The 66,330-nt window shown below is 64.0% G+C and overlaps 5 protein-coding genes and 1 long non-coding RNA gene across 8 annotated transcripts in view; 2 read left to right on the forward strand and 4 right to left on the reverse strand.

Annotated features, from left to right (window-relative positions):
* Positions 1-70, reverse strand: part of PTBP1 (polypyrimidine tract binding protein 1) — a 12,095-nt gene extending 12,025 nt beyond the window's left edge. The window contains exon 1 of one of the 2 annotated variants that reach the window (XM_082737953.1): positions 1-70. This exon is cut by the window's left edge and continues 97 nt beyond it. The gene's annotated coding sequence lies outside the window, so the exon portion shown is untranslated. The other variant, XM_082737954.1, reaches the window with a different exon arrangement.
* A 2,526-nt stretch (positions 71-2,596) lies between these two features.
* LOC309868384 lies at positions 2,597-18,852 on the forward strand. Its single transcript, XR_014313672.1, has 3 exons — positions 2,597-3,094; positions 17,888-18,054; positions 18,321-18,852. It is a non-coding gene; the product is annotated as an uncharacterized lncRNA (long non-coding RNA).
* LOC309868335 (uncharacterized protein) lies at positions 7,677-11,324 on the reverse strand. Its single transcript, XM_082738140.1, has 2 exons — positions 9,531-11,324; positions 7,677-9,319 (listed from the first exon to the last, which is right to left on the reverse strand). The coding sequence occupies exon 2, from the start codon at positions 8,854-8,856 to the stop codon at positions 7,867-7,869; it is 990 nt and encodes a 329-aa protein (XP_082594266.1). The 5' UTR covers positions 8,857-9,319; positions 9,531-11,324; the 3' UTR covers positions 7,677-7,866.
* A 3,797-nt stretch (positions 18,853-22,649) lies between the features above and the next one.
* MISP (mitotic spindle positioning) lies at positions 22,650-26,518 on the reverse strand. The gene is made up of 4 exons (XM_082737865.1): positions 24,868-26,518; positions 24,259-24,386; positions 23,457-23,495; positions 22,650-22,975 (listed from the first exon to the last, which is right to left on the reverse strand). The coding sequence occupies exons 1-4, from the start codon at positions 26,510-26,512 to the stop codon at positions 22,886-22,888; spliced, it is 1,902 nt and encodes a 633-aa protein (XP_082593991.1). The 5' UTR covers positions 26,513-26,518; the 3' UTR covers positions 22,650-22,885.
* A 5,059-nt stretch (positions 26,519-31,577) lies between these two features.
* PALM (paralemmin) lies at positions 31,578-55,499 on the reverse strand. 2 transcript variants are annotated; one of them, XM_082738108.1, is made up of 9 exons: positions 55,172-55,499; positions 44,497-44,548; positions 43,998-44,078; positions 43,727-43,851; positions 42,062-42,185; positions 41,016-41,037; positions 39,515-39,574; positions 37,009-37,140; positions 31,578-33,552 (listed from the first exon to the last, which is right to left on the reverse strand). In XM_082738108.1, exons 1-9 carry the CDS (start codon positions 55,174-55,176, stop codon positions 33,023-33,025), a joined length of 1,131 nt encoding a protein of 376 aa, XP_082594234.1. In that variant the 5' UTR covers positions 55,177-55,499; the 3' UTR covers positions 31,578-33,022. The 2 variants fall into 2 exon arrangements, with proteins under 2 accessions (XP_082594234.1, XP_082594235.1); XM_082738109.1 differs by lacking the exon at positions 37,009-37,140.
* Positions 55,500-62,329: 6,830 nt separating this feature from the next.
* PRSS57 (serine protease 57) overlaps positions 62,330-66,330 on the forward strand; it is a 4,473-nt gene continuing 472 nt past the window's right edge. The window contains exons 1-4 of the mRNA XM_082738129.1: positions 62,330-62,628; positions 62,882-63,035; positions 63,322-63,466; positions 65,088-65,351. Of these exons, the coding sequence (XP_082594255.1) occupies positions 62,550-62,628; positions 62,882-63,035; positions 63,322-63,466; positions 65,088-65,351 (642 nt within the window). The 5' untranslated portion in view covers positions 62,330-62,549. The remainder of the gene's footprint in view (positions 62,629-62,881; positions 63,036-63,321; positions 63,467-65,087; positions 65,352-66,330) is intronic.

Raw genomic sequence — 66,330 nt, forward strand, 5'->3', positions numbered from 1 at the left:
TGGCGGAGACGCCCGAACACGTCCCCCGCGCGCTTTGCCCATTGGCTCCCGCCACGGGGAGGGGGCGGGGCGGGCACCGCGGGTCCCTGCCAGCGCCTCCCAATGGCTCGGAGGCTGTCGGGGGGGGTGGAGCCAAGAGGAATGGCAGGCGGCCATTGGGGAAGGCGGCCGTCCGTCAGGGCTCGAAGCGGAAACGACCCGTGGAGACGGGGGAGGGGAGAGAAGGCGGGATCATATCACGGAGGCTGAGCCAGTGAGCGAGCTGCTCTCCTGCGTGGGGCTTGCGAGAGAAGCCATCTTGAGAGTGGGTACGTGGCGAGTCAGGCGGCGGGCAGCGCGCTTTCCACCAGGCTGCCGCCATCTTGCAAATGGGCAGGGGCCGTCCACGGGGAGGGTAGGGGTCGCCATCTTGGAGTTGGGCAGGGAACCTGTGAGGCTCCATCTTGCTTTAGGGCACGTGGCTGAAAAGGCTGGTTCGCACCGAGCCCTTCCTCCTAGGTTGGCACGCGGGGAAGCGGAGGCCGCTTAGCCCGTCTCAGAGTAGCCAGGGCTCCGTCTGCGCGGCTGGTCTCCGATATCGAGAGCGTGATGTGGTGCTGGACGGCCCCCGACGGCCCTCCCGCCCTGCCCACGTTGGGGGGCTGCGCCCCGGGCGCGCAGAGCCCCGTCCCGCCGTCCTGGGCTCTGCAGGACGGGCTGCGTCTCCACTCGGCGGCCCGGGAACGTCCTGAACGTGTTCCCGAGAGCGCTGACGGCAGGGAGGGTCGCGCAGGGCCCTAGGACGGTCCGCGCGGGGCGCTGCGCGCGGACCCGGGAGACCGCCCCGAGTGGACGTCGGGCGCGGAGGCCACCGCCCCGATGCCCTTCGCTGTGCGTCCGTGCGGAGGAGGGGGTTCCAGTCGGGGCCTGACCGGAGAGCGGGGAGGAGGGACCTTTGCTGCCCTGGGTGGGCGCCCTGCGTCGGGCCGGCTTCGCAGGAGCACCAGACCCCGCGCCACCGAGCCTCGACACACCTGCGCGGAGGCCTCCCGGCCTGTGGCCCCTGGACAGGCCATCCAGCCCCAGAACCGCTAATCAGGACTGTCTCCGTGGCTTTAGGAGGGTCTCTGACACGCTCCCGCGGATTTGCTCCCTCCAGGTCTCCCCCTTGAGCCGCGCGGTGGGCGCCACCAGGAGCCGGCTGCTGGTCTTCCTTCCCTGGGCACTGGACAGCAGCGGGGAGTGAGGGGCCATGGCAGTGTCACAGCCCGGGGGTGGGGCGGGGGGAGCGCAGCTGGCACTGGAGAGTGTAGACTGTCCGAATGGTGTTGAAAACCACTTCCCTTCACAGCCCCGGCCAGGGGTCCTGGTGCAGTGCAGGTGGTGGGCAGGCTCACACCCCCACACTGGCCGCCTGCCTGGTTCTGACCTCATTTACACAGGCCTCCTGTGTGAGGCTGACCCTTTTGGGGAGACTCTTCCCTAAAATGCTCCTCTTCCGGGCCCTTGCCCACGGCCTTTCTCTGAAGTGCCCCACGAGGTGTCGGAGGCCGTCACCTCTCATTTCCACAATGCGCTGGCACCCACTCAAATCCAGGCCAGGGTTAGGTAGCGAATCTGGCAGGGGCCAGGAGGCCACATGGGGACGGCCTGCGGCTGACATGAGGTCCTCTGTGTCTCAGGGCGCCCCGAATCTTGTTGGTGGCTGGACCCCAAGGTGAAGGGGCCAGGGCCCCTGGTGAGAGTCCATACTGATCTCCAGGCTCAGGAGATCCGCAGGCTGCAGGCCTGTGACACAGACGTACCCTCCTGACTGGACCCCCCAGCGTGTGTGGATCAGGTGGACGCCCCTGACTTCAGTAGGAGCCGCCCGCCTCCCCTCTCTCCCGCCCCAGCCCGCCAGCTGCTTCCCTCATGAATGATTCAGGGGTGACTGTGGACCCGCGACAGCCCCGTGTTCGTTCGAGGGTTTGGAAAAGGGTCCTCTCCATGGCAGAAGCAAGGGACAGAGGGGCCAGACGGGGCTGGAGACGGCCAGCATCCCGGGCCCTGGCAGGGAGACCTGCTGGGACCCCATTCCTCTCTTCAGATCAGAAGGGGGGGTGTGCCTTGGTGCCTCAGTTTACTCCTTTGTCAAAACAAAGAGGCAGGACCAAGCCAGGCCTCCCTGTAGGCTTTCCCCTGTGTTTCAAACGGAAATGGTTACTGTTTTCAGAATATTTATTCATGTGTCTGTTTATTCGTGCCTGGATTATAAAAGCAATCGTTGGGGGGAGGCAGTGCAGGGGTCCAGGGAGTGGGCTCGGGGACGTCACCACATCTGCCTCCCAGCTTCTCGGAGCCATTCTCCATCCAGACTGTGTTTGAGCAGGGGCTGGGGGGAACCAAGCAGGCTGCCCCCAGCCCCTGCAAGCTGGAGCCCCAGCCCTGCCCCAGCTGGGTGGCCGGGATCCTGGCCTGGGCCACAGAGAGCAGGGAGACAAAACCAAAATGGCTTACTCCGGCCTGATGACACACCAGAGCCTGCCTCCTGCCCTGTGACGGGGCCAGACTCCCCAGTCCCAAGGCTTCGAGCCCATTCTCCTCTTCCGTTAGGTGGGGGTGGGAGCCTCTGCCCAGCCCCCAGCCCCTGGGGGAACCCTGGCCCTGCCCGTGAATGGTCCTGTCACCTCTCAAGGGCCTTCTCATCCCTGACCCCATTTCAGATGCAGCCACTCCCCTCCGCAAACCCAAGAACCCTTCCTCTCTCCAGGGCCTGCCCCCGAGCTGTCTCTTCGCCCCAGACAGCCTGACTCGTACCTCCCTGTGTGCTTTCCTGTTGTAACTGTTTAATCCTCAGCTAGGAAATACTTTCATTTCCTTTTCCCAAATACAGAGAGGTTGGGTGAGCTGCCTGAGCCTCCAGCCCCCGCGAGGCCCCACCCGGCTGGACCCAGGCCACTCCACCTCGGCTGGGGGGCTGCAGGGGTGGGGCGGACAGTCTGGCCAGTGCTCTGGGGGCTCAGCCTAGAGTCACCATAAGACCCAGCAACTCCGCTTCCAGGCATGCACCCAACCCTCGCCCTCCGCTGCAGGACTCGGCCAAAAAGCGGAGGAACCCAGCGTCCACCAGCAGGTAAGTGGTGGACCCCCAAGGTGCCCCCCACACACGGGAGCGTCCCTCGGCCACGAGCAGGAGCGAGGCCCCCATGCGCTGCCCCAGGGACGGACCCTGAGCCCATGTCGCTCAGGGAGGCAACCAGACACAGAAGGCCGCACCGCACGGGGTGTGAGTCCCCGCGTGTGACGCCGCCAGACCAGGCCCCTCCACGGAGGGAAGGTGCCCGTGCCGGCGGGGGCTGGGGAGGGGCCGGGGGTGACGGCTGACGGCCAGAATTTCTTTCCTGCGTATTCTCAGGCTGACTGCGGCGAGAGTAGCACAGCTCTGTGTACCCTAAAGGCCACTGGACTGTGGGCTTGGAAAGGGAAAGGGCAGGAATCGCGGCTAATAAAGGTGCTTTTGAGAACTTCCTGTGACGCCGGAACGCCCTCCGCTGGGGGGGCGGGGGGGGGCAGAGCTGTAGCTCCGGCAGGGGGCAAGGGGCCGGCCGAGTCTTACTGAGTCGCCCGTGTGCTTCCCCCAAGCCCAGGCCGTCCATCTCCCGTGTGTTTGCCCGAGAGAAACGTGCAGGAACGGGTCACAGAAGCCGGTATGGGAGATGGTACTGGCCAGGGGAGGGGGCATCTGGGGGCGAGGCTCGGTGGTGGGGACAACAGGTCGCATGTAAGTTAAAGCTTAGTAAAAATTCGGCCCAGGAAATACTGCTGATGGCCCTTCTTCCACGAGGTCCCCACGGCACGGGATGGCCGAGCCTGGAGAAGGGCGCCCCGCGGGAAATGGGGGGAGCCTCCGGCCACGGCATCGCCCCCGCCTGTCCTCGCACGCAGGTCTATCGAAAGACCCCTGACGGGGCGCGCGGTAGTGACTCATTAATGTCGAGGTCACAGGTGACAAGCGCCACAAACACAGCACGTCCAACATACGCATTTCCCCCAGAGGGCACGTGGCGGCCTTCTCGAGCCGGGGACACGTGGGGCCGACCTAAAGCACTTGCCAAAAGCACAAACGTGCAAAACACGTGCGCAAACTAGACCGCAGATAGGGGTCCTCTTGGGGCTCCGTCGTGAAGCATCTGCCTGTGGGTCGGGTTGTGATCCGGGGGTCCTGGGATCCAGCCCCGCATCGGGCTCCCTGCTCAGCGGGAGGCTGCTTCTCCCTCTGCCCGCCCTGCTCATGCTCTCCCTCTCTCTCAAATAAATAAAATCTAAAGAAGAAAGAAAGGGCCCTTCCTTCCAGCCTGAGCTGACCCCGCAAGGCCTGGTTCTCCCCAGCAAGACCATACCCACCAGTTACCCCCGGTGGACTCGGGAATGACTGCAAACTCACCGGAGCATCAAGCCACAATAGACTTGACAAACCTGCAAGAGGTTGTATAAACACCTTTGCAAATACAAAGCCCCGGGGTCAGTGAATTTGCAGATCCAGTCCCTGCAGAATGAGAACCTACCGTCATTTGAGTCTGCGGCACCCAGTAAAGCGGTCTGTGGCCCCACGTGGCTGTTTAAACTACAGTAATCACAACCCAAGTGCGATCAGCCTTGTGGGTCCCCCACCACACCTGCCCTAAACTCCGGGGTCTACACCGGCACAGGCAGGCGTTCCAGCCACAGCCAGACACGGCGGCTTCGTGCCTTTCCTCACGCTTCGCTGCTTTGCGGGACCAGAGGTCCGTCTCCCCCATCCGACGCCCCTTCCAGTGTCTCAGGCCCCCACGCGTGGGCAGGTGGTGGGGCCGAGGCGCAGGCTTGACGTCGTCCCAAAGAGCCGAGTGGAGGGAACAGCATCGAAGGCAGAGGGAACAGTAACCTTGGGCAGTGGAGGGCCTTGGGGGGCTGGGCTGGGCGGCCCAGAAGCAGAGAGGGAAGCGCACGGATGCTAACCAGCAAGGTGGGAGCGTCCGGTAAGACACTGGGGAGCCCCACGTCTCAGCCACTGGGCCTCGGCCGGAGAGGCTGCTCAGTGGGAAGCTGCTTCACAGACAACCGCCACAGACACCGGAGTGGCCCTGGACGGGACGGGCAGCCGGAGGGGCGAGGCAGCAGCCGCGGGAGGGCGCGTGCGGGCAGGGCGGGCCCGGGGAGACGCGCCACAGGCTGGGAACTGACCGGCTGCGCCTGTTTTCGGAGAAAGTCCAGAGACAGGCCAGGGCCGGCCAACCTGCACTCCGGAAGCGGACTCTTGGGGACGGCAGAGTCGCGGGCAGGCGGTTCCCGGCTCTGGGAGGCCCGTTCCGGCCTGTGCTTGCGGGCGGGTATCCGGAAGACTTACAGCTACCGGCACTACGCGTTCTTCCCGGCAATGGCCTCGGCGAGACGCAGTTCCCACACCACGACCCCCGTGTGTGTTGTACCGTCCACGGTCCCTACGCACTCGCACGGTCCCGTGACACCACCAGCCAATCCAGAACCTTCCATCTCCCCAAAGGAAGCCCCGTCCCCATCAGCCGTCAGCTCCCAGCCCCGCCCCCCGTCCCTGGTCCCTGGGAGCCCCCTTCCCATCCCGTGGACGTGTCACGCACGGCGACTCACCCCCCACATGCCCTTCTGTGTCTGGCTCCCTCCCTGTGCATCGTGACTTGGGTCCGTCCGGGGGCAGCTCCTGCTTGTGGCCCAGGGATGCTCCCACGGGTGGTGCTTGTCCGTTTGTCCCTTGGCGGCATCCGGGCTGTCCCACGCCACGAGCCAGGCACGTGTGCGGGCGTCCGTGTGGACGCCTGTGTCCTCGCACTTCTGGGTGGATTTGGTTTGCGTTTCCTGTGGCAGCTGCAGCAGGGACCCGCAGGCCCAGCCGCTCTGGGGAGACTAGGGGTTCCGGAGGCCAGTGGTGGAGATGGGGGGTACCGGACGCCTGCTGAGGCCGCTCTCCGTGGCGCGCAGACCCTGTCTTCTGCCGGTGTCCTCGCGGCCGTCCCTGTGTGACATCTTGTCCTCTTTCTGTAAGGACGCTGGTCACGCGGGCTCAGGCCACCCTCGTGACCTCAGCCTGACTGAGTCCCCTCTGTAAAGACCCTGCGTCCCACATGGCCCTCACCGGGGTTGGGACTCCGGCACACCTGTGTTCTGAGGTGACACGACCAGCCCAGGACAAACACCCAGGAGTGGACTGACTTCATCGCACGACAGCTCCATGTCCAAACATCTGAGGGACCTGCGGACCGTGCCCCCCCGTGGCTGCCCCGATCTGCCACCCACCAGCCGTGTCGAGGGCTCGTGTCCCTCCAGCTACGCTGGACGTCACTGCTGTGGTCCCCCTGGTGTCCCGGGACCCCGTCCCCTCCTTCCGCTGAGATCCTCGCTCTGTCCCCGGACCCCGTCCCGACCCCACGGGATTTCCGTTGTCCCTCGGGCCGGGACCCTGAGTCCACTGTTCCTCGTGTGGTGCCCTGGGAGGTCGCAGGAGGGCTGGCCGGGGGTCCTGCAGGACGTCCCCAGGCTGCGTTCGTCCCATCAGGGGTCCCTGCTGCTCACACGGCTCCTGCCTGCGGACGCTGGCCCTGTCTCCTGGCCTGCTGTGCTGGTCGGTCCACACCATCCTCGTGAGAAGGGGTCGCTCTGCGCCGCCCACGCAGGGGGGCCAGGGTCTCTCCATCGAGGTGCTGATGGCAGAGACGCAGGCCCAGAGGCCTGTGGTCATGCCCGGATGTCTGTTGGGCAGTGAGCCGCGGGGAGGTGGACACGCACAGGACCACAGGTAGCAACATGGGCAGCTGTGCCCGCCCCACAGGAAGTGGCCGCTGCAAGAGAGCGAGGCAGGAAGGGGACAGCTGCTCTGAACCCGGGGTGCAAGCTGGTCCCTGGGGAGTCAGGGGCGAGAGCACGGGAGGAGCACAAAGGTCTGTGGTGGGTTACATCATGGCCCCCAGCTCATGTGTCCACATCCTGACCTCCAGCTCCCTGAACGCGACCTTGCTGGGGAATAGGGTCTTTGGAGATGGAATTAGGTTACGATGAGGTGGCCTGGGAATCGGGCGGGCGGCGGCCATGAGGCACCGCCCAGTGCCCTCGTGAGAGGGAAATTCGGACACAGACACGGGGAGAAGCTGTATGGTGACAGAGGCGGGGACTGGGGGAGGTGGCCCTGACCCTGGGGGCACCAAGGTTGCCGGTGATGCCAGGCCACCCTTCCACACAGAGCTGGCCACCCACAGCTTGGTCCTGGCTGCCAGCCTCTGCACTGGAGGACATTTGCGACGTCCTGCGGAAACCCCGACTGCCCGCTCGCGGCCCTGGGTGATGGTGACGGGCCCCAGGAAGCCTGGCTCTCCCGCAAACCTGGGTGGGGGGCTGGGCGGGCGGGACAGAGGCTGTGACGGGCGAGCAGAGCCGCTGGCCTCCTCAGCTCTGCAAAATTCATGACGAGGAAGATGTCTCGATTATGGGGCCGGAACGTGAGCCGAGTAAGCGATCCCGTGGCCACCTGCTCAGCTGCCCCCGCCTGTCCTCGGGGTCACAGGCACAGAGGGGCCGGCCACCCCCACCGCCCCAGCCCCGGCCTGGTGCACTGGGACCCCCCCGTGGGGCGCCGTGGCTCCTGTCGCTCAGGACCTGAGGCCTGAGGGGTCAAAGGGTCCGACGGGTCCAGGCCGGCTCCATCAAAGGGTCCGACGGGTCCAGGCCGGCTCCATGCCCACCAGCTGGGGCGGGGACACCTGTGCTGCCGTGCTCCAGGGGGGCTCCAGGCCTGGGGGCGGGGCGGCCCCCAGAGCAACCTGCCCCACGTGTCCTCAGGGCTCAGGCACCCTCGCAGTTGGGCCCCCGTGTCAGCGGACGGGGAGTTCTGGTTAGAAGCTACTTCTGGAAGGATCCAGGCACAGAGGAAGGACTGTCCCCCACCCCAGGCAGGCCTGGACTCTGGGCCAAAGGCCAAGCAGCCGCAGGGTTCACGGCAGGTGACACGTGAGACCTGCGACACCAAGCCTTTCCCTGGGGCCACATCAATATTTCATAGCAGGACAGACACCTGAGCCCGCGTCGCGGGCAGCTGCTCCTGGGGCTGTAGGGACACCTGCCTGAGCCCAGGGCAGCGCCAGCCCCCCTCCTTGGTCCGAAGGCGCCAGCAGGTGACCGAGCCGAGACCGCTCCTTTCCACAGCAGAGACGCTGTGTCCCCATCTGCTGTTGTCCGGGGCCCCGAGGCGAGGGACGGGCGCCAGGCTGGGGGGTGAACCCGAAGGGGCTGGTGAGGCCCGTCCTGCACCCGCCGGGGCGTCTGCTCCCAGCTGCCTGGGAAGCCAGGGGAATCGGAGGGACAGGAAAGGCTGAGCCCCGGCTCCAGATTCCAGGGTGGCCCTGGATGGACGTCTCTGCCCAGAGGCTGGCCGGACACCAGCTGCACCAGGAGAAGGAGCGAGGGCAGGTCACACACGTGGGCCCAGATGTCGGGGCTCAAACCCCCGTCCCTGCCCGGCGGGATGTCCGTTCCTCCGGAGGGTAAACACGGCCACCGTTCGACCCTGACACAGAAGGTCTGTGGTTCCGTGTGTGTGACACGCCCAGAGCAGGTTCCTCCATGGACGGGAAGGGGCTTGCGGACCCCGGGAGCTGGGGGGTGGCCGCTGACGGGGTCGGCACTTCTAGTCATTCCTCTGGCTGTTTGTCCACATATGTCCTCCGGGAACTTAAAATCCGCGTGTCGAACCGCGTGCGTCCGGCCACGGCACAGAGGCCGGCTGAAGCGCCCCGAGTCCACGAGACCTGCCCCTGGCACCGGGGGGCGTCCTGGCAGGACGGGCCTGTAGCTGCTCGTGCCTCCTGGGGGACGAGGACAGCCACTCGCCATGGGTCGTGCGCAGACCGCACGCCCGGCCCGGGGCCGCGGGTACCTCCCGAGCTGCGAATGACCCGGTGTCCCGGAGACCCGTCACCCTTGTGCTTTCTGGCCACACAACCCCCTTCCCCCGGTTCCAAAACCGGCCCCAGAGCCTTTCGTGTCCCCTTCATCTCGATACGCCTGAACCCAAGCCTGGGTTCGGCTGGCTGACAGTTAAACCCAGGGCTGCGTGGAGGCTGGCGACCGACATCCCGGAGGTCAGCCCGAGGGGTCAGCCCCAGGGGACCGAAGGGACCACAGCAGCTGTTTTGAAGGCCTTGAAGGCTGTTGCCCGGAGCGGGTTTTAAACTTTGCATTTTGTAGCTTTAGTCTGTTTTCTCCCTCGTGCCCACTGGTAACCTGAAACTTCGTGGAGGATCCTGAAATTCTTCCCGAAACATGATTTTTTAAAGGAAAATGTGGCTAGGGGCGCCTGGGTGGCTCAGGGGGTTAAAGCCTCTGCCTTCAGCTCAGGTCATGATCCCAGGGTCCTGGGATGGAGCCCCGCATCGGGCTCTCTGCTCTGCAGGGAGCCTGCTTTCTCCTCTCTCTGCCTGCTTCTCTGTGATCTCCGTCTGTCAAATAAGTAAATAAAATCTTAAAAATAAAAAAATAAAAATAAAGGAAAATGTGGCAAAACACACGAAACATAGACTGTATCCCTTTAACGGCTCCCTAAGGGCCTGGCCCGCAGGAGCCAAGCACACTCACTTTGGGGCAGTGCCCCTCCTGTCCGTCTCCAGAACCTTCCACCTCCCCAAACCAAGGCTCTGGAAAACATCGTCTTCAACGTGGTTTCTGACAGCGGCATTTCCTCCGTGTCCACCCACCACGAGGGAGCCCCGGGCCGTGGCGGCCATGGGCCCTCATCTCGCTGGCTGTGCCCCTCCTGCCCCAGGGCTGCGCACGCTCGACACCGACTCGGCTTCTCGATGTGCACGCACGACTCGCGGGGCACGGGCCGCGGCCAGCCCTAAGCCCAGGTGCTGGTCAGCACACTCCTGCTTCTGGCTCTCCCGGCCCCATATTCCCCAGCCTCCCCAGCATAGACGGGCCAGGCCCTGCCACCGGTCTGATCCTCTGGCCCGCGGCCCCTCCCTTCAACCAGCCTGTTAGCCAAGAGCCTTCCTATCTGAACAGCAAAGGCCCCAAACAACAAGAAGAAAAACCCAGGAGGGCCGAGGTGACAATCTTTCTTTTCCAAAACCCAACGTCCTTATTTTATTTTATTTTATTTTTAAAGAAGCGACATTTTGCCTCCCACCCCAGGCTTCTCTGTCCAGCCAACCGGGTTTAAATTCCCAGACGTTCTTCTGATGGAAAAGTCTAGAATCAGGAGGGCAGGTGCAGGCCCCCTAAGTCAGCTTCTGTGCCCTGCCTTGTTTTCTCGGCAACTTCCTTTTTGCTGAAGATAAAATAGGTCCCGACAATAAAAACGAACCTACTGAGATGGCGTGTTTATCTCCAAAAGCCTCTGGCCTCCGGAATGTTCTTGTGTCATTTCCAGATATTGTGTGGGGTTCCGGCAGAGTGCACGGACAGAGCTGGGACGTGCCCGCACCACGGGGCCACGGGGCCAGAGACATGGTGTCTTAAAAAGCCTGTGTTTCTCCAACAATCCGGAAACCTCGTGGTTATTTCTTCTTGTGACACATGTCTCTGGAACCTTCCGTGGGGGTTGGGATACGGGGACCTCCCACCCGGACCCCCAACTGCCCTGACTTACCAAGCTCAGCTCTGCGGGTGATAGTTTCTTATCAAGGGCTCACACTGGGCATAGAAGGAGGCCAGGAGGAGGGTTGGGGCCCTTTTGATTGCTTTTTTGTTAATGATTCTCTTTGCTTCTCCGCAGGGAGCACAGAGAGGCTGGAGGGAGCCTGGGTGGGCCCTGGAGGCCCCGTGGGAGGGGAAGGCCCACATGCCTGGCATTCCTCCTCTCCTTCCCACATTGTTTGTTTGTTTGTTTTAAATTAGAGCCGCCAGGAATTCCATTTCCTTTCAGATTCTGCTGGGACTTTGTAACCCTCGAAGAACCAACTCCTGGCCAGGGCACAGAACATTCCAGTACCCTCCAGGCTACATCTTCCCCCCCAGACGCCCCCCAGGAAGGCCTATTTTCCTTGGACTGTGTGCAGCTGGCCACAAGCCCCCAGGCCGGCAAAGGGCACCCCCACCCCAGCCCCGAGGTCCCTGAGCCTCCCCTATCAGCCTCCCCCGTCAGACCCAGACACCCCTCCATGTCCCCCACAGCTCTGGCTGTAGCCGGGGCTGCTCGCAGGCGGGGCTGGGCTGTGGTGGACCCCAGAGCGTGGGTCCAGGGGCGGGGACACCAGTCCGCATCACCACCCGCATCCAGCCTCCCCGGTGAGGAAACTGAGGCAGGTACTAAGCTCAGGCCCGGCTCGTCTGGCGCACACCCCAGTCACCTCTTCCCACAACGTCCCCTCTACCCTTTTTTTTTTTTTAAAGACTTTATTTATTTGACAGAGATCACAAGCAGGCAGAGAGGCAGGCAGAGAGGGGGGGGGAAGTAGGCTCCCGCTGAGCAGAGAGCCTGATGCGGGGCTCGATCCCAGGACCCTGAGATCACGACCTGAGCCAAAGGCAGAGGCTTCACCACAGAGCCCCCAGGCGCCTGCTCTACCCAGTCAGATCTTCTTTAAAGATCTTATTTATTTGAGAGAGAGAATGGTTATGAGCAGGGGAGAGGGAGAAGCCAAGCAGGGAGCCCCCACGCGGGACTTGATTCCAGGACCCACGATCATGACCTGTGGGCAGGCAGACGCCTCCGGCCGAGCCACCCGGCGGCCCCAGGTCAGCCTCCCGGTGAAGCAGGCCCTAGTTCCAGACTCACCGCCTTTCGCACAACACCCAGCGCGAGCTGAAGTCGCACAACCAACCAGACAGTACCAGGGCAGGAGGGTGGCCAGCCAGACCCAAGCTCTCCCCACGGCCGCCAGCGAGGGTGGTGGGGTCGGGTGGTGGGCTGGGGCGGCTCGTGGTGTCCCTTCTGCTCCAGGGTCAGAGGGCAAAGTCTTCCCCGACGGCTCGGGTGGCGGCTGTCGTCTGTTGGTTTGCCCCCAGTCCTCCGCTTCTGAAGGGACTGGATTTGTCCGGGCCCTTTAAGAGCCTGCGTGGGTCGCTGCTTATCAGGTTAGCAGGTCTGTGTGTTCTCTTGGCTGCTGGCACCCCCACCGGGCGTGCGTGACCCTGTTTTGCCCTCTACAGGCGGTCCTGAGTCCCAAGGTCCCCGGTGGGATGCCACCAGGCTCCGCAGCCCTGCTGCTGAGTGTCCCAGAGCCCAGCAGGGGGTGAGGCGGCCACTCTGGGCGACACGGACTGCCCACGGAGGGGTCACCGGGCAGGGGTCCCGCGGAGGGGTCCGGGGAGGCCAGCGGTGGTGGGAGCTGTTTTACTGCCCAGACACTGACGGTTTCTCTAAAATGCCGGCATGGGCGGACCCTTACAGAGCTCAGGGGCCAGGTCCACGGGGAGCCTTGACCTCAAGGTCTGCCGGTGGGCAGCGCGGTGCGGAAGCCTCTTCCGCGAGCCTCTGACCTCCTCCCGGCAGGTACCGTCCACCAGGCCTCGGCGCAAGCCCGCCGACCTCAGGGACTCTGGTTGAGATTGGGAAGTGGGAGAATCGGGCCAGTTCTGGCCGCAGTAGGGGCCTCGTCCCGCACGGGGCCTGCGCCGGTTCCCGCCGCCTTCAGTCAGCCCAGCCCGGAGCCGCACGCAGGCCGGTCCCGGGGAGTGGCCGGTCCCGGGGAGTGGCCGGCAGCGTGGCCCTGGCACCGTTCCTGTGCTTCCCTAACTTGAGGGGAAATGCGCACAATGTACAATTAACCATTTTTTTTTAAGATTTTTTTTTATTTATCTGACAGAGATCACAAGTAAGCAGAGAGGCAGGCAGAGAGAGAGGAGGAAGCAGGCTCCCTGCAGAGCAGAGAGCCCGATGTGGGGCTCGATCCCAGGACCCTGGGATCATGACCTGAGCTGAAGGCAGAGGCTTAACCCACTGAGCCACCCAGGTGCCCCACAATTAACCATTTTAAGTGAACAATCCCCGTGGCACTTGGTGCATTGACTATATGGTGCGACCTTGCCCTGCCTAGTTTCGGACACGCCGTCTTCCCGACTTCCCAACAGCAGCCCCCGGCCCGGCTCTGCCAGCTGTCACGCCTCCCCTCCCCCCCCGCGAGCCCCTTCCCATCCGTGGAGGGGCCTGGACTGGGGTGTGGCACGCGTGGACTCACACCCCGTGGGGCTCCTGTGTCTGGTTCCCTCCCTGAGCGTCGTGGGCTCGGGGTCTGTCCCTGGGGCGGCGCGTGGCGGCCTCGCTCCTGCTGGGGCTGGGGACGCTCCACGTAGTGGAGCCAGTCGGCCGTCGACAGACGGACAGACAGACAGACATTGGGTCTGTCTGCCTCTTCCGCTGCTGTGAACAGTCAGCTAGGCTTTTCCCGAGCAACTGCTTCGAGTCCTTCCGGAGCACACCTGGAGGCAGGGTCACGAGACCCACGGGTTGACGCCCAGACAGGCTGGGCCGTGATGTCCCCGGGGCAAGAGCGGGAGCACCCAGCTCAGGCGCCGTGTCACACACCCACCCTCTGGGGCCCCGAGGGCGGCCACACTCGCATTCCACACGACGTGATTACACCAATGCCGACCAGCCAGAGCGGAGGAGACGTAAACAGTGGCCTCCGCGTCCCTGGCCTTTTCCACTCGCCTTGGCAGGAAATGAGGTTTTGTAACTTCAAATGGGGAGTCTCGCGCCGACCCTGCAGACCCGCTGAGAAACGCCGAGGAGCCAGGGCTGGGCTGGCGGACGGCTGCCCGCCGCAGGGCAGGACAGGTCGGGGATCGGGCTTCGGGCAGCCCCGGTCACCGTCTGCGGACGGAGCAGAGCCCTTTCCCTCTGCCCTCTGTGTGGAAAACCTGAAGCCGCGGTTGGCAGACTAGCTTCCCAGTGACTCATACGTGAGCTTCCTCGCCTGTAAAATTTATTTCTAATTAAAACATGCAATATTTTACTTTAAACAACTTGGTCTGTCCAAATAATCCATTAGGAAAGTCAGAAGGCAAAGCCCAGACTAGGAGAAAATACTTGCAGTGCATAATCCAACAAAGGACTAGGGTCTAGAATATGTAAAGAACACCCAAAAATCAATGACAAAACTCAAACAACCTAATTTAAGAAAATGGGCCAAAAGCTCAAAGGGCCACGTGGTGTGTGACCCCATTTATCTGAGATCCCTAAAACAGGAAAGTTCATAGAGACAGAGAGCAAATGCGTGTTACCTGGGGCTGAGGAGGAGGGTGGAGGGGTGACTGCTAACGGGAACCGTGTTGTTTTCCAGAATGTTCTGGAAGTTGATGGAGGTGATGTCTGCATAGCCTTGTGAATGTCTGATCAGCCCCCAGACTGTACACTTCACAGTGGTTACTGGGTAGTTTTATGTCACGCCAATCTTACCACAACTTGTAAAAACAGGGTCAACAGAGGTGGCTGCCACCGCGTCGGACCGTGGGGCTGGGTGCCGGCCACAGCCACTCAGGGGGCTGGCCGGTGTCTGCTGTTGTCACTGCTGGGATCGCCTGGAAAGCTCTACTGCCGCATGACGGGCCCCGCCGCCCAGATGAGGGACACAGCGAGGTCCAGCAGCTTCTCCCACGTGAGGGTAATTCCAGGCTCTGGCCAGGTGGCCCTGGATGCCTGCAGGGTTGGGGGGTCAGGGAGCTGCCCCGCAGCCCTGGAAACAGCACCAGGATCTCATCCCGTCTTGTGTGCGGAGCCCAACGACGGGGCTGCTGGAGGGGCCCCTTTCCATTGCTTCACCCGGCAAAAACGTATCAGCACCGACTGTGCGGCGGGCCTGGGTTGGGGCCCCATTCGGGGGCTTCATTTTACCTCCTGAGGTCAGGGCAAAGGGAGCCCTGAGCGTGAGAGCAGCCTGGCCGCTGTGAGCAGCCTGAGAGCAAACCCCGCAGTCCCTCCACAGGCCGACCCCCCTGAATCCCACGGGCGGTCTTTGTGGGATTAGAGCCTGCCTCACAGGCACCCACTTATTGAACGAGAATTTACTGAGCAGCTACTGTGCGATAAGGGGGAGTGGAGCAGACGCTCGGACAGGTTGAGAGAACGTGTTGAAGGGGCATTTGGGGAAGAGTGTACCAGGCGGAGGGCACAGCACGTGCAAAGGCCCTGGGCTGGACTGTAGCTGCCTTGTTGGAGGAGGCGCCCCGAGGCTGCTGACTGCAGCAGAACGAGTGAGGGGCAGAGAGGGAGGAGGTGAGCTCAGGGATGTGACGAGAGGACTGGGGCCTCTACTGCGAGGCACCGGGAGCCCCGGAGGGTTTCAGGCAGAGCCGGGACCGGCCCCACTCGGTGCGCGCGGCGCCCTCTGGCGGCAGCGGGGGGAACAGGCCGTGCGTGGTGGTGGGAGACGAGGCGGGGGAGGAGGGGGGAGGGGGGTGGGAGGAGATGGAGGAGGGGGTGGGGCCGGGAAGGGGTGCAGGGGAAGGTGGGGGGAGGAAAGGGGGATGGGGAGGGGGGAGGGCCAGTGGGGGCCACGGGGGGCATGGAGGGCGGCAGGCTCGGAGGTGGGGCGTGGAGGGAAGAGGATGGCGGGAGGGCTGGTGCGGAATGGGGTGGGGGGGGCTGGTCCGGGGGGCCGGTGGCGCCCCCTCCCCTCCCCTCCCCTGCCCCGCTTTGCCTCCCTCCGAACCGCACGGGATCTGTCCAAGGAGCCCCTGGAGCTCCCCGCCCTTGCCAAAGGCTCTTTGCCACACGCGCTGCAGAGCTGCTCCCCAGACCCCACGCAGGAAGCTCGGCTCACGGGGGCAGGACTGGGAACAAAGTGATACGTTCTGCTGGGAGTTTAAATGACAAGGAAGTTGCAGATATATACTAAAATAATGCTGTTTTAACACACCTACTTTCCTTTTTTTTTTTTTAAGATTTTATTTATTTGACAGACAGAGAGATCACAAGTAGGCAGAGAGGCAGGCAGCAGAGAGAGGGGGAAGCAGGCTGCCCGCTGAGCAGAGAGCCCGATGCGGGGCTCGATCCCAGGACCCTGAGATCATGACCTGAAGGCAGAGGCTTTAACCCCCTGAGCTATGCAGGCGCCCCTCCATTTTTTTTTTTTAACTACTTCAGTGTTCAAAAGGTTTTTAGATACAGAGAAATGTGTACAAAGGGCATGTTTTCCTCTAAAACAGCTTGGTCAGGCTCTGTCCGCCACCACTCCTCTCTCTGATGTCTCTACCAGCCTGGGGCACTTTGTGGGACTGGGACGCCTTTACCCCTATCTGCAGGTCAGGGGGCTCTGGGGAAGTGTCTGTCCGCAGACCGCCTCCTCTGGTTCCTCGAGGGAAAGGGCGAGCACCGATTAGGTCTTGCCGCCCTCTGGTGGCAGCGTGCGTGTGCCCTGTCGGCCTCCGACCAGGAAGTTTGTAGGTAGGTCTCTGGTTGTCTGGTGAGGATTCATTTATTCACTTGGTCAGTGTAAGAGCCGAGAGCCAACATTGTTCAGCACTGACTGCATGACCCACTGCCTGCTAACCCTCAAAATGTGCCACCTCGGGCTGAGAGAAGAGATACGCCTTGCCTAGGATCATTCAGGGGTTCCAGACAGACCTGGGCCTTGAACCTCATGCTCTCAACGGTGAAGGGAAACCCAAATAGCAGGTCTAGGTCCTAGAAGCAGCTGAGCCTGAAGTCCTATTTGACTCTGACTGTAAATCCTTGTGTCAAAGCCCGTGAGTTGAGTTTGCTTTGGATCAAAGACCCTTCGGCTGTGGCTGAATCCAGCATCGGTGTTAACCCCAAGTCCTGCGGACCATATCTGTGACCCTCTGTGAGTCATCTAATGCTTCAGGCAGCCTCGATGGCATTAAATGAGATACTGACCTTCACCAAAGCTCAGAGGTCCCTGATGAAAAGACCCACCCCTATTTCAGGCTCTAGAGATGCAGGCTTTCTTACCGCTGGGGACGCTCATCCTGTGGGGGTGGAAGCAGCTTCCTGAGCTGATCCGGACGCCGCGTGTTCTCACACAGCTTGGTCGGGAAGCCATTCGCATGCAGTCACGGGCTGACGACCGGCCCCCAGAGATGTCAGACCCCAGAAAATGGCAAACGTTACTTGATTTAGCAAGTGTCTTTGTGGATGTGCCTAAGGGCCTCGAGGCAGGGCGGCTTTTCCGGGTTGTCCTGGAGGGCCCTGTGCGCCCCCATGAATCCTGACCGGCAGGAAGGGGGGGTTTGGGGCACAGCCCTGGGGCCTCCAGAGCCACCGGCGGACAGCTCTCTGGTGTTGTGAGCCAGCCCGGGAAACACAGCAGTGCCCCCAACAGCAGAGTGGCGCACAGAGCAGCCCGCGCCATACGCGCGTTCAGCATCCGGCCGCGCCATGGCCACCAGCCACCCGGGCCATGGGCCACGCTTCTTCCGTGTTGGGACATCCTGCGGGCACTGCAAACCCCGGGGACCGGCCCGTGTCACAGATCAGCACGCCGAGGAGCAGAGACCCCTGCCGCGGCCGCCCAGTCAGAATGCCACGAGTCATACTCCAAAAAGCTTCCGTGGAAAGTCACGTGCTGAGGTTCAGGGTGCATGTGAATTTGGGGGGCCCTACGTAAGCCACGGCAGCAGCCACCTTTGCAGAGTGGGGAGCAGGCACCCTGCCAGTGGCTTCAGGTGAAAGGCCGAGTGTTCCTGTGACTCGGGTCCTGCTGGACAGATGCCGGGTCCCCCACGGCCCTCTTTTCTGGCTCCGGGTGCCGGGCGCCCCTGGGGCCTTTAGCACGCTCCTCGCCACGAGACAGGGGCCCGGGTCCAGCGTGGCTCCCTAAAACCCGGTCCGCCGTGGCCCAAGAACAGGGAATTCTGAAAACAAGGGAGAACTCCGAGCTTTAAGAAAAAATGTCCTGATTTTTAAATTTGGCAAATCCTCTGAAAGCACCTTCTAACGTAAGCCGCTGATGAGGGGTAAGAGGAGTCCGAGTTTCGACCGCAGCCCTCCAGCCGCCGCACCGAGAACCCGAGGACGAGGAAGTCTTCCCCACTGCACTGCATCTGACCACGAGCCACGGGCTGCCCCAGTTCTCAGAGGGAGACTGAGTCCTGGAGAGGGGAAGCGAGTGGGTGACTTACGCTAACCTGGTGAGTAGGACCCGGGGCTGAGGTCTGAGCCCAGTTTTTGCCAGCAGAGCCCACCTCGGGTTGTCCCAAGATGACCAGGATTCCGAGGTGGCCCCAGATTCCTGTCCCCCTCCGCCTCCCAGTGTAGCTCCTCGAGCGTGGGTGGATCTGGTCAAGGTGGAGGGCTTTTCTGATGTGACCAGGGTCTCCAAATCAGTCAGCCTGGAGTCCCTCGGGAGGGAGATCCTGCTGCTGAGCCGGCCCTAACCCAGAGGACCTTTAAACAGGCCAGAGAGGAGGGGACAGCCGGGCCCCCGACAGCTCACCGCGCGTGGCCAGCACTCGGGCGACCGGCCAGGAAATGGAGACCCTGTGCCCCCCAGAGCAAGAACAAAATTCTACGAACGCCTGAAAGGGCTTGGAAGCCCGTCCTTCTCCGGCTGAGCCTTTGGCTGTGCAGGCCGCCAGGGGACACCTGTCCACAGCCTCATGGGACCCGGAGCCGGGGCACTGACCCGCTGGGCCAGACCACCGCCGATCCCCAGACGCCCTGAGAAAACACACGGGGGTCGTGGCAAGCCACTAAGTGCAAATGTAGCCGACGCCAGCCGTTTGCCAAAGGCCCTTCTCTGTAACAGTTCGCGTCTGGTTTTTAAGTTCGGCCTAACACATCCTAACTCCATTTCCAGAGGAGCCTCTTTCTGCCTTCCAACCGGCCTGGGCCCCCCGCTCACCCCCGGCTCCCTGCTGCTCCCGGGACGACCCAGGGGAAAGAGGATGTGGCCAGATTTCGCAAATAAAAGTACACGGCACACGGTACATGTGAACTTCGGGGAAAGGATGAGCGGATGTTTTTACAGCGATAGGAGGTCCCAAATCTTGCAGGGCACGTAGAGAAGTCATTCGTTGTTGGCCTGAAATCAAATTTGGCTGAGGAGCCTGAATTTTGGCTTACCTCTGCCAACAGCAGCCCCGCCTCCACACGTGTGAGGGGGCGCGCACCCCTGGGCCTGGCCTCGGCTGGCTGCGGGGACCCAGGGCAGGACGCATGGCCTCTGAGCAGGCTCCTGAGCGGGCCGGGGTGGCGGCCACCGCGTGTGCCGGTCTGCTCGGAGAGTGCGCAGGGGAGTGGGGAGCGCAGCCTGGCTCCTGGGCCTTCCTCCCCCATGCAGGCCTACGGAGAGTGCGCGCTCCACGGTGGACTGGGTCAAGGAGCCCAGCACAGAGCCTGGCCCGCATCTCAGCCTCTCCAAGGGCCCGGAGAGAACGCTCCTCCCCTGGATCGTGAGCCTGGGGAAAGCACGTCTGTCCCTTGCACAGAAGAACGTGGGGCGCCAGGGTCACCAGACACCGGGTCTCTGAGGGGCTCGAGCCTGGGTCAGCCCCACCTGGGTCAGCCCCACTCCCGCCTCCCTCACCCCGGGGCCTGCTCTGAGGTCGCTCCCTCCTCCCGGATCCTCCTAAGACCACAGCACTCTCAGCGCAGACCTTTTGGGGACCGGAGGCCTGGCAGGAGGGCAGGGTTCCCTCGGGTGTCCGCGTCCGGTCCCGAGGGCACGGCGGAGTTTAAGGACATCCCACCCGTCAGGCTGTTGGCCTCCGCAGGGCCTGCGCCATTAAGAATCTTCCCTGCGGTGCCTGTTTTAGGTACTTCTAATTTGTTAAGCAAATCGCAGGCTCCTGTGGGTGGTCCCCAAGGGCCTCTTCGCACTTTTAAGGGATTACTTTTTCTTTCACTTTCTAAAACTTGGTAAAATACCCATAATACAAAATTTACTAGTCTAACCATTTCTAAGCGCACAGCTCAGTGGTGTGAGGCACACCCTCCCCACCCTCCGTCTCCAGAACTCTCCGTGTCCTGTGTCCCCACGCGGAGACTGTGTCGTCACGAAGCACGGACCCCCCACCCCTGCCGCAGCCCCTGCACCCACCCCCTCCTCTCCTCTGGGCCCTCCTGGGACGGGTCCTTCTGGGTCTGGCTGCTCTGGCTGAGCCCGGTGTCCTCGGGTCCCTCCCCATCGTGGCAGGGTCAGGGCCCCCCTCCGAGGCTGGACTGTGTTCCTGCCTGGGGACGACAGTGCCGTGTGTGTCCATCTGTGGGCGGACGCTGGGTCTTCTCCCTTTAGGCTGCCGTGACCCGTGCTAGTGTGAGCACGGGGGGGGGGGCACCTTTCTCTCCGGGTCCCTGATTCCTGCTCTCTTGGGGACACACCCAGTACTGGTATCTCTGGGTCACACGGTTGTTCTAGGTTTCATTTTTTGAGGAACTTGTTGGTTGTGTAAAGGGCACTCGTCAGACTGAACACAAAAAGGACGGCCTTGTGCTCCTGTGACTGATCTGTCTGCTCCCCTGTCCACACCCAGGGACCCTTACAGGTGCGAGGGGCGGGGCCCTCAGGTGCCCACGGGACATGCAAGTCTTCCCTCCACCTGGTGGCCCGGCGGGGGTGGGGGTCGTGCAGGAAACACTGTTCCTTGTTCTTGGCTGGGGGAACGGGCTGGGGATGGCCTGCTCTGCGACCCCTACCTTGGGGTCGGGCAGCAGCCGGCAGGCGCCCCAGCGGCCAAAACAGACCCAGCACCTCGACCGGCACAGGCCCCGGGGCTCCAGATCCCGTGCCCCCAGCTGAGCCCCTCTGGGGACAGACTGGCACACAACAGAGCCGCGTGGGTTGCAGAGCCCAGAACTGGGGGGCCTGGGGGCGGATGTCACGTGGCCCCTGTGCCTCAGAGCCCGGTCTGGGTGACAGGCGGGTGGCCCTGTGGATGTGACCTGCCGGCCCCTTCTCCCCCAGACAGTAGGGCCAGACCACAAGGGCCCCTTTCAGACTCAGGCTGGGGAAGCTGCTTCCTGTTTGTGAGGGCTGCTGCGGCGCCCACCGGACAAAGCGGGGACCAAGGGCAGAGAGGAGCGTGCGGGCGACAGAGGAAGACGGAGTTGCGGGAGTCGTCCCTGCGCTGCAGTCGCTCTGTGTTTTGGGGGAACCTTCACAGGCCACAGGGCTGGAGACATTCTGGGCCCCGAGGACAGTCTACTGAGACCACAAGAGCTGATCCCATCCTGGGACGGTCCCAATCCTGGGACAATGGCAGGGGAGGGTGTCTTCGAACCCAGATGACTCATGAATATGCCCCTCGGACAGGACCCATATGCAAAGAGGTGTGGCAGGATTGGGAGGGGTGACAGAAGGGGTCACAGGGGAGCCCAGACCTTCTGCACCTCAGCTGGGTGCCTTGTACACGACCTGTGCAACAGTCCCGGGCAGCCCTGAGCAGAGGCAAAGGAAGGTTAGCTGAAGAGGGGGACCAGGAGACTGTGTGGTGTGCAGAGTAACAGTCCCATAGACGTCCCCATCCTGGTCCTGGGATATGCCACCTCCTGTGGCAGAGGGTGCCCTGAGGTGGGAGTGACCTTGCGTTCCCGAGGCACCCGGCGTCCTCACCAGATTCTCACGAGAGGGAGGCAGAATACGGGGGTCCCGGAGACGGGCAGACCCCGTGCTGCTTGCGGGGAGGATGGGGGGCGTGTGGGCCAGGAAAGGGCGGGAGCCGGGTCTCCCTGGGACCCCAGGGGGCACTAGCCCTGCCCGCACCAGGGTTTTAGGACTCCCAAGCCCAGAACTGTGAGAGAATCGGTGTGAGAGATTGGGGAAGGAGGGACAGGCCTTACTGGCACTGGTGCGCTGACAGGACAGGAAATGGCGGGGAGTCCCAGAGGAAGCTCTGGTCAGTGAGGCGCACCCTGCACGGCTCAGGCAATTCCTGCGGACACAGACCCTGCCTCTCCCTCAGACAGCCCTGCCCTGGCGGAGCCACCACAGTCCTGCTCCTGCCCGGCTACCCCAGGCCCTCACCCTCCCGCGTGAGCCGTCTGAGGCTGGATCTTGTCAAACAGCTGCCTCGGTTCCCCAGCAGCAGCGCAGAGCAGTGGTGGGAGAGGCCTGGAGGCTGAGGCGGGGAGCGGGCTGGGAGTCGGGTCCCCTCGCTCTCCCGGGGTGTGGAGGGGCAGCCGGGGAGCCCCGAGGCCACGCAGAGGGCCGCAGCAGAGCTGGGACTGGGGCCCGGCATCCACAGCCTCGCCCAGAATGACCATGTCCCAGGAGTGAGCCCCGCACCACAGAGCCAGAGCCGCACCCCTGCACCATCCCCTGGTGCTGGGCGGCTCACACCTGCCGTGCATGCGGCTGGCATCGTGGCTGATGCTGGGGGGGCCAGCCAGGCAAGGGACCGGCTCGCACTGAGGCTGGGGGGTCGGGACAGGCCGGCTGGCCCGCCCGGGCATCCGTCCACAGTGGGCCGGCTCCGGCATTTGGGGTACGGAGCAGAGCAGACGGCCCTTCTCTCCACCAGGTGCGGGGCCCTCCCCTCGGGGCCCCATGACGTCCGCATCTTGCTGGGCAAGCGGCGGGTCTGGGGCTCAGGGTGGGTGGCATAAAGACCCTCAGACTGGGTGCTCTCCCCTCAGACCCGCAGCTCCCGAGGGGCCAGGACCCAGGTCTCCCTCCTCACCAGCCCCACCGCCGTGGACGAGCAGGGACACTCACATCGGCACCAGGGGCTGCTGTCCGCCCCTTCTGGACCCGGGGGTTCGGTCTGAGAAGCACCATGGACACAGGTCCCACTTCATCCCCAGCTTTAGATACAGAAAGCAGAGCAACTGCTCCAGGACGATAAAAACAGGAAGGAAAACCCTCCATCTGAAAACACAGCCGCCCTTGGACGGGCAGCTCGGGACCGTGGTCGACCAGTGGTGGGTTCCCACAGGGACCTATGTCCTGAGGGGCAGGGGCTCCGGGGACGGTCCCAGCAGCGCCCACGGGCAGGGTGCGGGCAAGGGCGTCTTGTCCCCTGCTCAGTCCTGGCTCTCGCTGGCATAGATGCCCGCTTCCCAGCGCCTCGCCATGGTACTCTTGTGGTGGGTCACCCGCGTGGCTTCTAGGACCTGTACGAGGAGACAGGGAGTCTCCATTGGGATCCCGAACCCCCAGAAGTCTTTCCCCACTCCAGCTTGGAGGAGGGGTCTAGAGCAGAGCAACGCAGGCCCACTCCCCTCCTCCGTGTCAGACCCTCTACCTCTGGGAACAGAGCCAAGGAATGTGCTAACCCACGCTGAGACCCACAGCAGCTCAGCTGCTGGGGTCTGCCATTCTGGACCCGGTGCAAACACAGATTCCACAAATCCACAGACGGGCCGTCTCCGAGGAGTCCCTCTCTCAGAGAACATGCCTTTGTCTCCGGCCCGACCCACCCCAAGCCTTCACGGTGGGGTAAAGTGGTGGCACGTAGAGCTCGCTCACGCTCTGTGCCCACGGCCCCCAAAGCAGGTCCCAGCAAAGCCCACCCCAGGCAGCCACGGAGGACCCGCGTGCAGAAGAAAGGCTGCACGCCCCAGGCAGGGGCCCTGACCCCAGAGGCACACTCACCTCCGAGTCGATGCGGTCTGAGGCGCTGATGCCGGCATACTGCAGGAAGGGGACACGCATCAGCCTTGGCCCCACGCCCCCCACCAGAGCCCGCGGATGGCACGGTCCCGCGAGTGCCCGCCACCACCCCAAACTCAGTGCGGTGCGCCATGCACTCCCCTCAGGGATGGCCTGAAGCCTCATTCCCAACCCTTTTCTCTCTGCAAACGTGGCCATCGTGATGAAGACGGCCACGGTCAGCTGAGCCGTCGTGCCCAGGCCCCGGGCCCAGGCTCACAGGGGGGCCTTCTGACCGTCCTGTGCACTTTACAGCAGGGAGCCCGCGGTTCCGAGAGGGGTGAGGGTTGGCCCAGGGTCTGGCGCCAGCAAGGGGCAGGACCGGGACTGGAGCCCGGACTGTGGGACCAGGCTGTGAGCCTCGGTGGGGGCTAGAGCTGGTGGTGTTCTCCGCAGGCCAGAGATCCCGCCCAGGGAGGCCATGGCCTCAGCCCTCGGAGGGCGATGCCTTGAGACCACTGCGGCGGACACAGGGCCTACCTCTCATCCCCCCTCCTGTAGACGGACCTGGGGCCCGCACGTAGGCGGCCCCTGGCGGCGGAAGCCTGGGTGTGTGGAGATACCCACTGTACCCAGTCTGCTGCACTTCCGGGCGGGGGAGACTGAGGCACAGCCTCCCACAGGGCAGTGAGGGAGGCCGGCTTCAACCCAGGTCACACCGGAGGCTCCCTCAAGCAACCTGTGGTCCTAACCGGGGGCCAGACTTCCGCCAGGCCTGGGGGGCCGGCCAGGGCTCGAGACTCACCCGCTGCTCCTTCCTTCTCTGCTGCGGAGCCGTGTCGGCGGGGGCCTCCGCTGTCCACACCAGGCCCGAGTGCAGGTGGACGGGGCTGAAGAAGTGGGTCTCCGACACTGTGTAGCTGCCCGTGATGCCTGCGGGGAAAGAAGAGCCATCAGGGAGGGTCCCTAGGCCATGAAGGCCCAAGGCCTGGGAGACTCAGAGTCTCTGGCCAAGGACCCGGGTGAGGAGACAGGCGAGCCGACAGACAGACAAAGCGACAGCGAGCTGGGGAAAGGAACAGACTGACCAGAATAAGCGGTCAGGAGACACTGGGTGGACAGGCAGGCCCCCTGCCCCGCGAACACAGACCGCCACCCAGAGGCACGGCTTCCGCAGACCGTCCGCGCGGAGAGACCCGCATCCACGCTGACAAGCCCAGACCCCCGGCAAAGCTGGGGTCTCCGTGCGGAGTCCAGGGCGTCGGCACCCACCAGCACGCAGAGTGGGCTGGGGAAGGGGACGGGACCCCGCCCCCGGGACTCCCCACGCCGCGCCCCTCCTGACGCGCCCACCCGCGCCCTCCAGCCTCCCAGGCCCGAGCAGAGCCGCCGCTGCCCGCGCCGCCGTCCTCACCCGAGGCCGCGGAGGAGCTCCCGGAGTCCTGGTCGTCGTCGTGGACGGGGGGCGGGGAGAACACCTCGGGGAACAGGGCGGTGCGCCGCTCCGCCGCCGCCTCCCGCTCGCGCCGCAGGACGCTCTCCACCTCCCGCTCCAGCAGCTCCGACGACGGGGGCCTTGGCCGCCCCGGCGCTGGGGTGTCCCCCGCCTCCCAGCCTCGGCCACCGGGGCCCTCGGCCCGCGGGGGCACATCAGGGACCCGGAACCGCAGCGGGCTCAGGTGGAAATACTCCCAGCGGACGACGCCCCCGGGCGCTAGCCCGCGGCCCTGGGGGGCCCGTGGGTACTCGCGCTGCGTGCCTGGGGCGGTTCCAGGGGCCTCCAAGGGCCGCCTCCGAGACCCCGCGGCCCCGACGGAGCCCGCGGCCCCGGCCTCGTCCGCAGAGAGACCGCGGGGCTGGGCGCGCGCCTGGACGGTGGGGACGCCCCGGCTGCCGGCGCGCAGGAACGGCTCGTAGGCGTCCGCCGGGATGCGGTTCACCTTCCTCACCCGGGGGCCGGGGTCAGCCGCGCCGCCGGCCGAGGCCAGGTCCAGGATGGAGTCCGAGCTGAAGGCTCGCCGGAGCCCAGACTGCGTGGGCGCCGACACCTCCCGCCGCCGGTGGTCCTCCTCCCGCCGCGTCCGCTGCGCCAAGTCCCGCTGCACGTAGAGGGACGGGCGCCCTCGCTCCCGCCGTGGCGCCGCGGTCAGGCTCACCGAGGTCAGCAGCAGCGGCCGCGTGGGGATCTCCACCAGCTCCTGCTGGCTGCTCGCCCGCCGCAGCCCCCTCTGCTCTCGCAGGTCCGCTTCCCGCTCCTGGGCTAGCCGGATCTCCCGCTCGATGGGGGTCTCCTTGGGGAGCTGCGGGGACCCCGCCTGGGCCAGGGAGGCTGCGTCATGCGCAGGCAGGACGCCAGATGCAGCCGGAAGGCCCCCGACCCTCTTCTCTGGCGGGAGCACCTCCCTCTCCCTCTTCTCTGGCGGAGCACACAAGCTGCCCCGGAGCGGCCCAGTTGAGGCCCTGGGGGCCTGACCGCCGCCAGGTGGAGCACGAGCAGGGGCCACGGGAGCCACAGGGTGCAGAGGGCCCCCCGCGCAGGCCTGCTCTAGGCTCAGAAACTGCTGCCTCGCCGCCAGGAAGTCAATCTGCTCCCTGTCCACGGCGCTCTCCTCCAGGGGCCCAGGCTGTGCCTGGGGGCTGCTGGGGTCCGGGGGGCCAGGGGTTCCATGGAGCGTGGCCACCGTGCTGCTCTTCCTGAGGGCCTGGCCCTGGATGACCACCCAGCGTTCCTGCTCCAGGTCCCCTGGCCGCCGAGGCTGGGCGTCCCTGGCGTCCAGGTGGCAGGCCTTCGCCTCCTCATCCTTGTGACCCTCCCGCCAGAGCGTCCACGGGGATGACCGGCCAGCGAAGGCGCGTGGGCTAGAGGACGCCCCCGTCCTGGCTGCATTCAGTCGAGCCTCTGTGGGCCACGCCTGTGGCTTGTCCTGGCTCCAGCCGCTGGCCTCTGGCCCCACATCCACCACCTCAGCCGTATAGCTGGTGTCCCCACCGGGGTCCAGGCCAGCCAGGCGAGGTGAGCGAGCGATGCTGAAGATGGGGTATCTGGTCACTCGGTCCATGTCCTGGGGGTCTCAGCTCCCTGAGGCTCCCAGGGGCGGAGGTGCTCCCGGCTGCTGAGGAAAGAGAAGGGAACAGGGCCAACAGGTCAGGCGACAGAACTTCTCTTGGGGAGAGGCTCGATTTCCAGTCTCTTCAAGGGCAAAGTCCTGGCCAAGGGGCCTCTGTGATTGGCTCGGGGATGTGTGAATGGGCCGGCCTCGCCAATCAGAGCGCTCTACCCTCTGGCCTCTGTGATTGGCTCAGGGATGGACATATGACCCAAACTGCCCTAGACCTGAAATCCTGATCTGAGCCTTGGCAATTCCCTTGGAGAATAGGACCCTGACCCACCCTGGCTTGGGGCACTGGGAATGTTTGAGCTCCTGGATCCAGCCACACCTGGATCCCACTCCTGTACTGACTTGCCCGTCTGCCCCCGAGTGTCTGATATTTGTGGGTGCTCCACTCCCGCTACTGCCCTCCCCTCCCAGCTCGCCATGGCCAGACCCAAAGCCTGTCCCCCGGGCCCCTGCGGGCACACGCTCCGCCTCTCTTCCAGACGCACACCATGAGGCCTCTTCTTGATGTGATGTTTTCATCAGCAGGCCTGCCCCTCACTAAGAGATGTCAGGAGAAACTGAGACTCAGAGAGGTGTGGTGGGTAGCAGGGACTCCCGCTCCCGGTTCCTCTCCCTGCTTAGAGGGACACTTTGTCCAGTCCCACTCAGTCTCCCACCTCCGTGCCATAAAGCTGGGACAGGCTAGGGAACACCTTGGACCTTGTCCTGTTGAACCGGAAGGCCTGGAGCCTCTGGGCCACACCCCAATCCAGTGCCCCAGGGGGACTGCACCCCTTCCAGCATTGGAGCTCTGCTGAGCACAGCTCCAGGAGCCCTGTCTGCCAAGGTCACGCACCTGCTCTCAAGCTCCGGGGCCCCCGGCCTCTCCTGCAATGCTCGAGGCCTTTGTCTGGCCCCCACACGAACCCCCAAACTTCACAGGCATCCCTACCCCACATCCGACCCGCCTCCTCCCACAACTCCCTCTGCCTGGAAGGCTTCAATTCCACTCCTCTACAGCCTTCTTACCGGCAGCCTGCAGGACACCTCCTCCAGGGAGCACCCCCCTGAATTGCCCCAGCAGAGGGGCAGAGGCAGAGCGTGTGCCCTTGCAGCCTGTTGTCTGAGCAGCATCTGCAGCCCGGCTCAGCAGCGAGTTGGGCGTCCCCTTCCGCAGCCGAGGAGAAAAGACTGGCCGTTCCCAGCTCTCCAAGCAGCCCGGTCCTTGCGTCCACCCTCGGTTCCGTCAGAGCTGCACTGTCATCGGCTGTCTCTTGGCCAACTTGCTTGTAAAGGCTGTGGTTCTAAAACAGAAAACGCAGCCCCTCCCTGAGCTGGAGAAGTGGCATTAAAGCACCCGGAAATCCATCCTGGGAACGATATTGGAACTGGCGCGCATCACATCGGCTTTTGTGTGTATCAAATACTGAAACTATACTTGGAAAACCAGTCGTTAGAGACAAGCAGGCCTGGGTCATAAACCCCAGCCCAGGGACGGAGCCCCGCCCCCACAAGCACACAGCCCCCGTGGCGTGTTCTCCCTGAAACTCACAGGGGTGGGGACATCTCTGAAAGGGGGTAAGCTTCTTCGAGTTTTGTCTTCTCCCACGGGAGGCATCAGCCCAGGTCCCTCCCGCTAGCAGCCCAGACCAGCCTCTCCCCTGCAGCCCAGAGACTGGCACACTGCATGGATTTCATCCGGACTGCTGCGTAGGGCGTGGTCTCTGCACACACAGCTCCTCCCGGGTGCCCAGGACGTGGGAGTCGGGCTCGTTTCTGCCACAGACCTGGCTGCCCCCCAGGGTCTCCCCTCCGGCCCCGAGCCCCATGCTGACCCTGAGGGCTGGGCAGGAGTGTGCCCAGGCCCCGGATTTCCTCAGGGAGGGCAGGCGTTGGGGGGGGGTGGCGCAGGAGTGTTTGCTGAGCTAGCAAGTGGACGTTCACCCGGCAGGACCTACACGCCACACAGGACGTCGGCTCCGGGAAGAAGAACCGCCTGTTGGGAGGGCGTTGGGCTCCAGGTGGAGTCGGGTGGAGCACGGGTGGGGACGCCGCTTGTTCCTGGTCCGCTCCTGCAGGGTGATTCACTGAGGCCACTGGGGTGGGGCTCGGGCGGGAGCTCGGGCTCAAGGCCCCAGGGCCCCACGGGCTTGCGTCCTTGGGAAGCCCTCTGCTCCCCGTGGGCCTCAGTGTCCACACCTGGACTGTAGGTAGAGCCCACGGCACTTGGCTCCGTGCTGAGACCTGCCATGCACGGTCAGTACCCTGAACCCAGTATACAGTAGGTGCCGCCTAAATGCTTTCATGGTGGTTGTTAATGTCATTATTATTCAAACCCTAACCCACCAGGGGCTCAGGCAGGCTCCCCCTCCTACAACACCTCAGTCTCCCTGTGTGTGCGTGGGGAGGACGCTGCACCCACACGGGGCCAGAGGAGCAGGCGGCCTGGGTGGATGGGCCCCAGGGAGGCCCCCAGAGGCTCCTCACAGGTGAGTGGTAACAACAGTCCCAGAGCCCCCCTCGCGGCCTTCCCGGAGCCGCCCCTGCGCAGAGCACCACACGCCAGCCTCCAGGCAGCTCCTCTTGGGGCCCTGGGACCGGAGCAGAGGGAACTGAGGCCCAGAGAGGGAAGGTGCTCACCCGAGGTCACGTAGGGACAGAGGGCAGGTCCTGAAGCCCGAGGCTCTGTTCCAGTCGGTCACCTCCCCTTCCAGGAAGCTCCCCAGCCCCACCCCGCCGCACACCGATACCAGACCCAAGTGGGGTTTATGGCCCCTAGAGCCACGCACCTGCCTCCCGCTCTGGAGCAAACTCCCTTTGGAGGCGCGGAGGCTCCCACAGGGCAAGGTCTCACGGCAAAGTGGTGGGCAGACACTGGGGCCTGGGCAGAGCCTCCAACACCTGGAGACCCCGGGACTCTAAACAGAGTGTCTGCCTCACCCACCACCCCTGTGTCCGGACCTGGACCTCATGGGGGTGTCGCCCATCAGGCAAGGTCTCTGCCCCCAAGTTTCTGGCTGGTGCTGATGGCTGTTCCCACAGGATTCTCAGGACCAGGGCGGGTGCAATCAGATCCCTTCATTGGAGGCTCGGGGCTCAAGGTTCTTGGGTTTGGGGGCCGGAAGCCCAGGGCGGACGCTGAGGCCCCAGCAAGGTTCTGGGACTGAGTCTCTGCTCCCCGGTGGGGGTGAGACAGGAGGGACAGAGACCCCTTACGACTTCACAGGCACCAGGGGTGCAGCACAAGGGAGGCCCCCAGCCCGTGAGAGCATAACTGGAGGGGGGGGGTGGGGGATGGGGGATGGGTCCCTGAGGACCCTACAGGGTACCAGCTGGCAATGCCCCCCTATGCCGGAAACAAACCCCGCCCCCCACAGGACCCCCCCAGCCCCCACGGGACCCCCGCCCCGTCCCTGCGCCGCGGGATCCCCTGCCCCACCCCCGCCCCACGCAGGACCCCCGCCCCGGCCTGCCACATCCCGGGCCTCACCTGCGGGCTCCTGGCCCCCAGCCGCCCCTGAGCCTGGCTCCGACCTGCCGACAGGCGCAGAGACGCCGGGTGCCGCCCCGCCCACAGGTTGCCAGGGGACAGGGCCCTGCCAGGGGAAAGCAGGTGCACCCCCTCCTCCCGGGCTCCACCTGGGCTCGGGAAACAAAGTCCAGAGGAGGAAGGAGAAAGACGATACCCGGGCAGGGCGGAGGGCAGGCGGCATGCCCATGGCCCGCCGTCCTCCAGCCCCCGGGGCCTCCAGCCCCCACGGAGCCAGAGCTCACAGAGGCCTCTTTCTTGCCGCTGCCAGGCTCTCCAGGACCCCAGAGAGGGGGTGTCCCTGCCCAGAGTCCCACAGTGGGGCCCGCCCAGCCCCCTGCCCCCCTGCCGCCTGGCTCAGCCCATCCTGTGGGGCTACTACCCCGGAGATCCCTTTCCGGTGCAGGCCCGGCCCGCTGGTCGGGGTGGGGGGCTGGTCGGGGAGGGGGGCACCTCTGCCGAGCCTGGATTCAAACCCCACTAAGCCTCCCGGAGCCTGTCCCCTCCTCTGAGATGGGGACATTACAGGGCTGGGAAGGTCCCCCTGGCCACCTCGACATAAAAGACCAAAGGAGGACATCAAAAGTGCCAGAAAACACGTGCAGGGTGTGCAAAGCCCAGGACCCCTGATGGACGGGGCACCGAGGCTTGGCGTGGGCAGGGGTCCTGCCTGATTCTCCGTCAAGGACTGCAGAAGCCCAGTCTCTCTGGGGAGTAGACCCAGCGGCCCGGCGGTCAGTCCACAGTGGGGACAGGAGAGGGACACACACTGCGAACGGGACCTTCATCCCCTGCTCTCGGGCTCTGTCCTGACTGCCCCGTGGCTGGCTCTGGGGACCCTTGGACCCTCCGTCTCCTCTTTCATCAAATGGGAGGACTGGGATTTGAACTGGAGCCCCTCATCCTACCCACTCCCCCAGGTTGCTTATACAGGGAAAGTGCGGCCCCAAAGGGCAGAGCCTGGGTCACCCCGCTCACTGGGACGGTGGCGGAGACGAAGACACCATCCTGCCCCCGGAGAGGCAAACTGAGGCACAGAGAGGGCGGAGAACGTCCGAGCTCAGCTGGGGAGACAGAATCGGGGGACGGCAGCCACTGTAGACCGCCCCCCACCGTGCCCCCCACCCTGTTTCCCAGGGACTGGTTCGTCTGCAGAGCTGGGGGAAAGCTGGGAATCCAGCAAGGGGCCGCCGTGGGCGGGGCGGGTTAGGGAAGTAACAGAGCCGGTGCTGTCCCCGCCGGGTCCCCCTTACCTCCAGGCCTCCCTCACCCAGGTGCTGCTCAGACGGGCACCGGGACAGGCGGGCACCCACTGACACCCCCCACCCCCGCCCCCGGCACTAGGCTGAGCCCGAGGGGGCCCGGAGACTGCGGATGGAGGGAAAAGCCAGCTCCCCGGGGGGGCCCCTTTCCCGGCCGAGCCGCCCCCGTGGGGCCGCCCCCTGGCCTGGCCACACCCTCCCACCCAGGTGAAAGCCAAGGACTGCGGGGGCCGGGGGCTGTTCACACGGTTTATTTGCTTCTCTGGGAAAGTCAGGAACATCAGGGCCTTGTCGCACATCAAAGCAGAGGGGCGCTCCCGCGGACGCTCACAGCTCAAGGACTCAAGGAGGAGGGGGTCCCACGGCCACTGCCCAGGGTCACCTCAGAGACGGCCCCCCCCCGCCACCGAGGGGCAGAGCTGAGTCGGGGTCCAGGCTGCAGCCCGAGGTGGGCCCTGCACCTGCCCTTGGCACCAGGCCAGAGGCCCCGGGGACGGGCCGAGATGGGGCCTCACGGGCCACAGCCCACAGGTGTGGGTCTGTGAGCATGCGCACAGATGTGCCTCTGGGGGCGAGTGTGGCTGCATCCGGGGGGAACCCCTCACCCCTCCTGGCCAGAGGGGGACAGGCTCACGTCGGGCGGGGCAGCGCAGGGGACTCTGCTGAGGAAGCCCCCTGCCCCGGGCTGCGTGCGCCCGCCGCTGCCCGAAATGTGCCAAGCCCAGTGGAGCTGGCAGTGGCCTGATCTCTGGGGTACGGCTGGAGGGACCCAGCGCCCTGGTCCAAGCAGGTCCTGGGCCGCCCCCCAGGGTCCCCAAATTAGCACCAGGAGGAAGGAGGGCCCAATGGGAGTCGGAGCTAGGACAGGAAGCGGCTCACAGGGGCCGGCCTTATGCAAGGGGCGGCTCGAAGGGCCCGGCCTGCAGGACACAGTGCAGGGGTCACGGACCCCTCCTGCCTGGGGGGGATCTTGGGGGGGCTCTCCCTTCCGAGGCTCCATCACCCACTGGCCATGCCCCAAGAGGGCATGGGGGGAGGAGCGCGTCAGGCTGGGGATGCCTAGAGGGGCCTTGCTCCTCTCCACGACCTTGAACCTGACCTCTGACCAAGACTCCCCAGAGAGGCATGGCCTTACCCCAACTGTCCAAGCTACGGACACCAGAGCTTTGGCCGGGAAGCCCCAGTCCCAGGGGCTAAGCGGGGACAGAGCGCGCTCCCAGGAGCCCTCGGCTCTCCGGGTCCCTCTCTGGTAGGATGTCCCCTCAGGGACCTCATTGGAGGTGGCAGGAAGGCACAGGCAGGAGGCCCAGAGGGCGGCTGGCTGGCCCGGGGCTGCGTCGAGGCCCCCGGTCACCCCGGCCAGGACCGCTGGGGCTGGGGGCCGTTTTGTGGAGCTGCCGTGACGTGGGGGGGGCCCTTCATTTCGGGGAAAGCGGGTCTGTCCATGTCTCTCTCCTACCAGACGTAGGTGCATGGCTCAGTGGTTTGGGGGTGTCGGGTGGTGATGGGGTGGGGGACCCCTGTCCCTCTCTCTCCAACAGAAGAAACCTCGGAAGGAACATGTGACAACCGCACATCCTGGGGCCCGTGACTGCAGGTGGCGGGGGCAGACGCCGGGGCCGGGCTGGTGGGGGGCTGTGGTGTGGAGGGCGGGGTTGGGGGGCCGGGGGGCCGGGGGGCTCACATGACGGAGCAGCATTTACAGCGCTGCTTCTTCGCGTCGAGGTCCTGGGGGTCGCTGGCGGGGGCCTCGGGCCCCACCTGGTTCTCTTCCCTGGAGCCCGCGGCGGTGGGGGGCTCCGCGGCGCTGCCGTTGGGCGGGGCGGGCTCCTTGGGCTCCGCCGCGTCCTCAATGACCACCAGCTCCGCCGTGATGGTGTCCTGAAGACCCAGCACCTTCTGGCTCTCGGCCTCGTCCTCCACGTTCTGGTAACCCATGAAGATCAAGGTGACCGGGGGCTCCTGGCCGGGCCGGACGCCTGGCGGGCCGGACGTGGCCTCTCCCGGCTGCGCCTGCACTCCGGGGATCTCCCGCCTGGACGGTGTGGTCTGCGCGGGCTCCTTGGACGCCCCCCGGGTCTCCGCCGTCCCAGCTGTGGACCCGGCCTCGCTCAGCGCGACCTCGTCTGCCTTGTGAAGGAGGTCGTCTACCTCGGAGGAGCTCAACGGGCAGACCCCGTTCTCCGCGGTCCCGTCCACGGCGTGGACCACTGGCGGGGGCGGGGAGAGAGAGAGAGAGAGTGAGCGGGCTCTCGGAGGCGGAGGCCTGGCAAGGCTGCGGGCCGCCCTCCAGGCTGGGAGGAAGGAGAAACTGAGTCACACCTTTAGAACCAGCTGCCTCCCCAAGCTCCAGAGAGGGCAGTGTCCAGGCCCGGGCGCCGGTCAGAGACCGGGGGACTGGAATCTGGATTGCGGACTGTGCGCCCGCCTCTTGCGGCCTTTCCACATTGCCTGCAACTGGGTCCCGCACGGCCCCCCAGCAAACCCAGTCTGCTTCTCCCACTGTGAAAATGGTCCGGCTCGGGAAAAGGCTGCATCCAGCCTACGGTCCCACAGCTGGCCGGGCCGAGCCGCTGCTCTGTCTCCGGAGCTAAGTGCACCTCCCTCCATGAGGGATTTCAGGGACTGTGACAGCTTCCGTCTTTGGGTCCCTGTGGTTTAGCTTGGTCACTCAGTGTCCTGTTCCCTAGGAAACACGCTGCAGGCCAGGTCTGCTTTACTCTGTCCCTGAAACCAGTGATGGCCTTCTCTATTTTACTTTTGTAAAAGATTTTATTTATTAATCTGACACAGAGAAAGAGAGATCACAAGTCGGCAGAGAGGCAGGCAGAGAGAGAGGGGGAAGCAGGCTCCCCACCAAGCAGAGAGCCCGATGCGGGGCCCGATCCCAGGACTCTGGAATCATGACCTGAGCCCAAGGCAGAGGCCTAACCCACGGAGCCACCCAGGCGCCCTGGCCTTCTCTGTCACATGTAAGCACTTTATAATTCCCACGTTGATGGCCTGTCTCTTGAAACCATGGAGAAGGGTACTTTTAAATTTGGGGAGGAAGGGGACTCTGGTCCAGGAACACAGGGCATGAGATAGAAACTTCCTAACGTTCCTTACGGCCACCACTGCAACCTCGGGCACAATCACTTTCTGAAACGGCGCTCCCTGTGTCTGAAAGGAAGCCACGGTCTCCCCTAGGCAGTTCCCTGTGTGCAGGGAATCTTGCTCAATATCTTTTCCAAACCTCTCCAACTGCCCCATGGGGCCTGATCTGCCGTGTCCTGAGGGCCGGGTTTGAACGCCGGCCAGAGTACCGACCACACTCTGACACCAGCCCAGCAAACTCCGAGAAACACAGCTGCCCGCCTGTGGGAGGGAGGGACACACCGGCCCTCGGACTTGCCTCCTCCTGGGCCAAGGGTCAGGGCGCCGGTTCCTGGCCGCTGGCCACGAGGAAGTGCTTTCTGCTTTCAGTTTCCAAACCCCTGGGGAGGAGTGTCCATACCTCAAGGCTCTGCAGCAACTCTGGGCTGGAGGCCCACAGAATCAGGCTGAGTACTTCCCCCGGCCACTGCCCCCAAATAGGAACCCGAGCCCTCAGCTGCCATGGAAATGGCTCACCTTCCCATTGCTAAGCAACCAGACTCCAGTCTGGCGGATGTCCAGGGCTGGGCCAGGCTGCACTGAGTGGCCGAGTCCTCTGCCTCTAGCCCCACGAGTTCATTCTTGCACAGGAGATGAGGCAGCTGAGACTTGACCAGGGTCACACAGCTAGTGAGAGCTGGAACCGGGTACCACTCAGGTCTATGTTCCCAAACCTATGGCTGACACTCGGCCCCCTTCAAAACATCCTGCATGCTGCAGAGACCCACCAGCCTCTAAGAACGTGAGGCCTTGGGAACCAAAACCACGGTGAGCTATCATTCCACAGCCACCACGGTGCCCACGAGATCATGATAACTTAAACACAGTAACAAGTGTTACTGAGGATGTGGGGAGAGGGGCCCGTCACACACAGCTGGTGGGAAGGGGCGTGGGGCCACCGCTGCCGAAGACAACCCTACCCTGGCAGTTCCTCAAAAGGTTAAACACAGAATCCCACACGACCCAGAAATCCCATGCCTAGATATCACCCAAGAGAAATGAAAACATACGTCCACATAAAAACCTGTACAGCGTTCTAGAACCAAAAGGTGGAAGCACCCCAGACAACCATCAGCTGATGACCGGATAAAATGTGACCCAGCCAAACAACGGAATGCTATTTGGTCCTAAAATATGAACGTGGACCGACGCTGACCCACGACGCTCGGGGAGGGACCCAGACACAGGAGGCCACAGGGGGTGTGAGTCCACGCGTGTGACCCGCCCAGACTGGGCGAATCCACAGGCAGGAAGGGGCCGTGGACGCTCTGGTGGGGATAGGAGGTGATGGCGTTCCGGAATTAGTGAGAGTGCGCGACCTTGTGAGTAAGCGAAAGCCCACTGAACCGGACGCGGAGCTGCGCGGCCCGGGCCCTCCCACCCCGGACGCCGTTTTCGTGTAAAGACGGCGTTTGCGGACTTGCTAACGGACTCCGCAGCCGGGTGCTGGGATCTCACACTTGGCTTAGGTGATCACCTCCCCGAGCGCCACTGCGGGCGGAAAGATGTTTGCCTTCATGTTCAATGTACCTTTTTAACGTCTTCTTAAAACATATTTTAACTAAAGTGGGCTCGTCTCCTTCTCTGCCATCAGAGTCAGTACTGCCCTCCCTAGGTTCGCTTGTAAACTACCCTGACAGGCCAGGCCAAAAATGACCAACGTTTAAATGCCGAACCACTTATAAAATCGCCGTCCAAATACTGATGGGTAACACCGTTTAAATGAAAGTCTTACTTACCTAAAAACAGAGAGTGAATTTTGTATGTGTGAATTATCTATAGGCAGAGAGACAGAGACAGACAGACACGCTGGGGCTTTGGACTAAGGTCGCCCTGCTCCTCCCAGTCAGGTTTCCTTGTGGGTGTCTCTCGTTCCCTGTCCCCCTCCCAGCTGCCACAGGGAACCCCAAAACGAAACCAGATCTCAGCACCACGTCCCCTGCTCACCCCTCCCTCCAGGGCTTCATCGGACCCCTCCCTCCACCCCACGTCAGCCCCACAGGCTCCCTCCAGTTCCTCTAGTCCAGCAAACTCATCCCACCACAGGGCCTTTGCACATGCTGTGGCCTCTGTGAGACACACCGTTTCTTTGCACACTGCTGCGCATTCAGGGAGCTTCTGTGCACTTCCTCTGAGGAGCCACCCCCCGGCCCCCTCCCTGTCCTGCTAGAACCTCCCAAGCCCCCTGTGCATCTCTGGGGTTTTGTCACCTTCGTCAAAACAATACTTATTCAAATTATTTGTGAACCTCAGGCTGCAAGGCTCTCCCAGGACAGAGCTAATTTCCACTCTGCTTCGAGTCCCAGAGCCCAGCCCAGGACCTGGCGCTCAGCCAAGCTTGAGGACAGGTTCCTGGAGTGAACGAAAGCCGGGGCTGCAGGTCCAGCCGGGAACAGCCTCTGCGCCAACAGCGGGCTACAGCTGTGGGACCCTGCCCTGAACCCTGTCTGTGCCAGATCAGGGTGGAGGTCATGCGCTGGCTCAGGCTGTGGGAAGGGGGCGGGGTGGGTTGGGGGGTGGGGGCTGCATACCTTTGGTCTCGTCTTCGTAGACCTTGATGCCCTGAGGGAGCGGCTCCCGAGGGAGCAAGGTGGTGCTGGACAGCACCCGGGTCTCCCCAGTCACCTTGTCCTTCTCCACCGTGATCTCAACCGAGTACATGGCTGGCACGAGAGGCACGGGTTACCCGAGGCCACCCGCCCATGTGCCCCCCGCCGGCGGCAGGCAAGCCAGGGAAGGGGAGCCGGCAGCGCGGAGCCAAGCAGTGGGGACGCCCTCTCCGCGGCACCCCCACCTCCACACCCGCCACAGCTTTCCTGCGCCACGGGCGTCCGCCGGAGCTCCTCTGCTTGGCATTCGAGGCCCTGCTCGCCGTCCCCCCCGCCCCCCCGTCGGGAAAGCCTCAGACTCTTCCCGTTTCCTCGGAGCCGCACAGTAAGTCGGAGGGAGGCAGGCCCTGACCCCAGGCACAGCCCAGGGTGAGCTGGGGTTAGCCCGCGCTCCCAGCTGGATCTCGGCCCCACCCCGGACCCCCGGCTCAGCCTGTGTCTGCTTCGCACCTTCCTTCCGTCAGCGCGTGACCCGGTCCCCAGCGCTTGCGCTACGAAGGGTGCACGAGACCCTGCGAGCGTCAGGACAGTCGGGACCGTGGCTCAGGAGCCACAGCACTCCGTAGAGATCATCACCGCCAAGCTTACGTGAAGAGACGGTCCCACAGCACACCCGCCCCCGGGCACTGACCGCAGCCTCCAGGACCTCGCCCTGGGCCCCAGGATCGCCCCTCTCCTCCACGCCTGCCCCTGGGGTCCCCTGGGAGCCTCTGAGTCACACGTCCCAGCCTCGCTCCCAGTGGGCCCTGTAAGCTGCCCCTGCGGGGTCTTCCCAGCCTGGTCAAGGCAATACCCTCCTCCTTCTCTCTCTCACCCCCACGTCCTCTGCAATCCTGTGGGTTCTGCCTTGGGAACACCTGGAACCCGCCCACATCTTGCGCCCCCAGGGTCCCCTGTCCAGGCCTCCTTACCCGGCCCCTCCGGAATCCGGGCCGGCCGCCCCCTCGCTTCCCGCTACACCCACGGCCTGTTCCCCCCGCTGCCGCCAGAGGGCGCCGCGCGCACCGAGTGGGGCCGGTCCCGGCTCTGCCTGAAACCCTCCGGGGCTCCCGGTGCCTCGCGGTAGAGGCCCCAGTCCTCCCTCTCTCCCCCTCACTCCTTCCACGGCCTCCGGTTCCTCCTCCGACAAGGCAGCCCAGGGCCTTTGCATGTGCTGTGCCCTCCCCCGACACACCTCTGCCCCCCACCCCCCACCCCCGACGTCTCGCTCCCTCACTTCTTTTGGAGCCTCGCTCAAAGGTCACCTGCTAAGTTTGACCCCCCGAGCCCTCTGACTGACCCGCACCCCCCCAGCTCTGCACGTTGCTGTGTCTGCTCCAGCAGCTCATGGTGGACAGGTTCCTGGAGTGAACAAAAGCCCGGGCAGGGCAGGGTCTTTATCAGGACATTAGCTCCCTCAGGCTGGGGCCCTCACACCTTGCATACAGCAGGTGCTCAGTAAGTGCTTATTGAATGACTGATCAAATGAATGTTATTTAATTCCACATCCCTACACAGCCTAATACCCTCACCTCCATACAGTTGGGTGGGTTGTGCACCACACAAGGTCGTTGGCTAAGGGTCAGCGCAGGGTTGGTCTAAATGGCAGAGAGGCCCCGAAGACACCCCCTTCTCTGGCAGATGCTACCCTCTGCCTCCTGCCTCCTGGGACAAAGTGGCCTGACCCTGCACGAGACCCTGGGCCACCCCTGCCGCCCTCTTGTTCCTGGGTGTCCTGGTGGCCCGGCCACCGTGTCCCCAAGATGGTCTTCTCCACCCTCAGGTTCGGGCCTGCACAGCTCACACCAGTACCCCGGTACAGCAGTCAGGTTCTGCCCGCTGTGCTCACTGGTCCCTTCTCTGGGCTAGTGCCAGCAGGCAGGGACTGGAGGGGCGCTTGTCTTGGGGCAGAGCCCGGATCCCAACGGCAGCTCTGGAAGGCTTAGCATTACCCCGTCTCCCTCGGCTTCCCAGAAGCACAGAAAAGTCTGAGTCCCCGCCTGGTCCCCTCCAGGAACAGGGTGCTCCCTCCCTATCCTGAGGCAGCCTGGGGACAGCGGAGGAGGGAAGATCCGCCGTGGGCGTGTGCAGGCGTGTGCGAGCTGCTGTGCGAGTGTGTGCGGGCGTGTGCAAGCGTGTGCGGGCGTGTGCAAGCGTGTGTGGGCAGGTGTGCGGCCCCTGCCAGGCCCCAGGAGTGAGCAGCAAGGTTGGGGGATGCCACGAGGGACGCTGGGTTAGAGCGCTGCCATGCGAGGGGGCCCGTCTTCTCAGGAAAGCTGGGCCAGCATGTGACCATGAGCCAAAGCAGAGGGGGCCTGGGGCCAGCCGCCACCCCCAGGACCACAGCTCCTGCTGAGGGCATGTCTGCGTCGGACCTCGCGCCCGTCGCTCCGGGCTCCCCAGGACCAGAGCTTAGCCCAGGACAGCAGCGGGTCCGGAGATGACCTACCTGCCTTCATCAGGGTGGAGCCTTCGACCGGCCTCACCGGCGTGTTGGAGACTCGCTTCTCTGCTCAGTAAGCAAAGGGTGGAGAGAGATGGGGTCAGAAGGGAGAAGACCCCCCAGACCCCCGACACCTACACACCTGCAGACACCCCCACGACCCCCCAGACCCCCGACACGTACACACCTGCAGACACCCCCACGACCCCCCAGACCCCCGACACCTACACACCTGCAGACACCCCCACGACCCCCCAGACCCCCGACACGTACACACCTGCAGACACCCCCACGACCTCCCAGACCCCCGACACCTACACACCTGCAGACACCCCCACGACCCCCCAGACCCTGACACCTACACACCTGCAGACACCCCCACGACCCCCCAGACCCCCGACACCTACACACCTGCAGACACCCCCACGACCCCCCAGACCCCCGACACCTACACACCTGCAGACACCCCCACAACCCCCCAGACCCCCGACACCTACACACCTGCAGACACCCCCACGACCCCCCAGACCCCCAGACACTGTCCCAGACGCCTGGGCCTCCCCTGATGCACACATGCACCCAGACCCCCCACCGCGTGCGTACCCAGAACCCCAAACACAACCAGCCCCCGGTCCATTTCCATCTCTCAGCCCAGATGATTTTCATAAAATCCCTGAGAGGCCTCTGAATTTCTTTTTAATGATTAAACTTTAATTCCACAGTGAGACACTCCCCTGAATAATTAACACACAACAAATCAGGCCGAAGACACTCTGACCACCACACCCAACCCTGGCTGGCGGCTTTCCCTCCGTGCCTTAGATGGGAAAATAGATGAGTTTGAAATACATTTTAAAAATATAACTTAATACTTTCATATGTTCCATAAGCTATTACATTTAAATTAAACATATTTAAACGTCCTACAAATTTGCGAGATACCTGCAAATGCACATTATCTACCTGTAATAATTGCTGAGGAAGGGGAAAAACAGATCCCAGACTCCAAACTTTGGCTCTTTTTTTGGTCTGTTTCCTGCATAACCACCTTCCACATCTGTGCGGGGGGGACCCTTCTGTTTTAATAGTGCCCCCTTCCCAGAACGGCTGAGACCTTGATTTCCTAACCCCGCAGAGCCCATTTTGCAGACGTGAAAACCAAGGCCTGCCCACCTATGCCGCTGCCCAGAGCGGCCGGACGTGAGGCAGAGGCGGGGCTGGGCGAGGGCACCTGCTGCAGGCGGGGGGGGGGGGGGACACCCCGGGCCTCGGGCCTCTCGGGCTGAGCCCTCAGGTCCCTCACCTGCACCAGCTCCACCCAGGGTCACTGCCCTAAGGGAGGTGATGGCGTGGGACGGGCTTGGGGTCTGGGCTCGGGGAAAGCACCGGCACCTGGTCCCTGTCGCTGCTGGTTTTATCAGCGACAGAAGCCATCCGTCCGCAGGTGCCGGCCTCATGCCCACCACCCCACTCGGGCCACAGGACGGAGGCCCCCCCGGAAGCCTACCTTTGGGCGTGCCCACCGGGGCCTGCAAGAAAGAAGGAGAGAGGTCAGGGCGCCGGCGTCCCTTCCCGCCGATGGAGGTCCCCACCCGTGCGCGGAGAGAGGTCAGGGCGCCGGCGTCCCTTCCCGCCGACGGAGGTCCCCACCCGTGCGCGGAGGGCTCGACTCTGCCCCTGGAGGCCCCATTGCGGGGGCCGTCTCCAAGGGATCCCCCAGCCCTGGCCTAGCCTGACGGCCACCTCACATCCCGGCCCTGGGCAGAAGCCTCCCATGGCTCCTGAGTGCTCCCCGAACAAAGCCGAAACCCTTCTAGATGACCCCCAGGGCCCTGTGTCCATAGACCCCGGTCTATAAGCCCCCCCCCCCCATCGCTGGCCAACCTCACTGTTCCTGGGACACATTCCCGCCCTGGGGCCTTTGTGTGTGGCATCCCCTGCACCGTGGCTTCTGCCTGGCCAGCTCTCCACTCAGCCCCCCGACCACAATCAAAGTCCCCCCAGTCATGTCTCTGTCCCTTGAGGTACTGTCTCTGGCTCCTTCCGGACGTGGGCATCTCAAGGACAGGGACCCCACAATGTGTGCTCCATCAACCTCAGGGCAAGCCCCCTCTCATCTTGAGTCCATGCCTAGAGAACTCCTATTCGGTTTTCAAAACCCACCTCCTCCAGGAAGTCTGCCTAGAGCTCCCATGCGTCAGCTTCCTCCCCAGGAACTGCACGGTGCCCCTGGGCTTACCCATCCCGGGCCCACCATCCTCGCTGCATTTCTGGTCGCTGATACCACATCCCTTTGCTCAACGGACGTGAGTCAGGGAGGCTGGGCCCAGCCCGCATCACCCCCGTGTGCCCCACACCAGGCCTTGGCAGACAGCGAGAGGGGGACCAGTGCTGCCAGGGGAACAGCTGGACAGGGCTCAGACACACAGCTGCGATGTCGGTCGTCACGATGCCCCAGGGGCCCCTGCCCCAGCTCTGGGGCTGGGGAGGGCTGGGGAGGGTCGGGGAGGGCCGGGGAGGGCCGGGGCCCCGGGAACATCACCGCCCCCTCACCTGCTGAGACTCCAACACCACGTCTGCCTTCTGGTCCTTGGCTGGGCTCGGGGCGGCGGGCCTCTCCCCGGCGGCGGCAGCGGGCAGGCCTGCGCCCTCCAGCACCTCAATCTCCTTCTGCAGCCTGGGGGTGGGGCACGGGAGCCACGGTCCTCACTGGGCACTTGTGGGCACCCGCACTGCTCCAGGTTCCTGGCCGCGAGGTCTCCCCACAAGCCGTGAGGTGGTCTCACCCTCCCCCTTGCAACTGGGGAAACTGAGACGCAGCGCGGCGGCCGCACGGGCCGGCCAGCAGCAGGGCTAGTGTGACCCCAGGCCGGCCCGTCCACGGGCACCTCACTGCCACAGTTCTCTTCTCTGTTGGTTTCCAACCCGCGCTCCTGCTTTCCGCTCAGAGGCGTGTATTTTTACGGGAAGCTTTATTTCTCCGGGGAAACTGGAAAAACCATGTCACCTTCCAAGTACGAGACGACAACGGCGCATGTGACCCGGCGGGAACAGAACAAAGACCTCCAGTCCCCTTGCAGCCAGTGCCCACCGGAGGCTTGGGGCCACGGGCCTGTTGGGCCCTGGGGGTGAGTCTGAGGCCCCTACGGAAGGGAGCGACAGCGGCCACCATTAGGGTCGGCCTGCAGGGCTTCCTGGAGGAGATGTCCAGGCAGGGCACCAACCGGGCAAAATGCCGGTGGCGGGGCAGCCGAGGAGTGGGCTTGCCTGGGAGGAAGAAAGCCAAGCCCCAAAGCCCCCCGTGTATGCCAGACACAGGGTAGGGCTCGCAGCAGGGCCCCTCTGGCATCAAGGCAGTTTAGGTGGGTGCCCCCCCCAGGGCTAGACCCAGCAGGGCGGATCGAGAAGCAGCCGCCCTGTCCAGCCCCCATGGGCCGAGATCTCCACCAGCTCTCTGTCCCGCTGGCCCACAGTCCTCTGCCCGGTCAGTCCTGGCTATGTGCGTGCAGGCCCGTCTGACCCCCTCACCCCTGCTCTGGCCCAGGAGGATGCAGGGAAACAGGCCTGGGGAGGAAAGTCCCAGCTGACACCTGCCCCCTCTTCTTCCAAACCCGACCCCCCAGGATCCCCAGGTCTTCCCGGCGGGTGTGCCTCGTACCCAGCCAGGCGGTGAGCCAGCGTGCCGCGGGGCCCGGGCCTCTTGCGCCTTCCTTGGCCAAGCGGACGTCTGGAGTTTTGGCCGCCACATCCCTCCACCCTGACCCTGCTGCCCTTGGGCTGAGCCTGGGCCTCTGCCTGCCTGGAAACTCCAGTCCTTCTGTCCAGCTCTGGGGCCGGCGGGGGGTGGGGGGTGGGGGCCGGTCACTCTCCCCCGGCCTGCTGCAGGCCCAGCTGCCCGGCCGTGGGGCATCAGGACCAAGCGGGGGAAGACTCACCCGATGGGCTGGCGCCAGGAAGGCCCCAGGGAGAAGGCGGCGGCCACTCCCATCCTCCCCGGCTCCGGCACCCGCTCTGCTGGGTGGTTAGAAGAAGGGGTCCCACCAGGCAGCCCCCAGCCCCGTCAAGCCCAGCCTGGACGCTCGCAGCCCCGTCGAAGCGAACAGGGCCCTTCCCTGCTCCCACCTGCACAGGAGCCTCCCCGGGCCCAACCCCATCCCGGCCCGAGGGTGGGCCCCCCCAGCCCGCGCTCCGTAGGCCGCGCAGGGCCCCGCGCCGCACCTGCCGATGGACTCCTCCAGGAGCCGCGCCCTCTGCTCGTCCTCCTGCATCTGCCTCCTCAGGCCCTCGTCGCCCTCCGAGACCGCAGACCCCTCCAGCAGCCAGCGCTCCCGCAGCGCCTTGGACTGGGGGCACGGGGCTGGAGGTCAGAATCGGCTCAGGGGCGGCCCTGCCCGCCCTCGCCCGAGGCCCGGTGCCTGGTCCCCAGGGAACGGCCGCCCCCCGCCCCCGCAACCCCCACCAGGCCGGGTCCACGGGGTGGGGGGGGGACCTTCAGGTGCTGCAGCTGCCGACGGTCATCCTCCAGCTGCCGGCGCTTTGCCTCCGCCTCGGCCTGCCGCTTCCGCTTCTCCTGGCAACGGGGATGGGCGCGGAGGTCAGGACGAGGCCAGGGGCGCGCCGACCCCCCAAAGTACCGGAGGCTCTGCCCACGCGCACCCTGCTTTTCTGTGGAGTGGCCCGTTGGACCCTCCCCAGCCCCCTGTTCCCCCGCTAACCCCCAGGTCCCCCCCACCCCCAGCTCCAGCATAAGGGCAAGGTTCTAGAAATCTACCCCAGCCTGTACCCCGCCACGCACAGAGGGCCTTCATGAGCCGGCGGTGTGAGGGCCCGTCCGGAGGCCTGTAGGGCTCCCTCCCTTCCTCTTCCTTTCATGGGGAGGCACTGGTTCCCCGGGGACCCTGCCACACCCTGGCTCTGAGTCCCCAAGGCCCCGGACTGGGTGAGGGCTGTGGACCCCTGTCCACATTGCTGGGGGGCAGGAAACTCACTGCAATGGCTTGGAGCCGCTCCTGCTGAGATGTGGTCTCTGCCGCCAGGACCCTGGGGGCGGGGATGCAAGGTCACAGTGGGGACCACCCCTTCCTGCCCTCCACAGATCTGGTTCGGATCCCAACCCCAGCCCGCCGTCCAGCTGCGCGGCCTCGCAGGCTCCCTTCTGCAAAGTGGGGTCCCTCCCCTGCCTCAGAGGCAGCGTCCTTCTCTCCACCTGGCCTTACGACATCACGAAGTCCCCCCCAACCCCCCCCCACAGCCCCCTGGGGCTCCCTGGGAACAGGGCCCAAGGACAGGAGGGTGAGGCTCTACCCAGAGACTTGGGAAGGGTTTGGGGAGGCGAGAGGCTGAGCTGGGCCAAGAAAGAGGCGGAGGGACTCCCAGCGGTCAGGGGTTGATCAGGAAGAGGCGACCAGGACAGCCCCCGCTTCACGCTCCCGCCCACCAAGCACCTCCAGCCCTGGGAGGGATGCGCGCAGGACGCCGGCCCCACCAGACCCACCGCCCTGCCCCTGGGACGTCCTCTCTCAAGAAGCTGCTTCCCTGGCGTCTGCCCGGAGCCCCAAGACACAGAAAGGGCTCCGAGCATCCCGAGAACACGCAGGAAGAAGAGGCAAACCCGAATTCGGCCCCAGACTCCCTCTTCTGTCCACTGGATGCTTTCTGAAAGACACGCGGTGTGGTTTTTGCCTTAAAGCTGTGTGGACCAGGAGCTTGATAATGTCAGAGGCAAGGAAGGGACAGGCCCTGTGGGGAAAGGCCGCAGGCCCAGGGCCAGGAGGGAGGGTGAATCCTTCCTGCCCTTCCCCTCCCCTTGGCTCCCCTGAACCCCACTACCCACGTGGCAGGCCAGGGAGGAGACTGCAAACCTGGCCGCTCCCTTCCACGGTCTCTCCCGGGGTCCCTGGGAATGGCCCACAGAAGGCGCTCAGTGAAACCTGTGCAGCCCTGAGCGACTGCATACAAGGCACCTGACAGTAACCTCGGCCTCCAGGGCTGGGGGACCAGATGCAGCCTGAAGAGGAGGCGGGGTCCGGAAGTCTGTTCTCAGCCCAAATCCTGAATGACCCCAGGGCCACTCACTCAGGCCTCAACGGTCTCCCGGGGGCAGGGCCTTGTGCCCACAAGGAGGGACCCTCACGTCCTCCTACCCACTCCAAGCCCCGTATCTGCACAGGGACTGAAATTATAGACCCCCTCCTTGGTTCTGCTACGCACACACACCCCCAGCCTTTGGCCCCGGATCGGGATTGGGAGCCATTCTGTGGCCTCCAAAGACCCCCCCACCCCTTTTAGGCCTTGGTTTTCCTTCTGCACAAACAGCAGGAACAGACGCCCCAGCTCCTGTTCTATGCCCCCTCCCCCTGTGCTCAGGAAACGGAGGCTCAAAGTCACACGTTGTGCTGGGCCCACTCTTGAGCCTCAGCCCTCCCCCAGCCCAGGTGGCTGCTCCCGGTGGACATCCATCATGAACTGCGGTGACCTTCCCCCCACTCCACTCGGGTTCGGTTTCCTGGCCTAGCTGAGACACACAAAATCATCTGGCTCTCACGCCCCAGACAGGTGACCCCACCCAGCTCTTCCCTTCCTGGAGGGTGGCACCTGCCCCCTTTGTGCTTCCCAGGGATCCCAGCACTGGTCACACCCTCTGTGGCTTCCATCTCTCCTTCCTCAGGGAGGCTGGGTTCAGTTGGGTGGAGCTCAGGAAAGGCTTGATCCAGCAATCCAGCTTGGAGGCCCTTCCTAAAGGGCCAAGTCAGCTACATTTCTGAGTCGGCCACACCGTCCTGTGTAATCCAGGCAAGGTGACACCTCCACTGTTCCCTATAGAGACCCACCCTCCACTTTTTGCAAACCTCACATTTTCCATCCCATGCCTCTACTGTAGCCTGCTACCTCCCTGGCCCCTGACAGCCCCTACCCACGTCCCAACCAGAACCAGATTCTCAAAACAAGATCAGAACGACTCATTCTCCTGCTCTTAAGTCTCCCTGGCTCCCATCACCCCTTGAAAGAAATGCTAGTGCAGCCCAGCCCTACCCACTTCTCTGTCCTCACCTCCTCTGTTCTCCTGCTTGCTTACGCTGCTCCAGCCTCCAGGACCTTCTGGCCACACCTGAACTGCACCAATCTCAGTCCTTACTTAGAATCATTGCATTACTGTTCCTCCTGCCTGATACGCTCTTTCCTTGGCTGGCAAGTGAAGCCCAGAGAGGGCAAGTCACTTGCCCACAGTCACGCAGCTGGGAAGGGGCAGAGCTGGAACTAGAACCACAACAGCCCAGCTCTGGGCCACACCACATGTGGACCCTTTCCCAGCTGGCCCTTTCCCAGCTGTCACGGGGCCTCCGGGGACCCAGCGGGGACAGAGGCAGAGCTGGGGGAGGAGCACGGAGCGGCTGAGACCCCAGTGCACACAGGGCCCTGAAGGGCAGAGGCCCAGCGGCCCAGCAGGCAGGTGGTCACTGAGGCAGGACACGGACACAGGGACAGCTCTGGCCAGCCTGCGGGGCTGCAGACAACAAGGCAGTGTCCTCGCCTGGGTGGTGTGTCCCTGCCGGCTGAGCCAGGTCAGGGGAAGGTCAGGCGGGCAGTGAGAAGCGTGCACGGGGCCCAGGAAGAGAATTCCATCCCTCCCGTCAACGTCCCTGGCCCAGCCCGGAGGGCACAGGCAGTGTGCCCCACTCCCCAGGCCTGAGGGCGCCAAAGTGGCCCCGCCCCAGGCGCCACCCCCCCTGGTGGGGCCCACGGGAGGCGGTCGCCCTGGCAACTGCGCCGTCCCCACGGCAACGCGGAGGCCGGCACGCAGGGGGGTTGGGCCGGCGCAGAGCAAGCATCTCCCGCCCCCAGCCAGGCGCTGGGGGCTAAGGGTTTCCTGCCCTGGGCCTCAGGGGCTGCCGGCGAGGGTGGGATGCGGAGAGGAACTGGGGCCTACCCGCCCCCCACGCCTAGGGCTGCTTCCCGCCCTAGTGTCAGGGGACAGGACTCTCCTCAGGGCAGTTCTGGACCTGCCCCCGGGGCCAAGTAGCTCAGGTCAAGCCAAGAAAATGCTCAAAGTAAAACAGAGTACAACCACAGAACCCTAATTAAACATCAGTAAAGTAAGAGCATGCGGCCCCGCACTCGCCGCCTTCCACGGACAGTCCCAGCCCGGTCTCCAGGAGGGGAGCTGGACGCAGAAGGGGGTGCGCGTGTCAAGGACCCCTGCGGAGCCCATCAGGAGGGTGTGCGGGGCAGGTGGGATCCCTGTCCTGTCAATGCAGGACCTGAAGCTGCTCCATGGGGAAGCGGGGACCCGGGTCCAGCCCGACTCATGTGTGTGCACAGTGTACACGCGGCCCTCAGAGCCCCTGAGGTCCCCCGGAGGCCCTGCCAGGCGCCCAAGAGTGGGGGGACGCCCCCATTGTCAGTGGGTGGCTGAGACGCTCGCCGGGGCTCAGGAAGAGCATCAGAGCCCAGATCACAAGACACGCTGGGCAGAGACACTGAGGTGTGGCAGCTGTCCTCACGGGCTGTGTGACCCAGGGCAAACCGTCTGTCTCTGAGCCTCCACAGGCTCCGCTGGGCAAGAGGCCACCTCGCGGCTGCTGAAGGAGGGACACGCCCTCCAGGAGGCCCACCCTCCGCGCACACACACTCCTGTCCTTGCCTGATTATTTTTACAGAGCTTGGAGCAAATTCCGGGCTCGAGCCCCAGTGTGGGCGGCTCAGGACTGGGGAGGCTGTGGGCTGAGCGCGTCTGAGATAATCCTGGCTTCAGGAGATGAGCTAATGAGGCCCAAACCCAACGGCCCTACAGAGGCCTCAGCCTTGGGACCCATGTAGTTTTTAAAGGCACCAGAGAGGTCACCAACCCGCCCAAGGTCACCCAGGAGGCAGGATAAGGTGGGTCTGAGGCGGGTCGTGGGTGCTGGCGGGCTGGAGCCCTTCTTCCAGAGCCCACGCCAGGCAGCCCCAGCAGCAGCATGAGGGGTCCGGGCCGCACTGGCACTGAGCCCAACACCAGCAACATGCCTGGGCTAACTCAAAGGAAACAGCTGACTGTGCCCTTGGCCATGGGGCAGGGAAGGGGAGCAGAGCCTCACCGAGGTGGGGGGGAAGGGAGGGAGCCCCGTGGCCCTTGCTCCACTGGGGAGGCTGGAATGGGGGGGCCTGAAGGTCACAGCTGGCTCCCAGCTCCCTGTGGGGGCCTTCATGTGCCCTTAGCCCCAGAACCTTCCTTCCTCCAAACCATCCTGCATAAACCTCAACCTCTCGTCCGTTTGCCCCTCTTCCTCTACCGGCCCCTGCCTTCCACGGCCCTTCCTCCACTCCAAGCTCAGGTCAAGGGCCACTCCAGGAAGCCTTCCGGATGATCTCCCCCCCGCCCCCCTCACTGGGGAGGAATTCTCTTCCTCCGAGACCCTGAGCGCTCGGCACAGGTGACGGCCGCCGTCGCCGGCTCAGGAGGCATGCACAGGCTTTCCAGAACGCTCAATGCTCTCCACCATCCTCTCCATGGTGGAGACTGAGATCAGAGCAGGCCACAGACCCAGAAGAGCAAACCTGTTGCCTATTAACCAGGAGGGCGGGTGGACCCTGCCCTGGGCCCTCACGAGGGAAGGGCAGCGGGGCACGAATGGGAACGAGGGATCCAGCGGCCTTCTCCAGCTTCAAGTAAGCTGGGCCTCCGTCAGCTGCAGACACCAGCCCCAGAGCGCCAAGGTCCCCACCGGCCCCTCTCCCCTCCAACATTCCAGGCATGCTCCCACCGCAGGACCTTTGCACTGGCTGTGTTCTCTGCCTGGTATGCTCTCTCCCGGGCCTCACTCACCCCCTCAGAACTTCCCTCAGAGTCTCCTCCTCACGGAGGCCTCCTCTGTGCCCCCAGTCCCTTCCTGGGCTCACCACCAACCGACACCCTACAGCCATTTCACTTATTTTGTCTCTTATTTCGCTACAAGGACAGTGTCTCCTGTCCCCACCATGTCCCCAGCACCCAGGGCACAGCAGGATGCTGTGAATGTGCGAACGATACACATTCGGTAAACGGTCACCGGACCGGGGAGTCAGCTAGGGTCCCCACCCAAGAACTCCCTCCCCGTCACGTTCCCGACCCCACGCCTGTGGACCACCTCTCCTGTGATCACTTCCTTTTTTTTGAAGGAACCTACTGTGACCTCTTACATTCATCGAAAACAGGACGTGGTCCCCACATCCAGCAGAGGACAAGGGACAAGTCCCGACCACTTCAGAAGGGACTACACAATTAACATATAAAACAGCCCCGATATCCATTGACAGATAAACAGATAAACACAGGTCCCCACGCGTGGGAGCGTCCCCAGCCACCAGCAGGAGCGAGGCCCCCACGCGCAGCCCCAGGGACGGACCCCAAGCCCATGGCGCTTAGGGAGGGAACCAGACACAGAAGGGCACACAGGGTGTGAGTCCACGTGTGTGACGCGCCCAGACCAGCCTCCTCCACGGACGGGAAGGGGACTCGTGGGGGCGGGGGCTGGGGAGGGGGTGACGGCTGACGGCACGGCTGATGGGGGGTGACGGCTGGGTGTGACAGAATGTTCTGGACCTAGACAGAACCGAGGGCTGTACGACCGTGTAAACACCCTGGATTATATACTGCCGGCAGGGGGACCGTGTGGTGTGTGCATCTCAGTTAAAGTGCGAACACACACGTGCATCCGTACAGCAGGAACGCGGACCCTCTCACCCTGGGCTGGGCTGCGGCCAAAGCTGGGGTCCAGCCCACCCCGCGGGGCGTTGTGAGATCACGCCAGCCCTGCCCTGAACTCCGCCTGGTTTGAGCACAAACCAGTCGGGCAGGGCCTTCTTACTCTGCGACAGACGTCACCAGAAGTCCCCCTGCCAAGCCCCTGCCCCTCACTTGGCCTTCACAGCCCCATGGACCCTCTGCTCCCCCAGGCCGGGCTCCATCCCACCACGACCCTTCTGTTCACGCAGCAACTGCCACCCACTCGGATTCCTACCTCTCTTTCCCACCACCAGGCCCGGCCTGGGCTCCCCTCTGGATTCCCAGCCTGATCCAGACTGTCCCGTGATGGGCTCAGATGGTCCCTGAGTTCCTGCCTTGAGCCTCTGGGCAGAAGACAAACACCTCAGCCTGACGTCCCACTCCCCGGACACCGAGACCTGCACTCCACCATCCCACGCCATGTGGGGTCCCTCTGTAGCCCGGCCAAAGGGTCCCTGTCCCTGTGTGTCCAGGGACTGCGCCATCTCTCCCTGACCTGGGGGCAGCTCTGATTTCAGGTCTCTGCTGCGCAGACACGGGGTCTACCCCCACAACCCCAGCACTTTTCTCCAAGCTGCCCCCATGGTAAGTGTCCACACTGAGCCCGACTTGCTCCTCAGACCCCAGAGGTCAGAGTTGAGGTCAGAACCTCACCCCTCCCCTCCCGAGGGCACCATCCATGGCTGCCCATGGCTCCCCTGCTGGGCCCTCGGGCCTTTGCACAGGCCAGTCCCTCCGCCAGGCACGCCCTTCTGCCCACCGACGTACACCTTTCCTTACTCACTAGAGAGGGAGTCCGTCCGTGCAAGCGGCAGGAGGGGCCGAGGGAGCGGGAGAGTCTCAGGCAGCCCCGCGCTGAGCTCCAGGCGGATCCCGGGCTCGCACCGCGCCCCTGAGATCAGGACTGAAACCAAGGGTCCGATGTCTAACCGGCTGAGCCCCACAGGCGCCCCCAGGTACACGCTTAATACTTTTCGCAGAAACAGTCCGTGAAGGGAGGGACCAGGAAACCCTCCCAGACCACAGAGAAGGCCGTCCACGGGCTCCCGCAGGGCCTGCTCCGCACACGGCTGGCGGCTCGGCGGGTGCCGCGGGACGACCCCACGGCTCTCCGCGCAGAAGCCAGAGAGAAATAGGGTCCCGGACTTGGAAAATGATACGAATTTTTTAAAAGAACATCAACCCATTCCCCAGCATGAGCATCTTGAAGACCGACCTCAGCACCGGGCTGGGGAAGAGCCCTGCCGGGGCACTCAGCGCCAGCCCGCGTCTCTCCGCACATCCTGCCCGCGAGGGGACGCGGCGCGCTCTTGGCCCCACGCACCAGCTTCACCAAGGAAAGTGAGTGACACGCTCAAAGGCTCATGGAGGGGTCAGGACTCCACCTGTCCATGCACCGCTCCCACTCAGCAGACACAGAAGGGGTCCCTGGGGGGCCACAGGTACAAGGCAGATGCTTTTAGGGGCAAAAGCCACCTTCCATGTGGCCGAAGAAACAAACCAGGGTGAAAAGCCAGTGTCAGGATACCTAGGAACGCCCAGACTACAGCCCGGCGGGACACAGGAAGGTGCAAAGACCCCTCCGCGCCCCCAACTCTGGCAGCTGGAAGAACCCAGAAGCACGTATGTCCCGTGTGGCTCCAGGAGTGTCACGGTCACCTCTCTGCACCCTCACTCCCCCTACCTTGTAGGGCTGCCGTGAAGATCCCGCAAGTTCACACAGACAAAGCACTCAGAACAGGGCCCAGTACACAGCAGGTGCTTACTAAATGTTAACCACCTTCTTGAGTTCTTGCCACCATCTCCACTGCCACCGGAATGTTCTCTGCCTTCAAATCCACTCGCTGTTCCCGCGCATTCCCCTTGTTTCAGAAGGAAATGCTACACTGTTACCAAGACTGAGAAGCAGAAGGGGCTCCCACAAGCAACCGAGTAAAAACATTACAAAACAGATACAACGAGAACAGAATCTTCTTATTAGGTTCAGGTACCAGGGGACGGTGCTGCCTTTTTAACCGGCTCCATCTCTCGTGAAATGACCGAGTGGGAGAGAGGCGCGAAGGACCCATTTGCACCCCGCCGAGACCACCTCCTGGAGGATGTCCAGGCCCGGGCAGGGAAGGGACGGGGTCCGGGAAGGGTTGTGCTCTCCGGCTCTGGCCCTGGGGTCTGAGACTTGCGGGGAGGAGGAGGGGCGTTTGAGCGTCTGAGACGCGTCTGAGACACGTCTGAGACACGAGGCTCTGAGCTCACTTAGCCTTCATTACCAGCCAGCCCCTGAGGCTCCTGGGGTAGCAGCCCCTCGCCCCGGGGCCCACAGCAAATCCTTCCCAGAGCAGGATTTCCACCCGGGGGCGCCGGAGATGCTCTCAGGAGCGTCTGTCCTTCGGTCCCACCTCAGAAGCCTGCTCTCTGCCTCCCTGGAGTTACTCAAGAATTACTGTTAACGGGCGCCGGGGTGGCTGGGTCGGCAAAGCATCCGACTCCGGATTTCCGCTCAGGCCGTGAGGCCGGGTCCTGGGACCGAGCCCTGAGTCGGGCTCCTGGCTCAGCGTGCCGTCTGCTCGTCCTCTCCCTGGGCCCCCCCCAGCTCGCACTCACAACCTCGCTCTCTCAGATAAATAGACTCTTTGAAAAAAAAAATTGTTGGGGCGCCTGGGTGGCTCAGTGGGTTGGGGCCTCTTCCTTCGGCTCGGTGTGGTCCCCGGGTGCTGGGATCAGGCCTGCATCGGGCTCTCTGCTCAGCGGGGACCCTGCTTCACCCCCCCTCTCTGCCTGCCTCACTGCCTGCTTGGGATCTCTGTCGAATAAATAAAATCTTAAAAAAAAAAGAACTGTTAAATCCTCAAATTGTTAAATTAACAAAAACTAATTTAATCTTTAATTTAATGATTATATTAACAAAATTTTGTGAAATTCTTAAGTTTATTTTTAAAACAAACTCGTCAGCATCACCATAAGCCACAACCACCTCTCGCAACTCTGATGGCAAAAACCCATGGGAAGGGAATGAGGGGTTCGGTCCCCGCAGCTGCTGCCTCCAGGCCGAAGCCCGATCTGCCCCCCGGAAAAGGAGCTCGGGCGCGAGCGAGGGGTAGGCGCTCCATCGGGCCGGCACCAGACGGAACCAGTCCCCACCCATCATCCGCCCAAGCACCCCAGACAGAGGCCTTCTCTCCTGGCTCCTCAGTCCCTGTCCAGGTCTGCACCCAAAAAATCCAGTGATCCTTGCGGCGCAGAGCCTGTGGCATTATGTGCCAAGGGGCACAGGGGCAGGGCAGCAAGCACGCAGGGGTCTCAGCGTGTGCTGAGTGACTCTGGGCAGTGTCTGCCCCACTCTGGGCCTCGACACCGCCACAGAGAGCAAAAGCGACGGCAGGAAAGGAAACAGCGCAGCCCGACGCAGAGTCCCAGGCGGAGTCCGACAAGACTACCCCTTCATTCTTTGGCTCTGCGTGGACATTTCCCTAGTTCTTCACCCCTTGTCCCCTCAGCAGCCCCCTCCCCACTCCCCCACTCCACTCAGGGTCTGCTGTCAGGAGGCCTGGAGGCTCCCTTGTGGGCCTGGGGAGCAGAGCAGATAAACAAGTCGGGGAACCTAGCGCAGACACATCCGGGCCCTGGCTCCCCTGAGCCCTGGCTGGGCTCCCAGGGCCGGGTGGGGGAGCAAACTGGGCTTTTGTCTGAGTTTTCAAAAGCAGAGGACATCGGGTGTCGCCTTCCTGGGTTGGGCGGGAGGCAGCAGCTCCCACCCGGCCGAGGGTGTGGCGGGTGGCGGGTCACGGGCGAATCCCTGGAGAGGAGTCGTTGGCTCACACCCAGTGAGAAGGGCAGGAGGAGACAGTCCGGTGGGCTGGCTGGACCTCCGTGTCCAGGCCTCTGGCCAGGGTGGGGACCTGGTCCACAGCAAGGTGCCTGCCAGGCCTCGGCACACAGTAGGGGGCCTCCAGGATCCCAGATCCCGCTTACCATCCCCTGGCGTCATAAACACACCCGGCAACCTTCCAGCGCCCACCTGTGGGAGTGGGGCCTGGGGGTCACCCTGATGCCAGGGTGAGAGTGGACTCTGCCTGGAATGCCCAGGCACCCTCATGGATGGAACCTGTGTGAGAGCTCTCTGCCCCCAGCAGCTCTACCCTGAACCCCGCAAGGACCCAGGCCCACCCCACCTGCACCACAGGCCAGCCAGGCTCTTGGCTACACCATTTGGGGCCCCATCTCGGGAACACTTTCCTTGGGAAAAGACCAGACCCAGGCTCCCGGGCTGGAAAGCACCTGGACCTCCAGGGCCACACACATCGCGGACAAGGAAGGCTAGAACAGCCCCCTCTCTCTGGCAGTTCTCAGGACAGTGTCTAGCGGCTGGACCCAGGCAGGAGCAGAGGCCCCTGACAGCGCCGTGGCCCTGAGGGAGAGCCGCCAGCCAGAGCCCGGACTGGCGCGTCCAGGGTACAGGGAGCGCCAGCTCAGGCTTGGAGATGGGGGGCGGCGGTGAGCTCCAGGCCCGCGCGAGGCGGTGGGGAGGGGTCGGTCCATCACCCCGGGACTCCCGCTCTGGAGCCCACAGGTGGCCCAGGGTCCAGGCTAGCCCGGGGGCGCGGGCGGGGCGCGGGCGGACACCCGGCCTCCCTCTCCCTCTCCCCTGGGCAGCTCCCAGCCGCTGCGGCCCGAGTCCCCGTTAGCCCGTGGGCCGCCGGGGTCGGGGGTGGGGGAGGCCTCAGGACGGGCGCGGCCCAACCCCGGCGCTTCCCCAGCCGAGCTGGGGTCCCGGAGGCCCCTCGCCACCTCCCTCCCCGCGCGGGGGCCGCGACGAGCCCTACGCGGGGCTGGAGTGGAGGAGGGCCTCACCCCTCCCTCGCCCCCTCCTCCCCGCCCCGGCCCCCCAGCCCTCCGCCTCCCGCCCGAGCGCGCCTACTCACTCCATTTCCTCGCGGAGGTCCGGGTGGGTCGGCGATGCTGGGCGCGGGCGGGCGCGGGGCGGGCGCGGGGCGGGCGCGGGGGCCGGGCGGCGGCGGGGTGCGGGGGGCTGGCGGACTAAGGCCTGGCGGCCGGGGCTGCGCGGCGCGGGGGCGGCGGCACCGGCTCGGGCATCGCCCCGCGCGCGGCTGTTTATTGTCCGGGCGGCGGCGGGCGCAGGGGGTGGGCTGGGCGCGCGCGTCGCCGCCGCCGCCGCTGCGCGTCCTGCGCTCGCTCCCCGCGCGCTCCCTGCCGGCTCCCGGCGCCGCGGCCCCGCGCCCGCCCCCTGCCGGCCGCCGCCCGCCCCGCAGCGCCCCCTGCGCGGCGCCCCGGAGTGGGGGGGGGCGGGGCCCAGCCGCGCACCCCCGCCGTGCAGCCCCGGTCCCAGGGCGGCCGCCGCTCGGGGCCTGCGGAGCCCAGGTGCCCCCCGCCCCCGCCCAGCTCGTGGCCCGGAGGGGGCGCGGCGGGGGGCACACAGCCCCAGCGAGCCAAGAACGGCTGGGGCCGGGGAGGGGGTGTCCAGGCCGCTGCTGCGACCTGAAGGTCCGGGAGAAGAGCGTCCAGGTGGAGGGCGCGGGCCGGAGCCGAGCTGCGCTGGTGGGGCTGAGCCGCACTTGCCGGGGGAGGAATGAAATCACCGCCATTGCCGAGCGCCGGGCAATCAAAATTGATCCATTTAATGCGCCCCCCAGCTCCGTGGCCACACTGCAGGTCCCTGCAGGTCCCTGCGGCCAGAGGGAGGGAAGGGGCAGTGGGGAGAGCCCACCGAGCGCAGGCCTTGTTCCAAGAGCACTGGGGAGCCAGAGCAGACTTCAGAGCAGGAGAGGGGTCAGCCTGTTTTATTTTTCTGAAGGCCCTTCCCGCGGCCAGGTGGGGAGTGGATTAAGGACAGCAAAGAGGGAGGCTTGGAGGCCGAGAAGGGGACCCCCAGGGACAGGATGGAGGCCGGACCGGGCTGAGGCAGGAGAATTCTGGACAGATCTCGAAAGGGGATCCGGCAGGACTGCCGCCAGATGGGATGTGGGATCACAGGTATGAGAGTCCCCCTGTCTCCTGGGGAGCCCCCGGAAGGACACGATGACATGGACAGGGTTGGAGGGATGACAAGGGTGACATTGGGTGGACATCTGGACACCAACATTGGGGTTCAGTGTGAGGCCCAGGGGTAGCAATGGGGTTCCCCAGCCTGGGGAGGCCTGGGCAAGGTGATGCCACCCTGGTTCCTTGTAGTCCGTCCTGAGTTCGTCACGTTGCAAGTGTCACCAAGTAGACCCCACAGGCCGGGAGTGAGGCAGGACCTGTCCCCACCAACATGCAGACAGTGGCCCCAACGTCCCGGGTAGGAACCCAGGACACGAGAACACTAGTCCCTGGCCCTGAACACATATGGGGTCTGAAGTGGGGGAAAGTAGAGTCTTCAGTAAAAGGAGGGGTGTGCGTAGAGGGAAGTAACCTCAAACGAGCCTTGAGTGGGGAGGGTCTTTGCTTCTTCCTCTTTGCTGCGAATGCGTGCCCCTCCGCACGAGCACCGTGAGGTGAGATCACACACCAAGAGCACACAGAAAAGCCCCGAGAAGTCTCAGGGGTCTCTCTCTCAGAGAGCCTGTGTGCCCCTGGGTCTGTTTCTTAACCTCTCTGGGCTTCCTTCCCCCACCTCCCAGGGCTGCTAGAGGGTGCGAGCGAGCCGGGCACACAAGCTCAGGTTCAGCACTTCTGTAGAAGACCGGATAGTTGATGTGCTCAGCATTGCGGGCCAGACGGTCTCTGTCGTGAGGAGTCAGCTCTGCCCTTGCAGCGTCCAGGCCACCAGAGCAAGACACAAATGCTTCCGTGTTGCCGTGTGCCGGTAAAGCTTTATTTACAGAGCAGGTGCCCGGCCAGGTTTGACACCACACCAGGTGCTCAGCAAGAGTGGGGGGAGTGGTTTCATCACTGCCCCTCTGCCTCCAAGTCCATGGAGAGAGCCCACGTAGATTTCTCTGGCACCTGCTGTACCCCTGACCCGTTAGGTGCCTGGACACAGAAGCCTCGCCCCGGGACATGGGTGTTTGGGGTCTGGAGGTTTGAGAGATTGATGGGTGTGTTTTTCACAAGAACAGGAGGGAAAGGAGGAGAGTGTACTCCTGGGGAGGCTGATGGGAGCAATGGTCCCTTCCCTGCCCTAACCTTCCCAGGGTGCCCACCTCCCTCAGATCAAAAGCAAGGTCCTCGCAGGGTCCCCCGAACACGGGCTCCAATACCCACGGTCTCGGGCATGTTCCAGGGGACCAGCCTGGAGGTGACGCCCCAGGAGATGGGGACACGGGCGGGGCAGAGACAGTGAGCAGGCAGCCTGGGCAGCAGGGGAGGCAGGCCTCGGCCAGGAGGTGGGCCAGGGCGGGGCAACCTGGGTGCCAGAGCCGAGCTTTCTCCCGGAGAGGCCGGAGAGGCCACGTCAGCCACACCCCATCCTCTCCCTTCAGTGCCCGGCAGCCCCCATCCCAGTCTGGTTCACTGCACTCTCGGCTGGCCCCTCGCTGGGCCATGTGCCCCCACGGTTTCCATGACAACACCCCCCAACCCACACACCCCTGCCTTGGCCACCTCTGCTCATCCTGGGCGTGGCCACCCCCAGGGCTTGGCCCAGCACCCCTGTCCTGCCCTGAGCTCCAGCCTGCGCCAGACATCCCCTGGGACCCTGGGACTTCAGGGGGCGTTCTCACTCCCCAAAGCCCCCTCTTCCCCTGTCCCTGAGTCAGGGATGCCCTTACCTCCCCGGGCTCTGATCCCAGCTCAGGCCTTGTGTCCACGCCACCCCCTGTCACCAGCCCCACAGTTTCCCGAGTCTCCCTGCCTCTTCTGTGCACAGGACAGCTCTGTCCTAACCTGTCCCCGTTAGACACCTGCTGTGGCTCTCCAGGGCCCCGTGGCCTACCTCCCAGGTCCAGCGGAGCCCTGCCAAGCCTTGCCCTCTCTTCCTGCCCCCGCCCCCCACCCAGACACCCCACTTCAGCACCCGCTGCACACGCCTCCAGGAGTATCTCCCACTCTTGCCCACGGTTACTGGGTCTCTCCAGTTCCCGGCCTTAGAGCCCGAACCCTGCCCTGTCCTTCTCTGGCCACCCCTGTGCCACTTGACACTTCTGGCAGATGGTGTCATCCACCCGGTCCCCCCGGGCACAGACCTGTCTTCCCAGCACATACAGCAGGTGCTCAGCAAACACCCACGGGATGACCGGTTTCCTGTCTCCCATGGTCCACTCTGAAGTCCCCCGTAAGGCAGAGGGCGCCAGTGCCACGTGCAGAGGGGCACATGGGGACTCTGCAAGGGGAACCTCGGGCACCCAGGCCCTTGCTGACCCCCCTCTGACACTCGGAGCTGCCCCAGTCACCTGCCCCCAGAGGTGGGGTGGCTCTAGGGACCCCAGTAATGGCCAAGCTTCTTCCCTCAAAGCCCTCCCTAGGAGGAAAGCAGGAGCCGTGAGGGCGGACAAGGTGGGCAGAGCTGGTGGGGCTCTGACCCCTAGCCTCAGTTTACCCACTGGTTCCCCATGTGCAAGGCACTCACCCCTGCACACCCCTTCTTCAGCTCTCTGCCAGGCCTCTGGGTCTAAGAGAGGTAGACGGGTGCATGCAGCCCCTTGCTCGCGAGGGGCCAGAGTCCAGAGGGGCGCTCGTGGGACACAGGACATCACTGGGGGCTGTGTTTACTCCTGAGGCAGCCCGGCATCTGCCCGCAAGAAAAACGGAGCGATGTCCTTGGAGCGCTCCTTATAATAACGGAGAGAAGTAAAGTGTGTGCGTTAAACAAGTGGCCGCCGAGGGACCAGCACCGCTACGAGGCTCTCGAGGGCACCCCCACCTGGGCCGGCCGTTCACAAGCTCTCAGTCCCATAACTTGGACTCTCACATGCCCCCTGAAGGGGCTGTGAAGGGATGAGCCAGACAGAAGGGGCTCCGGGGCACCCCCTCCCCAGCCTCATGGCCCGAACCCCAGGCCCAGCTCGGATCAGGCCCTGCACAGAGCCGCATGTCAGGAGCCACGGCCGCCACCGTCTTCCCAGCCTGTGCCATGGCCCTGGGAGCCCCAGCCTTCGCAGGTGAGGGGTGCAGGACTGTTCTCGGTCTCACAAAGCGAGCTGCTCTGGCTGAGTTAGCTTTGGGTCCCATCTGCCATTGGGCAGAATCGAAATGTGCTCCTGGGGAGGCTGTGTCCTCTGCACCTGACAGGTGCTCAGAAAAAGAAATTCATCTGAGGGGCACCTGGGCGGCTCAATGGGTTGAAGCCTCTGCCTTCGGCTCAGGTCATGATCCCAGGGTCTTGGGATGGAGCCCCACATCGGGCTCTGTGCTCAGCGGGGACCCTGCTTCCTCCTCTCTCTCTGCCTGCCTCTCTGCCTCCTTGTGATCTCTGTCTGTCGAATAAATAAATAAATGAAATCTTAAAAAAAAAAAAAAGAAATTAATCTGACCCTGAGTTAAACTCCTCCACATATAAAGAGCACCAGCAAATCAATAACAAAAGTAAGTGTTCAGTAAAGGGAACTATGAGCATCACTGCTGCCATCACCACTGTTACTGCGGCAGAGTCCAGTCCTACTGGGAGAGCCACCCAAATCCTCCGTGGGAAGACCCTTCAAGGACTCAAGTCCACAGCTCTGGGTTTCAGACCCTCTGCTGTGCAGCCCAGACAAGTCAGGCTCTCCTTTCTGGGCCTCCGCTTGGGAAATGGAAATGCTGAGCCCCAGGCTGCCTGCTCCTCGGGGCTTTGGGGAGCTTGGTTGTTTGAGACCAGGAAGGACGGTTAAGTTTCGCAAGCGTTCCCCAGATGGGAAGGAAATGAGCCGGGGCGGGGGGGGGGATCAGCCTTCGTCAGAGGCAGCAGCCCCGCCTCGTAGTTCCCTCGCTGTGCAACCGTGGCCAAGCCACTTACTCTCTCTGTGCATCGGTTTCTCCACCGATCATGGGAATAGAAACAACATCAACGTCCCCGGGTGGCTGTAGGACCCCTGCAGCATGGGTGATGCGTGTGCCAGCCCCCAAGGGAGTGTGGCCTGGGACGACAGCCCCAGTGGCCCAGAGCAGAGTCCCCCATGGCCCTTGAAGACACATCCCCTGCCAGCGGCAGCTGGGCTCTGGGCTGCCACGCAGGGTCTGACCCGAGCAGAGACTGCTGTCACAGGGAACTTCCCGCAGGGTCTTGGGTTCGTGGTGGCTCCTCCCACTGCTCTGACCTGTCCCCACAGACACAGCGGCTTAGAATGATTTTCCCTTATTACCGAGCAGTGGGCCTCACCAGGCTGAACTCTGGGGGCCAGGCTGCTGGCTGGGCTGCTCCCTCCAAGCGGAGCTGGGCTGCTGCACCCCTGCCCCACTGTCTTTGAGGCTCTGGGCCTCATCTGTAAAATGAGATCAGGAACTGGGGCGGGTCAGATATGGCCCCAAAGACGTCCCCATCCTGGTCCTGGGACCCAGGATGTGTCCCCTCCTGCAGTGGAGGGGGCCTCATCAGGGCCGCGAGCCGGGGGTGACCCTGTGTTCCTGGGGCACCCGGCGTCCTCACCAGGTCCTCACGAGAGGGAGACAGAGGGCGGGGGTCCCAGAGACAGGCAGACCCCGCGCTGCCGGCGGGGAGGAAGGGGGGGGCCACGGGCCAGGCAAGGGCAGGAGTCGGGTCTCCCTGAGCCCCGGGGGACCAGCCCTGCCCGCCGGGGTTTTAGGACTTCCGAGCCCAGAACCATCAGAGAATTGGTGTGTGCCGGCGCGATCCACTGGGAGAGTGGGAGGCCGGGCAGCCTCTGGGGGCCGCAGCTCCTCACTCCTGTGGCTCTGCCTTACGGGACCAGGGAGGTGGGGTCATGGGGGGCCCGCGAGGCGGTGGCCCCCTGGGAGCCCCTTCATGGCGTCCCTGTAGCTGGTGAAGTCATCTTCCCGTCGCGCCCAGGCCACGTGCTTGCTGGGCCAGAGAGGGGCTGGGGCGGGCTCCAGCCGAGCACCCGGTCCCCTTACCGCCCCGAACGGAAGGTCAGTGTCCCCTGTGCTGTTGGGAGGGTGGACCGCTGACCAGGGTCCCCACACCAGCCAGCTGGACAGTCACCACCTCCAGTGCCCAAAGGGGGCCAGGCCGGCAAGCAACAGAAGGGCGCTGTGGAGGGAGGGTGCATGAGCCTTCCCTCAGCGAGGGGCTCAGGACGAAGCCCGAGTGGACAGCCACACGCCTGTGGCTCAGGCCACTGTTCCTACTATCACCCCCGTCTCTCTCGGTCTCTGCCCTCCCAGGGTCTCCCCACGTCTCCTCTCCATCTGCCCCACACACTTGCCAGGCTAGACACTCCCACCCCCACGCCCAGGGTGCCTCAGGCCACGACAACCCCCCAGCACTGGTCGAGGCCAGCGCACACATCCGTGGTCATCGGGGCCCGGACGCCCGTGGAGCGTCTGGTGGGGGGCCATCCTGAGGGACGTGCTCTGCACCTTTGCTGGCCCTGGGGACTTGGAGGCATGGACGGGGTGAGCCTGAAACCCCCTCCAGGTGGAAACACTGGCCCCCATGCCTCAGTTTCCCCACCTCTGACCCGCAGCCACCCTCTTCTGCTGGGTCCTCCATGCCATGCAGGCTGATCAGTACCAGTGGGGGCCACGGGGCCAGTGCCCCGGTCTCAGCACAGTCTCTGCCCGGGGACGTGTGTCCCGAGGCTTCCCCAGGCCCTGCTGCTAGCGCCCGGCTCCCAAGCCCTCAGAAGCCTCTGCCTTGTGGGCCGGGATCCCTGTCCGTGTCCATGTCCTCCAGTCGGCTCAAGTGTGCGTTAGCCGTGACCCCAGATCACCAGCCCACACCCCGTGTCCCTGCAGAACATCAGCACCGTGGGGCAGGGGGCTGTGTCCCTGTCACAGTTCCACTGCAGGCTCCTGCCCCAGGCTGGTATACCGTCAGCACTTGATAAATGCTACCCGACAGCAACAGTCACAGGCCCCGCGGTCTGTGTGGGGCTGCCGATGGGGGGCCAGGCAGTGTGGAGGCCAGACCCCGTTCACTGACACCCCGGGAGGCAGCCATGGGCACGGCTCTGCTGGGTGAAGTGAGGCACAGAGAGTGAGCGACCGCTGGCGTCACAGGACCCCACAGAGCCGGGTTTGTCCCCAGCAGGCAGCCTCTCGAGCCACCTGCTCTTCCCCTGGCTGCCCTGTTTCCTGACCTCCTGTGGCTTCTCGGAAGCAGCAGGGCAGAACTGGGCGTTGCTGGCAGGGCCTGGCAGACCTCTGACCACAGGCCACAGCCAGGTTCCCCCTTCCCGGGCCGTTGGTGAGGGTGGGGGCCGTGTCTTGCTGAGCTCTGGAAGGAGCCGCGGGCCTGCGACTACCATGGGCCCCAGGGCAGGGGAGCGGGGTCGCCTGCTGCTGACCGTGGCCGTGGTCCTCACGCTGCCTCCGAGGCCCGCAGGTGAGAGCCCCTGACCGGCTGGGTCGTGGCCCCGCTTGTCTTCGGGGCCGCGGGCGGGGGTGGAGGCCCAGGCCCGGGCTTTCTGGGGTCCAGACCCCTCCCAGCATGCTTGGGGACCTTCCCCGGGCTCCCTGCCCCTGCCCATCTCGACCCGCTGGCCCCCACCGCCCCCCCACTCCAGCAGGGCCCCAGCTGTCCATTCCCACCACCCCTACCCCTGCCCCATCCTGACGCAGTCCTGCCCCGCCTGCAGGCTCCTGGGGCGCCTGGATCATTGGGGGTCACGAAGTGACGCCCCACTCCCGGCCTTACATGGTATCTGTGCAATTTGAGGGCCAGCACCACTGCGGGGGCTTCCTGCTGCAAGCCCGCTGGGTGGTCTCCGCAGCCCACTGCTTCAGCCACAGGTGAGCCCACAAGGGGGGGCCCTGCCCCCACCTCCGCCGCGGGGGGGGGGAGGCGGCTCACCTGATGGCGGGGGTGCGGCGGGGGGGCTCGGGGTGTGAGGACCACAGCCCGGTGTCCACCCCAGCACCTCGTTCTGATGCCAACGCATGTCACTGCCCCACGATTTGTGAGCGCCGTGACTGCAGGGGGCACGGAGACGTGCAGGGTGGCGATTGCAGGGCTCTGGTCAGAGTCCCAGGGGCCACCGAGGCCCCGGTCTCGCTCTCAAGCCTCCTGCCCCCTCAGGGACCCCCGCACGGGCCTGGTGGTGCTGGGGGCTCACGTCCTGCGTGCCCCGGAGCCCACACAGCAAGTGTTTGGCATCTCCGCCGTCATCAGGCACCCGGACTACCAGCCCGACATCCACGCCAATGACATCTGTCTGCTGCTGGTGAGCTGGGGGGGGGGGGGCTGGACTCTGGTCTGGCCTGTCCCAGGCCTCCCCCATGATGGCCCAATGGCTACGTTCGAAAACCAGCCGGAAGGATCCCATGAGCACCCAAGTCAGGTCACATCCCTCCTCTGCCCTCGGTGCCTCCCGCATCCTCCCCGCAGAGCCCCACCGGGCGGGCTGAGCAGTCAGCATCTCCGCATGCTCAAACCCCCGGGGCTTTGCACAGGCTGTGGCTCCCTCCAGGTCACTGCTCCCACAGACACCGCCTGGCTCTCTCCTCCCCTCAACTCTCTCAAGTCCGCTCGAGTGCCCCCTTCTCAGGAGGGCCCCTCTGCAAGCTGCCCCTGCCCCCACCGTCTCCCCACCCCTTCCCGCTGGCCCACCGCTCTTGGGTCACCGCCTCCACCTCCAGACTTGGAGGACAGGGGTTTTTATCTCCCTCGTGGCCATTTGCGGCCCACAGGAGGCCTCGACGTTCAGAAGAGATGAGACTCTGAGGCAACAGATACTCCGACCCCTTCCCCCCCAGGCCCCTTGTGGGTTTTCTGGGCAGGAAGAAGCTCCTCCCATAAATGTGGGCTTCCCTCCCTGCCAACACAGCCTGCATCCCTTTGGCGTCCCCATGGCCCCCTCCTGCTTGGGGGCCACCCTCGTATCTCCCACTTAGGTGCCCAAATTCAATTCCAGGCACCCCAGGAAACTTAAAGGGAAAACACTTCAAACCTGCTCTCCAATGTGGAGAAAAGTCAAAACCAAGGGACACTCAGCACCACAGAAACAGGCCCCTGGGAACACCAGGTCTTGGGGTGCCGGGTTCTCTTGGCAAAAGGAGAAGGGGCGGCATGTGTCAGCGGCAAACCTCGCATGTGGATTTGCTCATCTGTGAAACCCCAAACCTGGAATCCACAGCTCACCCATCCTATTATGCAGCGGGGGAAACTGAAGCTGGGGTACGGTCAGCGGCACGGCTAAGGCTAGGGAGTGAGGACCAAAACTGGGGGCCCAAGTCATTCATTCCATAAACACTGATTGAGCGCCCCAACGTGTGCTGGGCACCGGGGTTAAAGCTGTGAACAAACAGCCCCAGGGCTACTCCCCTTAGAGCCTCTGGTCCAACAGGGTGGCAGCTGAGTCAAAGGGCCCTGACGGGGCAGAGGGGAGACCAGAGGAGGCTCCGTCCTATCCTGGGAGTCTAGGAAGTCTCCCTTGAGGAGGTAACATCTAAGATGAGACCTGAAAGCTGGAGAGGAAAGGTGTTCCCCATCCAGGGGTGGGGCGGGGGGGCGGGACCAGGGACCTGCAGGAAATTCATTCTGCCTGGACGGGAGGGCCCAATGGTGAGCCAAGAGGTATTGTCCCAAGAACAACAGGGAGCCACAGGAGGCCTTCCAAGCTGGGGAGATGCTGGTTAGCAGAGCACTTCAGCTGTGGGGGAGGCCCGTGTCCTGGTCCGAGAGGGTGAGGCCTGATGGGAAGGGCCTCCTGACGGCCTGGTGATGGCTGCTACTCATTTCCGTCCTTGAGGCCAAGAAGAGACCAGGTGTCATGATGGGTAAACTGAGGCAGGGACACTGATGGGTGGTTGGGGGTAACCCTTAACTCAGAGGCTTCTCTGCAGCTGAACGGCTCTGCTGTCCTGGGTCCCGCAGTGGGGCTGCTGAAGCTGCCGCGGAGAGACGCCAGGCCACTCAAGGCTGGGGCACAGTGCCAGGTGGCGGGCTGGGGCTCTGTATCAGACTTTGAGGACCTGCCGCCCGGTCTGATGGAGGCTGAGGTCCGCGTGCTGAGCCTGGACGTCTGCAACAGCTCTTGGAGGGGCCAGCTGAGCCCTGCCATGCTCTGCACCCAAAGTGGGGACCGCCGGCGGCGTGGCTTCTGCTCAGTAAGATACTGTCTCCACCCTGCCTGCCTAGGGTATGGGGAAAAGGATGAGGCCTACAGAGAGGGCTAGAGGTGGGCAGAGGCTTGGGAACTAAGTCCCAGCTCACCTTTGAGACCAGTTGAGACCTCACCTGACACCCTGGAAGGACAAATAATTTTCCAAGGTCACAGGGCTGTCATGTACAGCCGTGCAGGTTGTACACTGCACAGAGAGCCACAGATTTGTGTATCCATAAGCAGTGTTCAGTAGCGGGGCAGTACACATTGCAACCAAGCAGTCCCTGCTCCTGAGACCCTGTGTAGACTAATGACAGCCCTGGCCCTGAAGCTGAGGGAGAAACTCAACCTGGAGGATTTTTTATTCCAGGCGAAGAGTATAATGATTCAAAACACAGACTCTGGAGTCCAGCTGCCTGGATCCAAATCCAGACTGTGCCACTTCCCAGGTGTGTGGCCTTGGAAAAGTCACCTCACTTCTCTGGACCTTTTTCCATCTGTAAAACTGCCACACTACTAGTACCTCCTTCATAGCATCAGAGCTGGTTCTAGATTACAGTTAGGGTGACGGGTGAGTGTTCAGGGAGGCTTCTCTGAGGGGAGCACCCTTTGAGCTGAGATTTGAAGGAGTCTTAAGGAGATCTGAGGGAAGGTATGCCAGACAGAGAGACCCATCTCAGGGCTGCCATGTACAGCAGTGCTGGTCACCTACTGCACAAAGTTCCACAGACTTGTATCGTTACACCAGCAGCGTCGAGTGGGGGCAGTAACGAGTCTCAAGGGTATGGAAACAGCCCAGAGACCGGAGCAAGCTTGGTTTACTCTAGGAACAGCCTGCGAGGCCGGCGGGGCCAAACCCAGGGACAGGAGGGTAGACAGGTGGGTGAGAGCGGGATGCCCACGGCCCCTGAAGGCCGCAAGTGTGGTTCCTGCTGGAAGAACACGAGGCGGCCATGGAAGATCTCGAGGCAGGGAGGGTTCTG

Source organism: Mustela nivalis, assembly GCF_964662115.1.
Source record: "Mustela nivalis genome assembly, chromosome: 1".
In the NCBI taxonomy this organism is placed as follows: Eukaryota; Metazoa; Chordata; class Mammalia; order Carnivora; family Mustelidae; genus Mustela; species Mustela nivalis.

What these genes read in the sequence shown, in the direction of transcription:
- LOC309868335 (XM_082738140.1), bottom strand. Translation starts at nt 8,856, where the DNA reads ATGGCGAGTGGCTGTCCTCGTCCCCCAGGAGGCACGAGCAGCTACAGG.
- PALM (XM_082738108.1), bottom strand. An exon ending in CCCGGTGGGCACGCCCAAAG is followed by an intron (nt 39,575 to 41,015) that starts GTAGGCTTCCGG and finishes CTTACTGAGCAG; the next exon opens with AGAAGCGAGTCTCCAACACG. An exon ending in CTACGAAGACGAGACCAAAG is followed by an intron (nt 33,553 to 37,008) that starts GTATGCAGCCCC and finishes CGCCCCCGCCAG; the next exon opens with TGGTCCACGCCGTGGACGGG.
- MISP (XM_082737865.1), bottom strand. Translation starts at nt 26,512, where the DNA reads ATGGACCGAGTGACCAGATACCCCATCTTCAGCATCGCTCGCTCACCT. An exon ending in GAGCTCCTCCGCGGCCTCGG is followed by an intron (nt 24,387 to 24,867) that starts GTGAGGACGGCG and finishes CTTTCCCCGCAG; the next exon opens with GCATCACGGGCAGCTACACA. An exon ending in CAGACCGCATCGACTCGGAG is followed by an intron (nt 22,976 to 23,456) that starts GTGAGTGTGCCT and finishes CTCCTCGTACAG; the next exon opens with GTCCTAGAAGCCACGCGGGT.